The sequence below is a fragment of the Rhinolophus hipposideros genome, assembly GCF_964194185.1.
Source record: "Rhinolophus hipposideros genome assembly, chromosome: 20".
Taxonomy (NCBI): Eukaryota; Metazoa; Chordata; class Mammalia; order Chiroptera; family Rhinolophidae; genus Rhinolophus; species Rhinolophus hipposideros.
Window position 1 is genome coordinate 34,343,862 of NC_138066.1, and position 54,562 is coordinate 34,398,423.

At 36.6% G+C, this 54,562-nt stretch overlaps 1 protein-coding gene across 1 annotated transcript; it reads right to left on the reverse strand.

Annotated features, from left to right (window-relative positions):
• Positions 1-10,596: 10,596 nt before the first annotated feature.
• On the reverse strand, positions 10,597-49,677 carry FBXO47 (F-box protein 47; the record flags this gene model as incomplete). Its single annotated transcript, XM_081028237.1, is given in 11 exon segments — positions 10,597-10,709; positions 11,445-11,604; positions 20,243-20,385; positions 21,024-21,170; positions 22,122-22,298; positions 25,529-25,637; positions 27,724-27,801; positions 29,332-29,408; positions 32,181-32,351; positions 49,468-49,569; positions 49,572-49,677. Coding segments are annotated over 11 exon segments (1,383 nt in total).
• Positions 49,678-54,562: the final 4,885 nt, after the last annotated feature.

Below are 54,562 nucleotides of genomic sequence, written 5' to 3' on the forward strand. Positions count from 1 at the left end.
GGGAGAAGATGGGATGAAGCTGTCTGGTAGGTGGTCGGCCACCCAAAGCAATCTTCACAATGCCTTAGGAATGTGATCGTAACCACATTGTTTTCTTTGATCTTATTAGCCCCCTGAGAGGAGTATACTGTGATGTCCGTCTTACAGATGGGATCACCTGAAACCCAGAAGGCGGTGTTTTGGGGGTCTTAGGAACCCCCGTGTGACGCTCAGCCTCATGTCATGCTACCTTGCTTTCATGCGGGGTCTCTGGTCCCACTCCCTGCACAAGAACGCAGGATATGGTGAGGCCAAAAAGAAATACCAACGGAGCCATGGACAGGAGAGTCATACCACTACAGTCCGCTGGCAGCTGGGTTGGAGACACAGGAAGCAGGATCCACACCATCCGCCGTCCACTTCTCTGCCAACCAACCCCTTGCTAACCAGCAATCCGCTTGCTAACTGCCCTTGCCAGCTGCAATCTACCATCCGCGTCTCTGCCTGCCAACCAACCAACAAACCAACTCCACTGGCGTAGCCACGGCAGTTATATCAGTGGCTAATGGCTAACCACTAACAGCTGATGGCCAACTAGTCACAGCTGATGGCCATCTACTACCCGAGCCAGCACCTTTCTATGTGAGGTCGAGAGCCTGGAAACTGCTCTCTGGGATTCTATTCCCACAGTTACCATGGTGGTCTGTGTACCCAGGCCCTTTGCAGATTTCGTTTTAGTGTCTCCTGTGCTTTGCTCCAGATGCCCTGGTCTAACCTCGAACCAGAAGGCAAGGTGGCCTCCCCTCTTCTGTGGGATTGGGAAGGGGGCAGTGGTGGAAATAACCCAGACCCTTCCACCCTGGCTGGGTGCCACCAGTCAGCCTCATGTCTGACTGTTTTGTGGAGAGGGGCATTGCCCACCTGGGGCTCAGAATGAAGGCATTTTCTGGCTTCAGGATAGCAGCAGGGTGGAGAAGAAAAGGGCTTTCCCGAACTGAGCCTGAATTGAGCTTTCCTAATCGGGAATAATGACAATCAGGAGAATGACAGCCTGTGACAGCAGGACTGAGCAATGTAGGGGCGGCACTGGGAGAGATAATTAAAGACAATACTGACACCTGCTTCCCCTTCGAAGGAGCTGGCTGCCTAATGTTTTCCCACTAAAAGGGAATGAGTTGGCAAATCTTGCCTCCTGTGGCCCTGCCCCCCTTTGTCTGGGAGCAGCAGCCCCTTCTCCCCAGGAGACTTCATGCACCTGAGCAATTTGAGGGGGCAGTCAGTGTGCCTGGGAGGGTAATCAGCACTGTCTCCACTCCCTATTCTGCCTCTTGGGGACGGGCCAATGGGAGGAGTTTCTAGATCTCCTAGAAGTGGCCTAAGTTCCTGAGACCTAGCATGAGGAGAGGGCATACTAATGCCCTCACCCCCAGACCCTTCAAAAGAATTATTTGGGGTGGAGCCAAGATACTAGGCCTTAGAGGTGTCACTGGGAATTTTTTTTTAATTTAATAGGAAATAATTAAGACAGAAAAAGTCATAAAAGCAACACAAAACATAACTGAGTACCCATTACCCAGCTTAAAAAAATAAAACATCAATTCTTCTCCTTTTCCCTCAAAAGAAGGCACTTAAATTTGCATTTCTAGATACTCTTACTGCACAGGGATGGGCTTGAGAGTTCTTAGAGCCCTCTCTGGTATAACACCATGGGGAGCTCTCTGAAGAGGATACAGAAGAGAACAAGAATGTGTGTAATGACCACAAAGAGACAAGCAATAGAAGAGGAGAGACCTCTGGTGCCCACACTGTAAATGGAGTGACTTGAGGAAAATGGCTGAGCAGTGCTGGAGGGATAAGGGGCATTTCAGACGAACAGAGTGGGCCACTCTAGGGAGAGAGAAGAAGATGGACTCTGGAGTGCGCAGGCCTGGTTTTGAATCCTGGTTTCTGCCAATTCCAATGAAACGTTAGGGTAGTTCCTGACCATCTCCGAGCCTCATCTATAAAAGACCTGTAGGAAGACTGAAGTCACACCATGTATGCAATATCTGGCAGAGTATAGGAATCCCATAAGCATTAGCTCCATCCCTAGAGATGCCAGCTGAGACTCACGAGACCTTTGTCCATGACCCTCCATATGGGGAAATTTACAACTTGTCAATGGCCCACCCAACTCACCAACCATTATTTTTCTGAGATAATTTGCCAGGGATGTGGGAGAGGAAAAAGGAAGAAGAAAGGCCGTCAGGAGGATTCATTCCTAGGGCATCTGGAGAGAGATCAGATTTCCTCCTACATCCATATCATGCAGACTCCACTTAGATACAAAGGGGTGGGATTGAGTTCCTGGGGAGAAATTGAGCCTCTTCAGTTCTGCCTGGTCTAAAAGGAGCAGTTCCTTGGTTACCCGCTCCCGGGCTTTATGATTGGTTGGCTGTACTGTGTGTGTGTGTGTGTGTGTGTGTGTGTGTGTGTGTGTGTGTGTATGCTGAGGGGGGAGCCGGGGGAGAGGAAGTAAGCTGCTGATGGAGCTATAGCATCCCTCAGTCTCTGTCCCTGGAAGGGGGAGGGGGAAAGAACGAGGGCTGAGCAGTGGAAGGAGGAGGGAGCCATTTCTCTCCACTGTCTGCAACCTCCGTGCTCACAGATCACATTTCCCTGGACTCCAGAGGCCTCCTTGGCCAAGGACTCCATAATGCTGGATATTTTCATCCTGATGTTCTTTGCCATCATAGGCCTGGTCATTCTGTCCTACATTATCTATCTGCTCTAGTGGCCTGCGGCCGCGGCGGGAGCCCACAGAAGAACAGCTCAGGGGGGAAGGATGAAGCTGACAGCCCGAACACCCTGCTTGCTGCCGCACCGCTGGATTTTTGCTTCTGGTCATTATCTCGGGTATTGACTCAAAAACAAAATTAAAAGAGATCTTGTTTTCCTATTTTTTCTCAGATGCATTGATATAGCATTTCTCAGACCACTCTGAAGAGAATAAGAAATGCCAACTTCTTTCTTTGCGACCTAATTTAAAATATCTTTTAAACAAACACAATGTGAAGGATTTTTAGGTAGAATGGGCTGGGAGGGGTGTGCATGGTGGGCGGGTCTATAATTTCCTAATTTTTTTTCTTCAAGTTGGGTGTTCAAACTCCAAGTTGTTCATTCTCTCTTGGTAATTAAAGGTAAAACACATCTTTATATGTCAGCAGAGTGGTTTTACAATTATGCTTGCATAATTGCATTAATTATGACTCATTCTCACTTGAGGATGAGCTAGGAAATGCAATTTTCTTGGGAGTGGGGTTTTGTGGGGACATGTCCATTCTTTCCCAACTGTGTTGGTGGAAAGGAGAGAGGAACTCCTTTTTCTCATCTTAGTCTACGACCAGTACTTGGGAGCTAAGACCTTTGCTGCCGTTCCCATCTGAGCCTTGTTGTTTCTGGGTTTCCCACAGCTCCTGGTCTTCAGTCCAACAAGGGGCCTCTTATCAACAGCAGCTGTCCTGCCGCCCAGCAGACCTCTTCCAGAGCCTTCCGGATATGGTTAACCCCTGTAAAGCAAGAGGCTTTTTGAGCTCAGAGGCAGAGGCACTCGGCTGAGACATCAGGAATTCATGGGCATGGCTGGCAGATGCTGCGTGTGTTTGAACTGTAGATGCAGAGTGTTGAGAACACAGAGAGCTGAAATGTAGACTCATTAAAGTTACCGTGGAGAACTGCTCACAAATTCATTCTGATAGCCTTTCCTTAGGTCTAAATGCAACTACATGTTATGCTAAAAATATGTTCTTTCCTTTCCCTTTCGTAGGAAGGTGTTCCCTTGTAAGTCTGAGAGCACGTTGTCTGTCTATAAGTAGTCTCTTTATCACTCTGGCTTTATAGATTGCACAATCTGGGGTTGTGTGGTTTGCCTTGTCTTAGTCTCTGGCCAGAAGGAACCTGTCATTTGAGTTTTTAAGATTCATCTTCCCCATTCCATACTTGTGCCCCAGCTTCTCATTTAAAGAGAGAAACGGTTATATAGTCCTCATTCTTTGTACCTGGCTGACTTATTGATTATTGAAATAAGATGGCTATTCTTATCTTACTTGTTATTTGGGGAAAATCTCTCTCCTACCCCAATATAAAAGTTTTTAAAATTGTCAAACGTTCCTTTTCTGGAAAAAAAACTTTAACATATTTTCTGTCCAATTAGGATCGAAGAAACCATACATTTTGCGGTCCAGAGAAGACTTAGGCCCCAAACCTGTGGTATCTGTTCCTTTGAAAAATCCATCATAATTGTTCTATATTTGATTTTCCAGCTTAAACATAAACAAGGAGTAATAATATGAACTTAGTAGTTTTTATTCATAACATTATGTTCAATTTTCATGTTTTAAAAAGAAATAAAATTGAGGCAGTATAATATGTCACAATTAAAATGGAAAACTTGCATGTTAGAATTCTGGCCAAAAAAAAACCCAAAACACTGTTCTAGAAGCTTTGTCTTGGTAACAAATTATGTGACTTTCAATAAGTCATTTAACCATTCAGGGCTTCAGTTTATTCTGACAAATGAAAAAGATGGACTAGAAGATTGTTAATGTCCTTTACCATTTTAAAATTCTACAATTCTTTGGAAACTACATCTTTGAGAACAGAAATTCCATGGAATAAACTCTTAATGGTTACCAGTAGTCTGCTTTTCTGCTCTCCCCAAATGACATTTTATGATGAAAACTCAACTGCAAAACTTTTTTTTTTTGGCACCAACAGCCACATTGTGAGGAGAAAATGACAATCTTTATTTACCCCAAACATATATCAGTGATAATTTGCCTAAACTGTTTAGGGAATATTAATAAGTATAAGTATAATACTACATGGTAGTATGTAACAACAAGAGGAAATTTGACAGGTACACTAATGCAAAAAGTATGGGTCTCAACATGAATATATTCAGGGGTGATCTTTAGTTATCTGTGAAGTTCTTGACGTGACATTTCCCAGTAAAACATTCCTCTGACTCTTTGGCATAACTTTGTGTTTCAAATGAAAATTTTCTTCAAGCCAAGATAGCAGCTCTATGTCCTTACCTAGGTAATTAGGGCAAGTGTCAGTATTTCGGAGGGACCTGAGTAACAATTATGGTGGGGTAGACCTTCGTGGTATAGTCTCTAACCAAGTTCTTTCTGAAGTCTTTTATGAGCCCAAGGCTCTTCAGTCTTTATCCAAAGTTGAAATGACTAATCAATTCAGTGAAAACAATCAGCTAATTTCAGTTATACACCAGTGATATAGACCATTGGTAATGGGCACAATATAAGGACAAAAAGATTACCCACATTTTCAGTTACTTGTGAAATATTGTGGTTATAAAAATAATTACATTTTGGAAGAAATTTTATACTTTGTGCCTATACTCATGCTATAATGTCAGTTTATAGCAGAGTTTTACAGTGTTCATCATTTTGATAAAAAATTTTTAAATTTCACATTTAAACTATTTGTATATTGGCATCCTAAATCATAATAAAACACTGGAAAAAGTTACTTCTGTAATACAGTTTTGTATACATTTTATTAATCTGTGTCATAGGGCAATCGTATCCTATAAAATGGGGATTGTATGTGGCCCATATCAATGTAGTAAAAACAGCTCTAAATAACTGTAGACTACTTAGAAACAATTAAGGTGGCATAATGCTAGGAATCATTACACTAACACCTGCTTTGTGTGTAAAAGCGATGTATTTATTTCAGGAAAAAGGATATATTTTGGGAAACAGTTAAATAATGGAAAGATAAATGTTATAATACTAAGAACCACATAAGAGTCATTGTTCTGAGTATATGGAATCAAATCTAAACTTCCTGAGTTTGAAACTTAATAAGACATAATTTATTAAATTTTGGAAAATTTGTTTGCTTTTAAAAGGCTTAAAATTAGTGTTATTCAAACTTCAAAATCACTAAAAGTATCATTTTAAATTAATCAAAAATAATGAGAATTTCCCTTAATAAAGCATAGCTGACGTGGAAAATTGTCTTTATAAATTACATGCTTTGGCACTTCAAATATTTGCTAAGCCTAGAATGGCCTCTTCTAACTTTATTTTGCTCCCATCTATTTTAAACAAAAATAAAACCAAAGTCATATATAAAGGGGGAAAGAGAAAAAGTCACTGACAGAACTTTCATTATAAACTCAAATTTCATCATAAACTCAAACTTCATTTCATTATAAACTCAAATGTGCTAAGGCAGATACATTTAGAAATATTTAACAACTTCTTTGTTCTTAGAAAAACACTATAAGATTTTGCTGTCATGGGAAATTTCAGGTAATTTATAATACTAAATTACATATTTTGTGTTTTGAAACTGGTGTTAAACTATGACAATTGTAGCATTTTTATTTTAGCAGCAATTGAAATATTAATTGCTTGGGAATTTGGTCTCCAAATTAAATAGAATAGTATACTGTTCCACTTACAGATTTTTATACAATTTGTGAGTTGTTGCTACTAAATGAAATTATGTAATTAATTTATTTACACACTATAACATTAAGCATAAATATACATATAAATATATAGCTAATTGCAACATTATTTTATATTAAGACATTTCATATTTTTATGATGGTAGAGCTATAATTAACAGCTTAAATAAAAATAAGTTCCTCCACAAGAAATAATTTAAAGGAATTATACACTCAATGACTGGCATAATGACAAACTCTGAACAAGTTAGAAATGTTTTTAATTTTAATTTATTAATATCACTAAATAACAAATTAAATAAAATTTAGCAAATATTAAATATTTAACATTTTACCATAAATACAATACTTTAAAAATAATACATATTTTTCAGTTTTATGCACCTTTAAGAAAGCAGTGATGTTAGAATACCTACAACTTTTTTTTTTTTTTACTTAAGAGGCTTTCAAGGGCTAAACTAAGTTTTGGGGGTATTTTTACGTCTCTAGTTACTTGAGGAATTTTACGGTGTTATATTTGCTTTCTTGATAAAAAAGAAAAATGTGTTCTTAGTTAGTCCTTTGGCACTTTTTTTTTAACCTAGAGAAGACAGTCCACTACAACTGTCTTTGAGGTCATCTTTCCTATCTTAGTGATGTCTCAATAAAACAAGGAGCATATTCCCACAGCCTGATTTCTTACAGGTTTCACAGCTACCGGCTAGTGGAATTGATAAAGGAGTCACATTGCTAGTAAGGTGTTCGATAACCTAAAAGGCTTTTGTAGCAGCTTTCTGTTTTTACCCTTCACAATATTTATTGACATAAAAATCTGTAATCATATAATTCAGTGCAATTCACTTTAAGAGGTTAACATGAGTAATAATCATACAAGGAGGTTAATGTTTCTTTTTTATTGACATAAGATGGTTCTTTCAGTTGTACCTTCTGCTGGGCACCTTACACTTTGCTCTAACTCCAAAGGTGAATAATTATCCTCGCAATGAAATCTGTTAGTAAGAAATGGAAGCATGAACGAAGTACATAAGTCATCAGAGGATAGAAACAGTGTGAAATAAGGTGCCTATTGTTCATACTATGGAAAGCAGCCTTGAAACTCTTGAAGGCCTGAAAGTCTTCCTGAGTAGTAATTTACTGCCAGCATTGTGAAAATGATAAAGCTGGGGAGTCAGAAGGTCATGAGAAGGAGTTATCCAAAAAAGTGTTAAGAATAGATGTTTCACAGTTTCATAAAGCACAGAGTATTTATCACAAGATATAAACTTCAGTTTCTAAGAAAAGTAACATCATTAGTTTGTTATTAGTGTTATTATAGTATTGTGTCTGTGTTTAGAAACAATAATAAAGATAAATGTAATGTTGTGTTGTTGAGCTTTTTTGAGTTTGCCTTCTAGTGGAAGTGAAAATCATCCTACAAATCAAAGTCAAAGGAGACTGAGGAAATCACTATCAAAAGGAAAAAAAGAGCAAGAAGCCCAGGTCAATCTTCTAATTTAGAAAAAGTACAGGATCAATTATCTGAGCTGCTAGTGGTTTACATCATTATGTTATTATGACTATTCTAGAGTTAGTTAGAAGTGGACAGTCTCCTAGTGTTTTCAGGCTATTCGTTTTGCAAATCTTCCCTTTTTTATGGCAATATGACTGCATATACTGTGTTTCCCCCAAAATAAGACCTAGCCGGACAATCAGCTCTAATGCATCTTGTGGAGCAAAAATTAATGTAAGACCCGATATTGTATTATATTATATATTATTATATTATATTATATAGACCTGGTCTTATATTAATTTTTGCTCCAAAAGACGCATTAGAGCTGATTGTCCTGCTAGGTCTTATTTTCGAGGAAACACGGTACCATCACTTAAACATCAATACTAATGCTAATAATATATGCTTTTGCAAATTAATCTCCCACTTTAAAATCTGATATCACACTTTATTCCTAATGAGAAATGTATTCAGCAAAAAAACTAGACTGCTGATTTGAGGAAATTGCAAATTTGGTCTCAAATGTTATTTTTATTTATTAATAATTGAATGAAGAATTTATTAGTTTACTTTTTATTGGTAGCAAGATGATATCATTTATCTACTGCACCAAAGAATGAATCAGATTTTTTATGTTCTAAATTTCTGGGGAGGATGAGATAATAATGTCACAATTATTGAGAATAATGCAATAACGTGTTTTAAAAAATTTACAGCAGGCAGTCATGTCAGTCAAGTGTGTGATGAGATTCAAAATCCAGGTCAAAATGTTTTAAATTAAACCATGCTTCTTTTGTAAACTTGCTGAAAATAACGGCTGTAGAGACTTGGATAATTCAAGGAATTTAAGAAAACTTCACAATGCCAAATTGCTTCTCTAAGAGAATGAAACAGTATCGATCACCTACCTAGAAAACTATTAAAAATATTCACTACTTTATTAACATTTTTACTTTTTTCCTTCATTTTCCTCCCCCCCCTCAATAAACTAATGAAATATATTCTGAACTTGGAATCACCAGTATTTTGATAAATAATATGTAATAGGCTTTCCAAAGCATGTATGAGAAAAAGAGTGAGAGAAAAGAAAAAGCTAATTAAGGTGTTATTTTGTACTGTGGTATCTGACAACGTTTAATCTTCATAATTTACTTGTGGGTAAATTCTTAATTGCGAGGAAGAAAATGAAACCAGAATAAACGCAAAGGCTTTGTTTTTTCATAAATATTCAAATGCTAAACTCTGGAGAAATAATTCCTGCCACCGATGGAATTATAGTTGGACAATCCATCAAAGAAAGGCAGTTAATTTCTGACCCTCCATAAATGAAAGTTAAGTGTTTTTGCTATTGAAATATAGTAAAATCTTGTTATCACAATGTATATTTTCTCCATAATTTTTCACTCTTCCTCAATCCTATTAAATCTCTTTCTGAACCCCTCTTGCCAAGTACTTGAGAATTTCCCACAATTTATACTTCTGCGAGTAATTTCTATATCTTCTAGTGTTTCTTCCCTTCATTAGTTGAAGAGGTAAGTTAAGTCAAGGGTTCTAGAAATGAAAGTCAGCCTCTGAGAAGTCCAGTGGAGAGGGGTGTGTCTTCAGAAGTAAAATGATCAAACCCAATTTGAAGAAAATGGGAGATCCAGGAGGGCTCCAGCATTATTTCAGCCCCATTAGGCACCATTATTTTCTACTTAAATAACAAAAGTGGTGATGACAAATGTTAGTCAGACTGAAATAGTCCTGGCGCTTCTTGGAATCCATTTACTTGAGTGAAGAAAACCCCCACTCACGGGCTGCTCTAACCATTCACGCTTCCAGTTTTCTTCAAGTCCCACTCTTTAAGATAGGGAGAAAAGCTTTAGGAAGAAGTGCAAATTATTTGTGAAGATTGTTTAGGCAGCAGAATAGCTATTTTTCTTTCATTTTATATTTTCCCTTATTTGCAACATTTTACTGTAATCCCCAGGAAATAAAAGATAATTTGTATTAAAACAATATATAACTTCCTCTATTTATAGACTTTTTGTATGATTTGTCTTAAAGAGGGAAAGATGTATGGGTGTATATACGTGTGTATATATGTAGACGTCTGTATACACACACACATACACACTTCCTTTGGTTTTTGTTCTGTTCACACAAAAGGTGAACAAAATATAAGCTGAGAAAGTGGTAAAAAATGTGATTTATATCTGTACATTCCAAAACATCATATTGTAAACCTTCACAAAACATTCTGGGCTATGTCTACAAAACTTAAGCAAGGTGAACAGATACATACTATTTAATGAATTTAGGTCTGCTCTAACCATAAAACAAAAATTTCTCTTGCTTCAAAGATCCACACATACAGGTTGGCTGATCCCAGATTCTTGGATACTAATGTTCTGTTTAGTTTGGTGTTAGGTTTACCAAAATCTGGAGAGGCACAGCTTATTTTCCAGAGAAATCTCAATATATACTTGGATTTGCCTGTAATTTTTATATTAATAATGGTTTAAGCAGCTACTTCTAAAATTCTATGTAGCTTTTGAATTAGGTGATAAAAAGTTCCACAGATGCCATTCTTTGAGGAAAAGTAGCACTCTTGTAATTGTTAGTGAGGTATTCTCTAAATGCAAGACTTTCTGAGTATTTAAGTAGAGAGAGTACTCATGGTCAAATATAGGACCTCTTTATGGAAGTTAGCCTGAGCATGCACCAGATGGAATAAATTCAAAAAGTTTCTCTCCTCTTCATCACGGTCTCCTATATGCCATACACAGGAATGGATAGTAGGGAAAAGAAAATGACAGTTAAGTTTTTAAATATATAATTTATTTAAAACATGAGATGTCCTAATTTTTCCTAATAATATGTAACAGAAGACTAATTAGTAATCTTTACTAAGTCAGATGTTGACCATTGAAATCACGAAATTCTGTAAGAGTACTGAATTAAAAGTCAGAATAAAAGGATATTGGTCCATGTTTTATTGCTTCTAATTTTATGACTTAGGTAGGGCAAGTCAGGTAATTTTTCTAAGCCTTAGTTTTCTCATCTGTAAAATAGGGTTAATTATCATGTTGACTACCTAATAAAACTGTAAAATAATGTATATCGAGACTATACAAATACATTGTGAAACTATACAAATATTATACAATATTATACAATTATTGAGACTATACAAATATATTCATTGTATTATTATGATGAATATAATAGTTAATAAGTGAGTAAGTTAAAATTTTTTGCCATGAAAAATTGTAATTGGTTCCTTTCAGAGTAGGCTCTTCAATTTTGTTTCCCATTAAAACCAATATCAGATTTAAACAGTGAAAAAATCAGGAACTAAATATATCTCATGGAAAAATAAACAAACAAAAAATGTCTACTTCTATTCTTAGTTTAGAAATAAATGTCTACACAGAATTATCTGTCTTAAGTGGAAACTAGGATGCATTTTACTCTCACCTGTGCACCATCTACATGCTTACTCACCAGACATAATTGACTGCAGCATTTCCATTATAACACATGCAAATGCATTTGCCACATTCTGCAGAAAGTTACTTCTTTCCCCTGGAGTACTAAAGACTTTACAGACTTTGCGCATCATTTTAACTGCCCAATCCATGCAGTATAGTTCTTTCTCACACACCTGATATAGACATACAAAGCATTATGGTAAATCTTCATGTGAAGAAAGCTATAGACTTTGAAAATAGTATTAACTATGATGGTTTATGATTTTACATAATTTATTACACATGACATTATATTGAGTCTATAAATGGGAGATACTCCTATATCTAATACTCCTTTGTTTTCAGATGGTACAATTTTAGTGTAAAATGTATGATATAGATAAAAGTATGGTTCAAGAGTATCATAGAATATTATTTATTAATGTAAGAACTAATATTGGAAACAATTATTAAACATATGAAAATAAGACATGTGCTCATTCATTCATTCAACAAATATTTATTGAGCACAGGCTAAGAACTGGAAATACAATGGTAAGCCATAAAGACAGGGTTTCTATATTCAAGGGGTCCAATCAGGGTGACAAACAGGAAATTTCGATAGACAAGAAAACTATAGTATTACCAACTTTCCATTTTGAGAGTTGTAGGGAATATTTATCTCTCTATTATTTAAAAGATAAACATTTAAAGACTACATGTAATAGTTAATACTGAAAATAAAAAGTTTTACTTACTAACACTCTGGCCAATTTAACTCACAAAGCCAAATAATATACAGCTTGGAAATAAACTAGTGTAACTAAATAATGTTAATCTGACAGGAAAGACTTATTGACTACTTACGTGTAAGGCATGGTACGAAGCACTATGAAAGAAGTAAGTGACATAGTTCTGGATTTCAAAGAATTTACAATCTATTTGGGAGGTGACTTACTGCACACATAAAATAGCTTAAGAACACTTTTAATAAATGAAGATAAAGAGAAGACAAGTCTAAGGCAATTTAGGGAAAATTAATGATCAGAGTTGAGATGTTCATCAGAAAAGGCTTTCTAGAGAAGGCTTCTCCACCCCTAGTGACTTCCTTTCCATTCTCTTTGCTATAGTGCTGCCAAAGTGACCTTTCAAAAACTTAAAACTGATCTCTTTTCTTCCTAAAACTTTTCAGCAGCACCCTAATAGAGAACACGGATGGTCTACAAGGCCCTTCATTACCCGGCCTCTCCCTTTTCATCTAACCTCCCACATCCTCCTCCTCTTCTGCACATTTTACCCTTCAGAAATTATACTGAGCTGCTTACAGTCCTGTGAATATAGTCATGCAGTTCCATTTCTGTCTCTTTTTTGGAGGGACTTTCCTTAATTATTAAAATAAATATATTTACATTGTGAATAGTTAATTTAGTAGCTTTTTTCACATTTTCACATTTTAAAAAGAGCAGAGGTTTCACTCATGTTTTAAGGAACTGAGTTGGTAAAGATCCTGTCTCCATTTCATAGAAAATGGATTATATTCAATTACTCCTCACAACACCCAACTGGAAGAGTATTCCATTGCTTTTGAAGCCTGTTTGAGCTGACATCTGTGATGGTAGTCGAATAAATGAGATTTCTATGTAGCACGTGCAGAAACATGCAGGTAAATTATTCAATTTACCCCCTCTATCTGCCTGCTGAACTTTTATTCATTTTTAAAAACCTATTTCTACTAGAATTGGGGAATCCCTCTCTGTGCTCTATACTCACCCAGTTATTAGCTCCTCTCTGCTACCTCTATTTGTATCTTTTTGCATATGTATTCTTTTTTTTCTATTTTTTATTAGTTTCAGGTGCACAAGACAAAGTAATACTTAGACGTTTATCATTTATATCCCTCACACCGTGTGAACCCCCCTCCCCCTATCCACTATCCCTCTGACACCGCACAGAGCCATTATATTTTCACTGTCTCTATTCCTAATGCTGTACTCCGCTTCTTGTAAGTATATACATACATAAATATATATATATATATATATATATGTGTGTATATATATATATATATATAATTATAGTTGGCATTCATTATTGTTCAGCTTCAGGTGTACAGTGCAGTGATCAGGCATCTACATCATCCCTGAGGTGGTCTCCCAAATGGGACACGTGTCCATCGGATACCCTATAAAATCTTTACAACATTATCGATTACGTTCCCCAAATTAATTTTCAAAACCCCGTGGCCATCTTGTGGTTACCGACTGTTTTCTAATCCCCTCACCTTCCCCCTATCCCCACGCCCCCACCCATCTAGCGATCCTCAGTTTTTCCTCTTTGTCTCCAAAACTGTTTCTGATTAGTTCATTCACTTATTCTTTTCTTTAGATTCCCATATAAGTGAGATCATATGGCATTTGTCTTTCTCCGTTTGACTTATTTCACTGAACATAATGTTCTCTAGGTCCATCCATGTTGTCGCAAATGGTAAGATTTCTTTCTTCTTTACGGCTGCGTAATACTCCATTGTATAAATGTACCACAGTTTCTTAATCCAGTCATCTACCGATGGGCATTTCAGTTGTTTCCCTGTCTTGGCTATTGTGTATAGTGCTGCAATAAACATAGGAGTGCATAAAGATTTTTGAATTGGAGTTTTGGATTTCTCCGGATAGATACCTAGGAGTGGAATTGCTGGATCATAAGGTAGTTCCATTTTCAGATTTTTGAGATACCTCCATACTGTTTTCGTAGTGGCTGCACCAATCTGCAATCCCACCAACAGCGCACAAGCGTTCCCTTTCCTCCACATCCACGCCAGCACTTGTTGTTTATTGATTTATTGATGATAGCCATTTTGACTGGGGTGAGGTGGTATCTCATTGTGGTTTTTATTTGCATTTCTCTGATGGTTAGTGAGGTTGAGCATTTCTTCATATGTCTGTTTGCCATCTGTATGTCCTTTTTAGAAAAATGTCTCTTCATGTCCTCTGCCCATTTTTTAATTGGGTTGTTTGTTTTTTTGGAGTTGAGTTGAGTGAGTTTTTTTATAAATTTGTGATATTAACCCCTTATCAGATATATCATTGGCAAATATCTTTTCCCATTCAGTAGGATCCCTCTTTGTTTTATTGATGGTTTCCTTTGCTGTGAAAAAACTTTTTAGTTTGATGTAATCCACATGTTTATTTTTTCTCTTACTTCCCTCGCACGAGGGGATATATCAGTAAAAATCTTACTCTGTGTAATGTCGGTGAAGTTTCTTCCTAGGTATTTTCTTCTAGGTATTTTATGGTTTCAGATCTTACATTTAAGTCTTTAAGCCATTTTGAATTTATTTTTGTATATGGTGTAAGGAGGTGGTCCAGCTTCATTTTTTTGCATGTGTCTGTCCAGATTTCCCAGCACCATTTATTGAATAGACTGTCTTTACCCCACTGTACATTCTTGCTTCCATTGTCGTAGATTAAATGGCCATATAGGCATGGATTTATTTCTGGACTCTCTGTTCTGTTTCATTGATCTATGTGTCTGTTTTTATGCCAGTACCATGTTGTTTTGATTTCTGTAGCCTTGTAGTATAATTTGATGTCAGGTATTGTTATACCTCCCACTTTGTTCTTATTTCTCAAGATTGCTGAGGCTTTCTGGGGTCTTTTATGGTCCCATATAAATTTTAGGATTATATGTTCTATTTCTGTGAAAAACGTTGTTGGTAGTTTGATAGGAATTGCGTTGAATATGTATATTGCCTTAGGCAGTATGGACATTTTAACTATATTAATTCTTCCTATCCATGAACATGGTATGTGTTTCCATCTATTTGTATCTTCTTTCATTTCTTCAGTGTCTTATAATTTTCTGAGTACAGATCTTTTACTTCTTTGATTAAATTCCCAGGAATTTTACAGTCTTTGGAGCAATTGTAAATGGGATTGCTTTTTAAATTTCTCCTTCTGATGTTTTATTATTGGTATATACAAATGCAACTGATTTCTGAATATTAATTTTGTATCCTGCTACTTTACTAAATTCATCTATCAGCTCTAATAGTTTCTTGGTGGAGTCTTTAGGGTTCTCTATGTATAGTATCATATTATCTGCATTTAATGACAATTTTACTTCCTACTTACCAATTTGGATGCCTTTTATTTCTTTTTCTTGTCTGACTGCTGTGGCTAGAACTTCCAGCACTATGTTGAATAGAAGTGGAGAAAGTGGGCAACCTTGCCTTTTTCCTGATCTTAGGGGGAATGGTTTTAGCTTTTCCCCATTGAGTATGATGTTAGCTGTGGGTTTATCATATATGGCCTTTATTATGTTGAGATATGATCCCTCTATTCCCACTTTCTTAAGGGTTTTTATCATAAATGGCTGCTGGATTTTATCAAATGCTTTTTCTGCATCTATTGATATGATCATGTGATTTTTATTTTTCATTTTGTTAATGTGGTGTATCACATTAATTGATTTGCGGATGTGGAACCACCCTTGCATACCAGGGATGAATCCCACTTGACCATGGTATATGATCTTTTTAATGTATTGCTGAATTCTGTTCGCTAATATTTTGTTGAGGATTTTTGCATCTCTGTTCATTAGTGATATCGGCCTGTAGTTTTCTTTTTTTATGGTGTCTTTGTCTGATTTTGGGATCAGGGTGATAGTGGCTTCGTAAAAAGTGTTTGGGAGTCTTCCCTCCTTCGGGGTTTTTTGGAAGAGCTTGAGGACAATAGATGATAATTCTTTTTTGAACATTTTGTAAAATTCACCTCTACAGCCATCTGGTCCAGGGCTTTTGTTTGTTGGGAGATTGTTGATTACTGATTCAATTTCCCTGGTGGTAATCAGTCTATTCAGGTTTTCTGTTTCTTCTTGAGTTAGTCTTGGAAGGCTGTACGCCTCTAGAAAATTGTCCATTTCTTCCAGATTGTCAAATTTGTTAACATATAGTTGCTTATAGTAATTTCTTAATTTTTTTTTGTATTTCTGTGGTGTCTGTTGTCACTTCTCCTCTTTCATTTCTGATTTTATTAATTTGGGTCCTCTCTCTCTTTTTTTAATGAGTCTGGCTAAAGGTTTGTCAATTTTGTTTATCTTCTCTAAGAACCAGCTCTTGGATTGATTGATCTTTTGTATTGTTTTTCTGGTTTCTATTTCATTTATTTCCGCTCTGATCTTTATTATCTCCTTCCTTGTGCTCCCTTTGGGCTTATTTTGCTGTTCTTTTTCCAGATCCCTTAAGTGTGAAGATAAACTGTTGATTAGTGATGTTTCTTGTTTCTTTAGGTAGGCCTGCAATGCTATGAATTTCCCTCTTAGGACTGCTTTCGCGGCATCCCATAGATTTTGGGTCACCGTGTTTTCATTTTCCTTTGTCTCAAGATATCTTTTGATTTATTCCTTGATCTCCTGCTTGACCATTATTATTTTTATTTTTATTTTTTTTCATTTTGTTGGTGACAATTTTATTATTATTATTGGGGAAGGGGAACAGGATTCTATTGGGGGAACAGTGTGTACTTCCAGGGCTTTTTCCAAGTCAAGTTGTTGTCCTTTCAATCGTAGTTGTGGAGGGCGCAGCTCAGCTCCAGGTCCAGTTGCCGTTGTTAGTTCCAGGGGGCGCAGCCCACCATCCCTTGCAGGAGTTGAGGAATCAATCTGGCAACCTTGTGGTTGAGAGCCCACTGGTCCATTTGGGAATCGAACCAGCAGCCTTCAGAGTTAGGAGCATGGAGCTCCAACTGCCTGAGCCACCAGGCCGGCCCCCATTCATTATTTAGTAACATGTTATTCAGCCTCCATGAATTGGTGTGTCTTCCAGTTTTTTTCCTGTAGTTCATTTCTAATTTCATAGCACTGTGGTCAGAGAAGACAACTGGTATGATTTCAATTTTCTTAAATTTATCAAGACTTGGTTTGTGGCCTAACATATGGTCTATCATGGAAAATGTTCCATGTGCGCTTGAGAAGAACGTGTATTTTGCAGCATTGGGGTGAAATGCTCTGAAAATATCGATTAAATCCAAGTGGTCCAATGTATCATTTAAGGCCATTGCTTCCATATTGATTTTCTGTCTGGAACACCTGTCCCTTGTTGTCAGAGGTGTGTTGAAGTCCCCTACTATGATATGATAGTGTTATTGTTGATCTCTGTCTTTATGTCAGTCAATATCTGTTTTATATATTTAGGTACGCCTATGTTTGGTGCATAGATGTTTACTAGGGTTATGTCCTCTTGTCGGATCAATCCCTTTATTATTATATAGTGCCCATCTTTGTCTTTTAATACGTTCTTCATTTTAAAGTCTATTTTGTCAGATATAAGTATTGCAACTCCAGCTTTTTCTCATTTCCATTTGCATGAAATATCTTACTCCAACCCTTCACTTTCAGCCTGTGTGTGTTTTTTGATCTGAGGTGAGTCTTTTGTATACAGCATATACAAGGGTCTTGCTTCCTTATCCACTCAGTCACCCTATGTCTCTTGATTGGAGCATTTAATCCGTTTATATTTAAAGTGATTATTGATATGTACATAGTTAGTGCCATTTTTAAATTTGTAGTTAGATTGTTCATCTTTCTTTTATTTACAGAATTCCTTTTAGTATTTCTTGCAATGCTGGCTTGGTGGTAATAAATTCCTTTAGCTTATTCTTTTCTGGGAAGCTCTTTATCTCTCCGTCAACTTTAAATGATAGCCTTGCTGGATAAAGCAACCTAGGTTGTAGGCCTTCATTTTCCATCACTTTAAGTATCTCCTGCCACTCCCTCCTGGCCTTCAATGTTTCTGTAGAAAAGTCATTTGATAGTCTTACGGGAGTTCCCTTGTATGTAACCCTCTGTCTTTCTCTTGCTGCTTTTAGGATTCTCTCTTTGTCTTTAAGCTTTGCCATTTTAACTACAATGTATCTTGCTGTGGACCTGTTTGGGTTTATCCTGGTTGGAACTCTCTCCACTTCCTGGGCTTGTATGTTGGTTTCCTTCATTAGGTTAGGGAAGTTTTCGGACATTATTACTTCAAATATGTTCTCGATCCCTTGCTTCTTCTCTTGACCTTCTGGTATGCCTATGATGCGCATGTTGTGCTTGATGTTATCCCAGAGGTCTCTTAAACCATCTTCATTGTTTTTTTATTCTTTTTTTCTTTCTGTTGTTCTGTTTGGGTGATCTCTGCTAACTTGTCTTCTAAGTCACTGATTCGCTCCTCTGCTTCTTCTAATCTGCTGTTAATTCCTTCAAGTGAGTTCTTTATTTCAGTTATTGTGTTCTTTAGTTCTAACTGGTTGTTCGTTATGATTTCTACATCCTTCTTTATGTCGTCTCTAAGCTCCTTAAACATTCTTATCATCAGTGTTCTCTCTGTCTCTGATAGGTTGGTTACCTCCATTTCATTTGGTTCCACTTCTGGAGGTTTCTTCTTTTATTTGGGACATGTTTCTTTGTTTCCCCATTCTGGCTGACTCTCTGTGTTTGCTTCGATGTATTAGGTAGATCCTCTAGAGTTCTTAGTTCTTGCTGGGTTATCTTATGTAGTATGTGTCCTTTATATTTGACTTGCACTACTTCGTTCTCCTCCTCTGCGTGTGCTCCAAAGGTGACTCTTGTGTTGTGTATATTGTCCTGTTAAAGAAGATCTTTAATTGCTTTTCGCTTGTGAGTAGGTGGGGTTAACTCCTAGGCTGACTAGTTGTGAGACTTGGCTCTGCCCACCACAGGGTGTTCTGCTGCGTGAGGGTTGACCGCTTAAATGTGGTTTGGCCTCTATGGGCTCTTGTGCCTTTAGAGAATTCCCTCTGGGTGTGTGACTTGTAGGTCAAAACCGGTAGTACTCTGGTTTGGTCTGGAGTTGGCCTCTGGATATGTTGAATCTTGTGCCTCTTAAGCTGGGCCCTCCTGGCTTTTGTGTTCTCTGTTCCATCCTGGGATCCCCTGCGTCTCTGCAGCTGTGGATGCCAGCCGCATTTCCACCGCCACAGATGTGGGCTGCATCTCCACTGGGCTCCCTTCCCTCTTCCCCTGCTTGCTCAATTTGCCCACCTGCAAGTAATCCTTGCACGAGTCACTTAGCTGTTCTGTGTGATGAGCAGAGAGTCCTTTGATGGGTTATATGTCCCGTTTGTGATAAGATCCGGAAAACTCAAAAAGTGCACCCCGCTGCCACCATTCCTATGGCGTCATTCCTCTGCATATATATTCTTGCACTTATTTCTCTGAATTTATTTATATATACCTTGATATCTCTTAAAAGACTTATCAGCAGCTTTTCGTCAGAGATTTATTCTATTAATTTCCATAGTCCCTAGAATCTAACACAATGTATGGCACATAGTAAAAACTCAATTTGTGTTAAATGAATGAGTATTAAATATATTTTAAATGTTTTATTTTGAAAAACACTTTATACAAAAGTAGAAAGAATAGTGTAATGGGCTCTCAGTACTCATTTTCCAGTTTCAACAATTGCCAATCTTGTTTTACCTCTATCACCATTCACTTCCACATCCTCTCCTTGCTGCCCATTGACTATTCTGAAGCAAATCAAATGGGGTACTTCATTTTTTTAATGGAATTTTAAAAACAAGAATATAACTTGGCAGAGCTCTATGATGATAATCAAGACATGAAGTGGGGAGAGGTTAATATAGGGAATAATTCCAAATATTTATGTTTATCATAAACATTTTTAAATTTTACAAGCATATATAAAATATATACTTAAATAATTATTCTTTCAAAATGTTTTGTACTTATTTCAGTTCCTTCAGGGCAGCTCCCTGGAAGGTCAATATAATGTTAAACAACTTGCTAGAGAAAAACTTATTTTTTACTTACCAAAGCCAAAAAGACTATCAGCCTTGCCAGTTCAGCGGCCCGTCCATTCACAGCTTTACTAGCCATGAAAGTGAAACAGATGTTGTTCCCACTTAGGATTAGGAGACGTGCATTATTCTCTAGAAGCCACTCACGGGGAATCACTTTTATTAGAGTAAGAACAGTTATTTAATGAGAAATTACACAATAGCTATAGTAAACTTCATTAATTATATGCAATATTATATCACTTTATTGAAAATACAAGTAGTGCCAAGGGAAAAATTCAGAAAAGAATGCTTTAGTTTTTCAATTACAGCATTTAACTGTAGACAGAGATTACTGCCATGTTGTGGCAACTCTTACAAATGTACCAATAATATAGTTAAAGCATTTTTCCTACACATAGATCAACAGGCAAGTCGGTCTAATCTTGTGAAAAGAAAGAAATTTTGTAATCTTTTGAATCTAAAAGATTATGCATGACTGGAAAAAATTCTTTCACCTCTGCTATACCAACAGGAGAGGCTTTCTTCTTTATACAACTAGGAGGGTGTTTCTAAGAACTTGCAAAATGGGAATAATTGAGCTAAATTATGCAGCTTTCTAATAATAATGGTAATAAATATATATTTACAAAATTCACAATTGAAGCAAAGTAGTTGACTATATGCATTCTTTAAATATTTTAGAGCATTTAATGATTTCCAAGAGGTAAGCCAGTAGAATTACCCTTACAATTTTATAACTGTATTCTAATAATAAATTTCTGTTACACTGTGTGGTAAATATATATTTTTACCTGATAGTTCATCTACAAGACTGATAACATCATCTGCTGTCCACTCTTTGGTGCCTGTGTCATATAGTAATCTAATGGCATCAGCCAAACCTCTCAGACTAGATTCATCTGTAGGTTCTTCTATCATTTTCTGCCAAATCACCTGTCCTGAATGACAATTGAAACAAAAATTAGGTTATGACAGAATAGATGGCTTTGTGATAAAAGACTTCATGGATTGTTTAAAAAGGAAATTAGATTGCATAATGGAATTCATTACTTATATATGTTATTTTCATAACGAAAGATCAATTCTTTGAAGAGTATAAATTTGAATGTCTCTGACTGATGTGATGAAGCACAGCAACAACAGCTAGACGAAGTAAAGAAAAGGTAGTTCCACCAAGCAGAACAGTGCTTCTAGTTCAAAGATAATACTACTCCTATAACAGACATTTGAATAAACAATTAATGTAATCTTACTAATATAAAATAAAATCTGAAAGAGAGAACATACTATACTTGAGAATCTTCCAAACATTTATATCAAAACAGAGCAATCCAGGCAATTTTTGATTATTGACCTGTGACCAATTTTCTTTGTGAATTACACATACAAAAAAATTTAATCCCAGATTGGCTTCTTACTGCTATTCAACATACTTTAAACTGATTACCTCCTGACATAAGGCAATGTGAACCAAAGAAATGCTAATTTTAACATCAATCTAAACTTAATTAGAAATGCAAAAAATTGCAAACAATCATCTTATGTACCCAAAATTAAGTAAAACATAAATTCCAACTATTAGTTTGATTCACTGGCACTATTTGTCCCCTCCAGCAGCAAACATATTCTTGAGTTAAGATAATGTTTAAAAAGCAGCTATTTTAGGTAAACCAGAGATGATAGGAATATATGTGGAAATGGCATGCAGGAGAACAATTTCTGTCTTGAAGCTTAAGTTATGCACAAGTTAATGTAACTATAAATCTATGAAATCATGGACTAGTTTAGTCATTAGGAATGATGAAACTGAGCTGGTACAAAAAAATATGCTTTCCAAAAATAAAAGTAACCAGTTTTGTAACATATGTTGCTAAAAAATAGATGCTTACCATCTTGAGGAGATATTGGTCCAAATATGATATACAGTAATCTTGCCTGATTCACCATTGGCCATGGTTTTAATATACGTGTCAACCAAAAAACAGAATCACTTCGATGTGTCCAGTGATCAAGCAGGACATTCCTACAGAACAGTCTGGTCCTTAACTCCAGTTTTCGGGCACTTCCTATGAAGACAAAAGACTTGTAAATCATTCTTCCTAGAAAGATTGATATGAATAATTGATAGGTCAAAGACATACATCATTAATATGCTTTATATTGAAAGTTTTACTTCATTTTCTTCTAAAAATTGTATATTATCAAGGGGCTATTTTTTTTAACAGCTTTATTGAGATATAATTTACATACTATACAATTTACCCATTTAAAGCATACAGTTCAATGGTTTTTAGTATATTCACAGACATGTGCAGCCATCACCAAGTCAATTTTAGAACATTTTGATCACGTCAAAAAGAAATCCTGCTCTTATAGCTATCACTTCCCCTATCCCTCCATACTTTACCACCCCCAGCCCCAAGCAACCAATAATTTACTTTCTGTCACTATAGATTTCCCTATTCTGGACTTTCATATGAATTAAATCATATAGTACATGGTCTTTTGTGATTGGCTTCTTTTTTTAGCATAACGTTTTCAAGGTTCATCCATGTTATGGCATGTATCAGTACTTCATTAATTTTTATGGCTAAATAATATTCCATTGTAGATATACCACATTTTGTTTATACATTTGCCCATTGATGGACACGTGGATTATTTCCACCTTTTGGGTCTATTCTGAATAATGCTGCTATTAACATTCATGTACAAGCTTCTGTGTGGACACATTTTCATTTCTCTTGGGGCTATATCTAAGAGTAGAATTGCTGGGTCATATGGTAACTCTATATTTAGTCATTTGAGGAACTTGCCAAATTGTTTTCCAAAGTGGCTGAACCATACAACAATGTATGAGGGTTCCAATTTCTCCACATTCTCACCAACACTTGTTATCTGACTTTATGGCCATCCTAGTGGGTAAGAAGTGGTATTTCCTGTTTTTTTTTAACAGCTTTATTGAAATATGAATAATTTAAATACCATACAATTTACTTACTTAAAGTGTATAACTCAATAGTTTTTAATATATTACATTACTAATTTTTAAAAATTACGGTAAAACGTATAACATAAAACTTGCTATTTTAATAATTTTTAGTGTACAATTCAGTGGCATCAATCATATTCACAATGTTGTTCAACCATCACCACTGTCTATTTCTAAAACTTTTCATCACCTCAAATAGAAACTCTGTAATAATTAAGCAATAATGTTCCCCTTCTCTTACTTCCTGGTAACCTCTAACTACTTTCTGTTTTTAGGACTTTGCCTGCCTATTCTAGATACCTCATGTAAGTGGAATCATACAATATATGTTTTTTTGGTATCTGACTTATTTTACTTAACATAATGTTTTCAAAGTTCATTTATGTTGTAGCATGTATCAAAACTTCACTCCTTTTTATGGCTGAATAATATTCTACTGTATATTTATACCACATTTTGTTTATCCATTCATCTGTTCATGATCATATAGTTGTTTTCACATTTTAGCTATTGCAAATGATGCTACAAAGAACACTGGCATACAAAAATGTGTCCAAGTCCCTGTTCTCAATTCCCTTAGGTATATATAATATCCAGGAGCGGAACTACTGGGCCACATAATTCTGTTTTAACTTTTTGAAGAATGGCCAAACTTTTCCATAGTGGCAGCACCAGTTTACATTTCTATAGCATTTATGTTCTACTTATTTATAGATAAGACAGTGTAAGTGGAAAGTCTACCAGTGATCTAAGGCCATATGTAAATAAGCATTCCCTGATTATGTTAAGCCAAGTAACACAGACATTTAAAAGACATTACTGCAGGCCTAGGGAAATCAAGAAAGGTTTTACAGAGTAGGTCAGGCAAATTGGGTGCTAAAGGATGAGAAGGAGAGATGGTATTCCAGGAAGAAAAGAGAATGAATAAAAGGTATGAGGTAGAAATATTTAAGAGGTGTCTGAGGCACAGTGAGTAGAGCACTATGCCTACTCTGTATCAAACTGATATAAAGAGTAATAGGCAATAAGTTTGAAAAAGTACGTTAGGATTAGAATGTGAAAGCCAGGCTAATTGGGACTTTATTTTGAAGATATCAGGGAACTAATAAAGTTTCTGATCAAGGGAAGAATATGATAAATTAATTTTGTTATTATTTCACTGGGCTTCCAATTCTGCCTTTTTAATCCATAATTTGTTTTACAATGAAATAATTCAAGCTGACAGAAAAGCAGAGATACTATAACAAATGCTGTGTATCAACTTTACTCACTTAAAGTGTATAACTCAATTGTTTTTAATATATTATTTCACATAGCTTTGTCAAAACTTTACTTTTTGCTACATTTGCTTCAGATTTTTAAAAATAAATAAAAACATTACCAATATAGTTTGGATTGGATGTGGCCCACCCACATTACAAAGGGTAATCTGCTTTACTCAAAGTCTACTGATTTAAATGTTAATCTCATCTAAAAACTAACTTCAGAGAAACATCTAGAATAATGTTTGACCAAATATCTGGGTACTATAGCCTACTCAACTTGACATACAAAAGTAACTCTCACATCTCCCAACTATATTCTTATACTTTTTAATATAATGCATGTAACCATAAAGAATATATAGAATTATTTTTCATTTTTTAATATGTATATAAATGATTCCATATTGACTGTATCATAAGGTAATCTTTTTTCTCAAGTTATATTTTGAGATTTATCTATATTAAATACAAATGGCTCTAGTTCATTTGTTTTAACTACTAATGGTTTTGATTGTATGACTATGCCACAATTCATTTATCCATTCTCCTGACAACTAATGGTTTTGATTGTATGACTATGCCACAATTCATTTATCCATTCTCCTGACAACGAGCATTTAGGTGTTTGCAGCTTTTCATGATTACATGCTTCAATATTCACTCTTACACGTCTCCTTGTGCATACTGTGGGTGTTTCTCAGAGTGAAATTGCTGGGTTATAGGAGTCTATAATTTTAAAAATATGAAATATTTCAGGTATATACAAAGGTTTAAAAAATACTATAATGATCACCTTTGTATCCTCCACACAGCTTAAAGAATAAAATATTAATAGAGTTAAAGCTCTCTGAGTACTTCTCTTTAACACAAGCCACTTGTGTCTCACTATCTAATTCAGTGTTTATCATTCCCTTACATTTCTTTGTCCTTTTACTATGAACAGATGCCACAATTTATTTTTAAATATACCTTAGAACTCTGCTATTTTTCTGTTTTAATCTCTGTATGTTGTTTCTGAATTGTATTAATAGTTCTTTACCTGGTTTGCTGAAGACAATGGTCTGCATCTTGCGGGAGAGATTAGTCATTTCACATAAGAAGTTATAAACACGATGGCACTCAAGTTCATCCCAACCTGCTGTTAAGGTCTGAAGATAATAAAATAAAGGAAACATTGCAGATGTTCAGATCATCACATCAAAACATAAGTCAATGCTGCCTTATAAGCATAACTGTTGTAGCACATGAATCAGGTGATGCACAATTTTTTTCCACTATGGAACTGTTGAAATTAATAAGAAATTTTATATAAACCAAATCTAGAAATGCTCCAAATCCAATTTCTGTTTGATTGTAAAGGGAGTATCTTTTCAGAGAACTTCTAAATGGTACTAAATCCTGAACTCTGGCAGTGTGAGGGAAATAACAAAGACCCAAACCCTAGAACACAGCTTTAGACATCGGACTCAACCATATTATAGATTAGTTGTAGACTACAGTAGAACTCCTTTGACCTCCTCTAGCTATCATTTATGATATTGCTTAGAAATAATAATGATCTCATTTTAATGTGACAATTATGAGCATTTATTTATGAGATTTGGATGTGAACAAGCAAAAACAATTTTATTAGGATAGAATTGAATATTTATCTTTGGACAAACTTGAATGTACAGTTAAACATATATGAAAAGGAAATTTAAATGATATATCACTATACAATTGATTCTTGAATGACACAGGTTTAAACTATGCAGGTCCACTTATACTCAGATTTTTTTTCAACAAATACCTGTACTGTTTTCAATAGGAGGTTGGAAGTCTGCGAATGTGGAGGGCTGACTGTATTCATTGATCTACGCCATTTTATTTTTTAAGAATTTTTATAAGAGTTTATTTGAGCCAAACTGATGACAAATTGCGGGGAAGCAAGACCTCAAATGCTCCCAATCTACGCCATTTTATACAGGGGACTTGAACATCCATGGATTTTGGTATCCGTGGGAGGTCTTGGAACTAATCCCCTTCGGATATCAAGGAACAACTTAAATTTTAGGGGAATTAAGTATTACATGTGCATTTTCGACTGTGCATAGGTCAGTTGAAACCCCCCACATTGTTCAAGGATCAACTAAAGTTCAATTTTGAAAAAGTTGATTAATCACATAAATTTTTCTTAAAATAGTTGACCTGGATTTCAATAGTGTAAAAATTGATCTTATTTCTGGAAGGACATAGAAGAAACTGCTTACATTGGAAAATTCTGTTGAAGGGAACTCAGTGGACAAGGGACAGGCTTGGGAGAGAGACTTACTTTTCACTTTGTACCATTTGAATTTTACATAAATACATGTGCTCATATTACCAGTCTCAAAGAAACGGAAAAAAAAAAACCAAAACAGCAAAAATCTATCTTGGAAGAGGACCAGTAGGAAGGGTTATGCCCCTAGAATGTGGATGTGCAGATGGTGGCTGGCAGGCTGGGATATAAGCAAGATTGTTGTAAAACTATTGTAAACCTTATAAGGTTGCTGTAAGTTTTAAATAAGTTAGCACATGTAAACTGTTTAGAACACTGTAATATAGTTATAATTAGTATTAATATTGAATAACATTTAATTATAATATTGTTATCTGCTTTGTTTATAATAAAAGATTAGTCAAAAATGTTCTTAAAAGTATACAGTTGATTTTTTTTCCAGCTCTATTAAGAGATCATTGACATATAACATTGTTGAAGTTAAAGGTATACAACATAGCAATTTTATATATACACACACACACACACACACACACACACACACATCAAAATGATTACATAATAAGGTTACATTTATCACCTCCTATAATTAGAATTTTTTTCATACAGTTGATTTCTAAAATCACATCTTAAATAACTAGCTCAAGATTCAAAAAACTAATTACACATACACACACACATACACATACACACACACACTTTGCCCCACACTATTTCTAGTCTTTAAAATATTGGCTAGAAACTTGGAGAACACTGGTATAGAGCAAATAAATGCTAAATATGTCTTACTGGTGAGAAATCCAAGAAAATCTGAGGTGTTAAACATTAGATTAACACGTTCTCAAATTTTTACAATTTTATTTTGTTTTTCTTCTAGATTATTACTTTTATTAACCCATGGAACACTAAACTACACGCTCTATTTGTCAACAGTTCAAAAACATTCCTTTTATTTCATTTAAAAAAAAAAGTACCTGTAAAAACATGCCGTAACATGATAATCCTAAACATTGCATAGGAGCTGCACAGCCATTGAATTTAAAACAGGAAACCTGTAAAGAGAAAAACTATTAATTCCTCCTTTTCAATGGAACTGTACAATGATTTGACAGTCAAATTTAATGGAAATATATGACTGTCAGTATTAACTGAAAATAACTAAAACACTAAATAACTGATTAGCATTGTTATATAGGTGGGGATTATGAAAGAAATATAAAACAAAGGTTACCTTCAAGGAGCTCACAATTTATTTAGGAGCATAAGATATGCACATATGAAGTTATTTGGTAATTCAGGTTAGAATATGTATGAACTCTGGGGGGAGGGAGATGAGGGTAAGGGGATCAAATATATGGTGATGGAAACAGAACTGACTCTGGGTGGTGAACACACAATGGGATTTACAGATGATGTAATACAGAATTGTACACCTGAAATTATGTAATTTCACTAACAATTGTCACCCCAATAAATTAAAAAATAATAATAATTTTAAAAAAAGAATATGTATGAATTCTAAAATGACCGAAAAAAATATTATATCAGACACTATGAAAGCAGGGAAATGATACATTTGGGAATGATCAAAAAAGCTTATGAAAGATATGAAACAAGCAATGTCTTAAAATAGGATTCATATATAACAAATGCAAAGGATTGGTGAGGAAACAATAAGGACAAAATTGTATTGAGGTAAGAAGAACTAAAGTTTACTTGGGAAGAAAGATATATATGACCAGCTTAATTAGACTCAAAGTCGTAGGAAGTAAGGTTGCATTGTCAGGGAGAACCTTAAATACCAGCTAGGGACTTTGGACCTTATTTTGAGGAAACTGAGTAGCCACTTAAAGATTTTTAAGCAAGAAAATTAACTTGATGGAAGCGATGCTTAAGGAAGAATAACCTTGATTCAGTATATAGAATGTCTTGGGGACTGAAGAACTGGATGACAGAAAGATCATCTGGGAAGGTGCTGCAAAAATACAGACCTGAACACATAGCAAACACTGACCTGAAAAAGCCAGTGTATCAGAAATAGTTTGCATACTATTGAGTGTAGAACTGAGTGTTGTGTGTATGTTTGGGTTTGTATAGTGAGGCTCAATTTCTTAGAGATTATGCCCAAATACTGCACAAATACATTAAACACGTACATGATACATAAATTATTATACATGTTGTTATTTTATATATTAAAATAACTTTCTTACGTTTTTGTATATTTAAACAGTAAGATTTTGACATTCAGAAATTATTTCATTTTAATAAAATATCTAAATCACCACTTTAAAACATTCTCAGGATTCCTGTGTTAAAATACTTTTATACTCTGATAAACCTAATAAACTTAAATGATATATTTAATTATATGTAAAAATTATTTTATAATAAATGAAAGACTACTGTACTACATTTTACAATCTTTGAGTACTTGGTAAAGTATTAGATTATCACTGATTAATTTTTTAGTACTAATTCATGAAGTTCTACTAATTAAAGACAGATTTTAAATGAGTACAATAATAAAATATCTCTACTGGAAATCAAGATTGTGAAGTAATTCAGAAGTGTGATCTTACTTCTGCGAATATCTTGTGAATGTACTTTAGTCTTTCCTTTGTAGGTAGCAGCAATGTACATCTTTTAAATAGTAAACCTGAGAAAGTAAAGAGATACATGAAAAAATGGCAACAACAATGCAATTAATTTAAGAATATCTACAAAGCACAACATAACATTTCCTGAAAGTCAAGTATATTACAGTATATCATAGTGGACTGTGAACTGATATGGTTAAGAGGAAGTTTGGGAGGAAGGGTGCAAAACATTTATAACATATGGTGATTACTAAGTGACTCCGATGTCCACCTAAGAAGCATTGGCATAAAACCTTAAAATATTATGAAGTTGATACTATAGTACAGACATGGAAACATATTTAGATTTAAAAAGATGAAATAACAAGACAAAATACACTAGGGAAACTTTATGTTGTCTTTATTCCATAGAAAACATATTCCAATATCTCTTGGAATTAACCTCACGTCCACAAAGGAAAATGTTTTGAATTGCTAATACAAAACATGGAAAGAATGGGAAAAGAGATTTTGTATTCCTTTCTCCAAATAAAAAAAGTTAGTCATAACAAGTGCTTAAAATTTCAGAGGTTAGAAGTCATTTTTGCTCATAGAAAGTAGCCAGTTTGGATGAAATATCTATTTCTTCCTTCAAAGATATCCTTTTATGGAGCATGAATGTTAAGAATGTATAGAATTTTATGTTCAGATATTTAAAAAAGAAAAAACAAATCCTTCAATTTCCCAGTGAGATATGTAACTTAAACTACAGTGACAGGAAGTGTATGATTTGTTTCCTCGAACTTGAAGTAGTCTGTTTTCCTAAAATGGTAATACATCGTTAACATTCCTCGGAGGGCAAATGTCCTCAAACTAAAGATAAGATACATGAGTCAGGTATGAAAATATATATTGAATATCATGACTTTCTTCAATTTTATCTTCTCTGCATTTACTTTTTAACATAATATAATAACTACTTTATATGATTCTATAGAATCTAAGGGAATCTAATTTATTTTTAGAAGTTGCTATGTTTGGCTAACACATGACCAGAATTGAGTTTTAAACATAAACCCTCCCTATTTTTGGACATAAAAAGACATTTTCAGTGTTTGGTTTTTAGGCTGAGTTCTTTTCCTTTCATATTTTGGCATCCAGTCCCATGGCATATCATAGCTGGGGAATTGTAAGCTATAATTTATGTTGGTTGCCTTTTCTAATATAAAACTCCTATTTTGAAGGGTTGCAATTTACCATAAAAACCAATACTGGCTGACTTATTTACTTTTTTAACACAGGTGCTTTGCTATACCCTTTAGAGACCAACTTCTTTAATTTCTTCACACAAAAATAGAGTCAGATGTAATGTTCTTTCCACATTGGCCATCTGCTCTGTTTTGTATGAAGAAGCAAATTAAAATTTATAATCTTCAGAATGCAGGATTCTGAAAATGTTACTTTAATGTCTGAAAACAAGAACAGATCAGATAGGAATAGGAACATAAAAAAATAGTAAGTACATCAAACATTTACCTAAAGAATCAGTCATAAGCCAGATGTCTGCATCAAAATTAAATGGAAGTTTGAAGTCATTACATGAATAAAACTGTTTTAAAAAGTTAGCTATTAAGATTAGTACACATTTGTATTTTTTGACTGAATTATCCATATAGTTGTCTTAATGATTTTGTTTGTTTGTTTGTTTAAGCAATTGAACCTTGGTCAGGGAGAAAATATTCTTTTAGATCAAAAACAAAGAATAAGCTCTTTTACCCACGTATCACTTCCTCTGCAACAAAGGATGTTCGAAAACAAGATTTCACAATGACAAATAGCAAAAAGTAATTGCGTATTCTGTTAAACTTTAACCGAGCCTAATCATAAATACTGAAGCCAATCACACTGTAACCATATTATGTATCTTTTATTTAGTCTTATTAAATATACTTGTCAGATACACTTTGAGATATTTAAAACCTCTATATAGTCTTATTTTATTATCTTAAAGATAGGCATCCTTGAGCTGCTAAAAGCTAATATTCACTTAACTTACTATTATGCCTTTATTTAAATCTCAACATCACTTTGATATTTGATTTTATTGCCATACTTTGGTTAATTATAAGGTGATTTCATAATAAATTGGTATCATTAATCAAGTCAAAATTAGAATTTTATTTCAGCACTCTTAGGGAAAATGAAATAAAGGAATGGGGTAAAGGACATAAATGAACACAAATCAAGGGAAGAAAGATTATACAAATTTTCTTTGATAAGGTTAATTTAATCATAGCATAATGATTTATTATTAAATGTGTACAGCGCTTAAAAAAAGAAAACCACTGTTTCTGATAATTGATCTTGCACAACACTGTGTTTAAATTTCTTTTCTGTTTTAAGGAATAGATTATGGTTAAAAGGAAAAAGATATATAAAGGTACACCTGAAATTATTGTATGCCAACTATAATTTTAAAATCAATGTATGTATGTAAAAAAAAAAAGATATATAAAGATAAAACTCATTAGATCCACTGGAGGTAAAGCATAGAAAATACCTCAGTTTCCTAAACTGGTAAGCCACCTAGATAATAAACATTGGCGACATTGTATCTCCATGAAATCACAAGGGCTGACACTTTACATTAAAGTTCATTCTTTCATCTTTAAACATAAGCGTAAGGGACTATTTTAAGGTAAAGTCCTCACACTGAAGAGTAAAAGCATCACAGAAACAGGCCCACTTTAGGAAACATTCTATTTCCTATGGGCCTTACAGAATTGTGTATAATAAAATCCCCTTAATTAAGTGTGGTTCTTTACTTGTTACAATTCTATTATATACATTACCTAGAAGTCTGTAGTGTTCCAGTATAACGGAGTCTTGTCTCCTGCCAGGCAGCTCAAGGTTATGAAAGTCCTGTAGTAAAAGTCTTTTGCTTCCTGATGAGGTTGAGATATAATTAATTATGTGTTGGTTGATTGTTTTGGACACCATGCTTAGCATGCTGATATCTTTCACTACCAAAAAAATGAATACATATATATGAATGGCTTAAATACAAGAATGTTACCATTAGTACAATGTATTAGCATTTAAGTTATCTCATTAATAATACTAAATAATAACAAAAATAAATAATAGCAATAAGGAAATTCTTAAAATTGTTTCAAATCCAATGCTCAATCTTCTCCAATAAAAAATAAATCTTTAAACAAAAAAACTTGAAGTTGAATGGCGCCCTCCACAACTAGGATTGAAAGGACAACAACTTGACTTGGAAAAAAGTCCTGGAAGTACACATTGTTCCCCAATAAAGTCCTGTTTCCCTTCCCCAATAATAAAAAAAATCTTTCAATCCAATGCTCAATGAATTAGAAATATTTTGGGATGTATCAGTCAAGTTACGATGTCATGATAATTAGAAACATGCTTTAAAGAGTTTGAGTATCGTACTTTCTCATTGTGCCATTTGAAACTTGATGAAACTTTGGAAAATAAACTTAATGTGAACACCATTAATTCTAGCAGGGCCTACGATGACAAAGTAGTTCTTGGGAAAAACAAAAATATTTGAGTGTTTATGTAGCTTTCTCATAGTCCCCAAACCTCACCTGACAAATATCTTATGATTATTTGGAATATTTCCAATGGCAAGGCTTTAAAGTTTCCAAGAGTTGATAAAGGCTGAGAATCTGAGTCAATGGTGTTGTTGAAAATATAGCTGGATCGACGATTACTACGTCTATATTTCTGACTGGGAATCAAAGTGAAATTGGTATTTATTCTAGATGCCATCCTTTTTCTTATTTCGTGAATTTATCCTGGTTACAAAAACAAAGTACAAGAGACAAAAAAGAAAAGAAATTACAGTGATTAGGAACTTTAGTTTTTTTAAATGAAGAGGTGGATACTTTGATGGGCAATAGCTGTCCCTCTATATTTACAAAACTTTTAATATGATGTCCAATTTATGGAGTTCCCACCAGTATAGTCCATTATTCATCTCAGCATAATATGTTTAAAAATCTTTTCCCTCTTAGCCAAATATTCTAGATAGATTAAGAGTTTTAGTAGGAAGTAAGACATGTTTTTGGATGAGATATATTCTAAGAAAAGAAATACGCAAAATTTTTAAAAAGTAAAAGACTTAACACAAAAGAAAAAATATAACAAATGAAATACATCCAATATCTGTCAATTAGTATATTGCTTTTACAATTTTTACATTCTAAGAAAATCAAAATACTAATGTAGCTTTAAAACTTTGTAGTACTGTTCTGCTATTTCTTTAAAACAGTACTGACATGTTTTATTAGCAACAATAAAAACAAAAAGATAAAAAATAGAGACTAAGTTTTGAGCTTTTAAAATTTATTAGCTCTAATAGATTAAAAATGTTGTATTACTATTATCAATTATGTGATGTATAATGCACAAATAAGCAGTGAAATTAAAGTCTTGCAAAAGTAGTAAGATTCAAATACATAAATGAATAAAAAATTTCCCCTCAATTCCACTCTTGGTTAATAATACTGATAAGACTCAGGAAGGTCCAACACAACTTGATTTCAAAATGAACATTTCTTAGAGGGAACTTATTGAAATCACTGATAATTTATTTACACTAAACAAAAATTCTTTTAAAAAAATTATTCATCACACACAGTGAATTTGTGTCACTATTGCTCCAATAAAGGAAACACTGTCTTTTGTAATATACATGTACATATGCATAATCACAACTCCAGTCTAAAGCTCCTTGTTCCTGAAGTAACAACTAAGATACTTTATCAGTTACAATATATTTGACCCAGATACATTTTCTCCTTTTTGTCAAAAAATTGCTAAAATCACATTGTTACTTATTCATTTTAGGTTACATACCAACTAATATAAATTTAAAATCAGTTACACATTTGAAAACATGGCCCCCAAATTTAATGCTTAGTGAAAAGCACACCGTGAACCTCCTTGAAGACAACCATATCAAAACACTTGGCTTCCGCATAAAGTGAGCATTTAAATTAGTAGTTATTTTTTAAAAATAATCATTACAATTATACAAATAAAACGTGCATTGTCAGAATGTTTACAAAATACAGCAAAAGATGAAATTTGCTTATAAACGCTTTGGTTTATATCATTCCTGAATATCACACGTATATTTCTTTTTTAACAAAAAACGGGGATCATTGGTCATTCTACTTTGTAATCTGCCTTTTCAATTGTGATTATAATTAAAATTGTGATTTCGTTCCATGCTAATACACTTCTACAAGTAATATGTTTTAAAAGCTGCATTAAAATTTATTAAATGAAATTAAGGAATCTTAATTTATTTAATCCACGAGGTGTTTTGTTTGTTTGGTTTCCTCACAGTAGGCATTTTAAAGCATTTTCATGATCATACAATACAAATCTGGCCTAGCGTTTATCCTGCTTCTCTGAGGAACTTATAAAGAGGGACTTGGGTGGGGCTTGTGGGCGCTTCAGACTCACGGACACTTGGTACGTGGGGGCTTCGGAGTGTCAATCACTGGGTACATGTATATTTAAATCTCTGAGAAGATTAAGAAACGACGGCAGAAATTCTCTGAAAACTGAAGTCTGTTTACAATTCCTTCGTTTCCTCACTCAGACCTGAACGTTTTGGGGGGAGACAGCAGGCTTTTCGGAAATTTTTAAAGGTGTAATCCTAAACCATCGCCGGTTTCCTCTCACCCCCCTAGAGAACGAGAATCCCGGGCCCAAATAATAACAATGAAATGTTTCGATGCCTCTGTTCCATCCTCTTCATCTCTGACTATGCGTGAAAGGCGTCGAGCGCCCTCTTGGATGCACTTGTGTTCCCCCTGTCACAGAAAACCGTCCCACAGCGAGTCACCGCGACTTCGATTTTGTTTGAACCGAAGAGAACGCGCTGAGGAGACCCACCCCGTATGCTCGGGTGTTAGGTCAAAACATCCCCAAAGAGGTAAACTAGCGAGGCCATAAAAGAGAAACTGGCCAATATAGGAATCAAAGCACACTGGGATGCATGTTTTGCCCCCTTCAGTCCATCAAAAGTTTAAACCACCCTAAGAAAGTTTGGTGAAACAAATCTTTTTTACCACAGATTTTGACAGTTTTCCGGCTAAAGAATCACAGGAAGATGGGATTTAGTCGTTTTGCCCCACCATCCTCAAATTTCTTAATATTTTTTTTAAAAAAATCTCCTCAGGAGTTCCCCGTCGGGAAGAGAGAACGCCGCCACGCTCAGCTCCGGAGCCGCGTCCCGCCTCCCCCGCGTCTCTGGGGCCTGGAGAAGATTTTAGAATCCTCCCAGGAGCCCCAGCGGGAAGGAGGCCCCGCCCCCTCATGAATAATAAGAAGCCCATCTCCCATAGTGCCCTCCTCCCTCATGAATAATTAACGACCCTGAGGTCCTTGGAGCCCGAACCCAGGCCAAAGCCATCCTGTGCTTCAGGCTGAAGCCCGGAAGGGGTGGAGCCGTTAGAGTCTTGGGGAGGGGAGCCTGCAAAGGAAGAGGGGCACCGTGGTGAGCCATACTTCGGCTCCAAACCACTTCCTTTCCTTTCAACCTAGTTTTGAGCCGACTTTTTATTCCCACCACCCCCACCCCAATAGGGTAAGTTACAAGAGCTGTCATCAGAACTTCTGTTGGAAAACACCTCCAAACATTCCTTTTGAAATCTGACTGCCTAGAATCAAAGACCGTTAAGCACCTCCAGCCTTTCAAGATAAGAGACTGATGAACTGATCTTTCTAGCTTAGCCCTGCTCCCTGGAAGTTTAAGTTCTCGTTCATTTATTCACTCAGAGGCTATTTATTGAAGCCTGCTCTGGGCCAGTCACTTGGAGTAGGCCCTAAGGATACAACAGGCGACAAGACAGATAAGTTTCCTTAATGGAGCTTATTAGTTTAATGGGGAAGGTGGAGTAAACACAAAATAAAATAAACTACTGGTGAAGAGCAATGTTATGCAGGAAATAAGGCAGCTGAAAATGGGAAGGTAAGGGGGGTGGTCATGTGTGCCTACGTTAGACAGACTGGTGAAGAAGGTCCCTTTGAGAAGGTTACATTTAATTTGAGAATAGATGGGAAGGAGTCAGGATAAGGGCTGGGGAGAGAGGGAACAGCAGGAAAGAGTTTGGTACCTTCCAGGAATTTGCAAGGCTGGCTGGCTGAGTTTAGTGAGAAAGGAGGAGAGTGGCATCATAGAGACCATGGAGAGATAGGCACAGACTGGGATAAGCAGGACCTCATTATATAAAGGCCCTAAAAGAGGGCCATTTTAGAACCCCTGAAGGCCCTATATACCCCCAAAAGGGGACCCACACCACCTTATATCCAACAAAATATTATATACCCACATCCTTCATTAAAATACAAGTAACTACATAAAGGTGGAGTTGAAATGTAGGATTAGTTGACAACACATTGTTCTGTAGTCACAAACATTTATTAATTTTGACTTTGTACTTTTTTGGAGCCAGTTCTTTTTCTCCCTCCATCTCATTTTTTATAGGTCCTTGACAAGGTCTCAGCCCTTAGGTAGTTGGCGGAATTAAATGCCTAATAGATACAAAGATCCTGAATGGTGAGAAGTTTAGATTTCATTCAAAGTGCCATGACAAGTCATTGAGGAGCTTTAGCACAGCATAATATGACCTGATTTACATTGCTCTGGCTTTCATGTGGAGAATGAATGAAGCAGGTAGGAGTGGAAGAGGTGATAGCTCTTAGGATGTTGTTGCAGGACTAGGACACTGGCCCTGGAGACATATGTTTGAGATATGCTTTGGACAAAGAAGTAACTAAATTTGCTGATGGATTGGATGGGGTTGGGGCAGAGGGAAAGCAAGCAGATAAGGATGATTCCCAGGTTTCGGATTTTAATAAGTGGGTGAATGTTAATTTCATTTACTGAGATATGCAAATGCGAGGGAGTTTTTCTAGTGCAGAATTTAGAGTTTAATTTTGCAGATAGTAAGTTTGATATGTCTAGGAGACATCCAATTGAAGATGTCATGGAAGCAGTTGAATTTAGAAATCTGGAGTTTGGAGGGAAAACTGGGCTGGAGGTATAAATTTAAGAGTTTTCTGTATTAGAGGAATATCGACATTCAGAGATTGGGAAAAAGAGGATAAGTTCTCAAGGAGATTGAAAAGGACTATCTAGTGGAGTAAAATGGAGAAACTCGGGAGAGTGTGGAGTCACAGAAGCCCGAAACCGAGTGCTTACAGAATGAGGAGCTGTCCGCTATGCCAAGTTCTGCTGAGTTCAGCAACGTGTCAGCAGAAGTCCTGTGAATCCACTTTGTCATTTCCTATCTCAGGAACCTACACTGATTTTCACCTTGCCAGCCACATCAATCAACTCCCTCTGCCATTTCTTCAATGTCCTCTATTATCTATTTCTCCCCTATTTGTTCATTCATTTGTTACTTCATTCATTTGTTACATTTGATCCATGCCTATTTTCTGCCAAGCTCAGTGTTAGCTGCAGGGTAAGTACAGTGTCTGCCTTCTAGTGGCACATGGTCGCAAGCACCCTGCTAGACTGATAGGCATTCTGTTTCTTCTCAAGGAAACAAACCTGCTGTTCCAGCAGGGATGAGGGGGGAAGGAGAGGGTGTTGTAGTCGCACAACAGCCTAGCCAACTGTCCCTCCATGTCTTTCCTTAAGGAAAGAAGAGTTTGTGAGATTGTGCCTTTCTGGGACTCTGTTCCATCCTTGTGTTTACACCTTATGTCTCTCTGTCTGGTCCCCAAAAGATGGTTTGCAGTCAAAGACGGGTAAGATATCTCACGGGAGATACAACCTAAGTCAGGTGGAACCGAGTGGGGACCCCCAATGAGCTGCCTTAGACAAAGATGGGAAAGGGCCTTGCCTCCCCTTCTCCCTGCTTGGGAAAGTCTGTTGCCGGCTCTTGCTTTTCCCTTGCACCTGTTTCCACTTATCTCAAGGGAGTTATTACAATGTGAAAGACTTAATCCTGAAAAGGTACATACTTTAAGTAAAAACATCATGGGACCTTGTGCTTCGGCTGTTTACAGACAAAGGGTGATTGGAATAAACATTTTTCTGTTATGATGTGAGTCTCACAGACCGTGTAAGAAGCAATGTTACTTTCTTGTATTTGTACACCTATCAAAAGCGTTCAGTGGCTTTATTCTGGGCTCCAGTCCTCTGAGACTGAGAGACCCCTGGCCTTCTGAGAAATTTAACTGCATTAAGTCTCTGTTTGTTTCTTTCTTAAAAACTTAACCCAAACTGCCCCTTCTCGCATCCTCACTGCCCTTGTTGCGCAGGCTGCGACAGGGTGTGAGGGGAGATGACTCCTCCTTAGCAGATTTATTCCCACCTCTTTGTGCAGAAGCGTCCATCAAAAATGACTTTCCTCCTTTACAAATTTTCCTTCCGGTCCCACTTTAAGATTCACTTACTGCATAAAGCTAATTTCTTCAATAAGTATGCCTTTTCTTCTAAATGACATGGTAAACTCCTTGAGATGCCTTATATCTCTTTTGTATCCTCACACAGAGGAACAACAGATACAGAGATGGGTCTACTATGAGGCTACTGAAACTTAAGCTTCAGGGCCTCCTACTTGGGTAGGCCTTTCCCACAGCTCTGTACTTAATTTCGTATTCAAAACAGTAGGTGAATATTTGCTGATGGACTCCAAATTAACTCACTTCAAATATTTGTTGATTTATTAAGCTTTCTTTAATCCATATTTATTTATATGAGAGTTTTCGTTACTGATTATATCATTTCCATGCCCCAAAGCCTTCAATGGCTCCCCATTGCCTCTAATTAAATACAAGCCTTTCAGGCCTGCTTCACTGTGGCTGGATTTTATGTCTCCAGCCTTATCTCCCCAAAGTCTTCCTTATTTCTACTAAACTGAATACCTCACTGTCACCCTGGTGTAGTTCATACTGATTTCTCTGCTTGGAAAGCTGTTTTCCAGTTTCACCTCTTGACATCCTAAGATAGCCATTAGGCCCTTGCTTGTGGAAGAGAGGTCCCTAGACCAACAACATGACCTGAAGTCTTGTTAGAAATGCAGAATCTCAGACCTGGCCTCAGACCAGCTGAATCAGTATTTACATTTTAACAAATCCACAGTCAAGTTTCAGAAACACTGACTTAGGCCATTTCACAGGCTACTTCCTCTAAGAGTCTTAAACCTTTTGAAATCCCTATAATGAAAAATGTTTTTCCTCTTTGAAACTTCATTCTGGCACTTGCTCTATGGGTACTTAATTCTGCCTTGAATCATGGTTAATTATGTACAAGTCTTACTTAGATTGTGAGCTCTTTGAAGGCAGTGATAGTGGAGCCTCAACTTACAGACCAGTTACCTGACTTGCTAAGTCTCAATGCCCTGCTACATCCCACACACACGAACACCCACCCACACCTCCATGGTGCTGGTGTTGTTTACTTGATACTCAGAATTTTGCAAGGATCCAAATATAAATTGACTCTCAGATGTGCCATGTGTGGGCGGGGAAATCTACTGCAATTATTTTTACTTAATAAGTGAGCATCTAACAATGATTTTATGTCATCCAAGTCTTGACTATTATTCCCTTTACCATTGATTGCTGCTGTGTGATAAAATTATATCTATTCCTGAGTACAAGAGCTGGCCTAAATTATATATTTTTTAAAAAGTCTGGTTATTTGTAATATTCCATAAGATCTTTAGGGGAGGAAATTCCACAAATTCCTTAGATTAAAACAATACACAGATTTTTCCTTAAAAATATGAATTTAAAATTCCTACAAGAAATCAATGTTCACTGCAGAAAAAATGTAAAAATATACACAAGTCCCCCCCCCAAAAAAAAAAAAATCAACCTAATCTTTCTACCTGGAGATAACTACTGTTAACACTTTGGTACATTTCCTGCCTCATAGGATCTTTCCTAGCCAATAAATATAGCTCTATATAATTCTTTTTACTAGTTACATAGTATTTCACTAGAAAGATATACAAATTTGTTTAATTGGTTCTGCATCATTGTTTCCAGTTTTTTGTTACTTAATGTTGCAAGGAGCACTTTGTATATTCATCTTAGGATAATCTTTTAAAAGTTAATTTTCGGTTTTAAGAGTATTACCATTTAAAATTAGGATAGGCTGCAAATCATAGAAAACTGCAAACTACAATAGCTTAAACAAGATAGAAGTTTATTTTTCTCACATAAATAAAGTCCAGAGATAAGCAATTAGGGCTGGTGTGGCAGCTCCACAATCATCTGGCTCCTATCTTGTTGCTCCACATCTAAAACCTGTGGTTTCCATCTCATGGCCAAAATGGCTGTTTGAGCTCAAGCCATCATATTCACATTTCAGCAGGAAGGAGGAAGGGAGAAGGAGAACTTTCCCACACTTCAAAGATCCTTCCCTTGACATGGATTTGGCCAGAACTTAATAACATGGTCACTCTTACCTGGGAAGTATTTCAGAGGGCCCTGTGCCCAGCTAAAAAATAGGGAATTCTATTACTATATAAGAAGGGAAGAATGGATATCAGAATACAAGAGCAGTCCCTATACAACAGGTAAGCACATTTTCCATTTTTGGCACATTTTGCGTCTGGTTTCCAATCTGTTACATTTTTTTTTTTAAATTGGGGAACAGTGTGTTTTTTCAGGACCCATCAGCTCCAAGTCAAGTTGTTGTTTTCAATCTAGTTGTGGAGGGCGCAGCTCATGGCCCTTATGGGAATCGAGCTGGCAACCTCAGTGTTATGAGCACTGCACTCTAACCTACTGAGCCAACCAGCGCCCCCCATCTCTTGTATTTAAAGCAACAGTTTTTAAATGCCTAAGTTAATCTAACAACAACCTAAACCAATTTCCTGTTGGTTCTTGAGAGAGAAGACACACAACTGACTTATGTCTTTTATATAATTGAAAATAGTTAAAGCCACATCTAACTTCCCTTCTTTAGACAATGTAATTTCCTTTCTAGTTTGGTTTCATTAGAGTTTTCAAATCCTGTTCCATCCTTCTGAGATATTTCTTACCTTCTATTGATGTTGCTTTATTTTGGTCCCTGAGTTTGTTACTTTTTCTTCCTACTAAATCATAATTGTTTGAATTGAATTGAAATACAGTGATTTCTATCCTATACTTTTATGCATTTATTTCTTTGAATAGTGAGAATAAAGCCCAACCATGGATGATTTTTTTTTAGCTTTTATCCTTTTTTATTGAAAAGATGGGTATTTTCTTTTTTCACTCTTTATTTTTAAAGACCAGTTAGCTGAATCATGAAAAGTTCTAGCAAAAATAATAAGGCATATTCAAGTGATTTGCATAGGGCAGTTAGAAAATTATATACTAACAAAAAATAAAAAGATGTATAAACTAGGGCATGTGATACTAGGGCCTGTTGCATAGAGTCCTTAGGCTGTAGCATGGTGACAAGATTTCATCCAAAAATAGGTTTTGGCAAGGTAATGGCAAAAAATTCTTCACTTTTCTGACAAGGACACTAAGGCCCAAGGAGTTAAGTGTCATTCCCAAGGTTTTCAACTCCAGCATCCTGGCACGAAGCCAGTTTGAGTAATTACATTTTGCCTGGAAAATGCTATGTTAAAAAGTCTGCTATAAAATAATGTACAGTATTATACTATTTTAAAAGGAAAATTATATGTAGGAGCATATTAAACACTAGAAGGAATGACATTATTAATATGTCAGCAGTAGTTGTTTTTTCATGGCAAAATTAAGGGAGATTTAATTTAATTTAAGTAAGTAATTTAAGTAAGTTCTTTTTTCTTTTGTGCATTTCTGGGTTTTCCAAACTCTCTGTATTGAGACCATGTTATTCATATTATTAGAAAAAATATTTAAAATATGCACTGTTGTATATTACTGTACCACAAATGGAAGAGATGGAGAAGGGTTAGAAAGTAGTTTTGAATATTTTTAAATGAGTATCATCATAAACTGAAAGATGATAATGAATAAATTTACTCAAATGTTTAAACCAGTTGATAAATCTGTCTGGGAAATCATGAGGTGGAAGAAACAAATAGCACAACAGTTAGTGGTCCTAACTTACACCTCCCAAAATCTTTTCCTGATCGCCTTTCAAAAGAGGCTCTCCCCAAGGTTAATTTTTAGAAAGATATAGGATTCTGATTTTATTATCCCTTGGACAGCATCAAGTTCCAGACAGCTACGCAACAAAGCCCTGAGATAACGTGGATTCAGAGATGAGGAGACTGACTATTGGCTCCCACCCTCTAAAGCCAACTCAACCCCAACTGGCAATACATTTAATCCCATATTTTATATTTCATGATTCAATTATTTAGGCTTCACTTTTGGCATTATGATGGGAATTCTGGAAAGTGGTTCTAATTGTTTTTAAAAATTAAGGCAATGAGCTGCAGACTGGGAGCAAATACTTACAAAAAACATATCTGCTAAAGGACTGTTATCTAAGATATACAAAGAACTTTTAAAACTCAACTATAAGAAAATGAACCGCCCAATTAAACAATATGCAAAAGACCTAAAAAGATAGACACCTCACCAAAGAAGATATATAGCTGATAAGTAAGCATATGAAAAAACATTCTACATCTATGTCATCAGGGAATTGCAAATTTAAACCACAATGAGAGCTTATTAGAATGGCCAAAATCCAAAGCACTGACAGCACTAAATGTCGGTGAGGATATGGAGCCACAGGAACTGTCATTAATTGCTGATGGGTAGGCAAAATGGTACAGCCGCTTTTGAAGACAGTTTGGTGATTTCTTATAAAATTGACCATATTCTTACCATATAACCCAGCAATTGTGCTTCTTGATATTTACCCAAAAGAGACAAAAACTTATGTCCACACAAAAACCTGCACATGGATATTTATAGCAGTTTTATCAATGATTGCAAAAGCTCGGAAGCAACCAAGATGTCCTTCAGTAGGTGAATAAACAAACTGTGGCCCATCCAGACAATGGAATATTATTCAGTGCTAACAAGAAATGAGCTAGCAAGCCATGAAAAGACATGGAGGAGTTTTAAATGCATATTACTAAGTGAAAAAAGCCAATCTGAAAAGGCTACATACTGTGATTCAAACTATATGACATATGGAAAAGGCTTGAAACTATGGAGACAATAGAAAGATCAGTGGGTGCCAAGGGCTGGGGAGGTGGGAGGGAAAAATAGGCAGAGCACAGAGGATTTTGAGGGCAATGAAACTATTCTGTGTGATACTCTCATGCTGGATACATCTCATTATACATTTGTCAAAACCCATAGAATGCACACCAAAAATGAACCCTAATGTAAACTATGGACTTTGGGTGACAATGATGTGTCTATAGAGGTTCATCAATTTTAACAAATCTAGCACTCTGGTGGGGAGATGCTGATAGTAGGGGAGCTTTGTTTTAGGGAGGGGGCAGGCAGGAGGCCAGGGACAGGGAGAAAAAAAATCTGTATCTTTCACTCACTTTTGCTGTGAACCTAAAACTGCTCTAAAAAAATGAAGTCTGTATATTAAAAACTTAAGGCTAGCACTTTGCTTTTAATTTAGGAAAAATTTTCCAGTTAAAAAAAACTAGACTTTCTAGACATAAAGCAATCAGATTTTTAAAAATGTGCATGTATTCCAGTTTGTGTGTGCACATGTGAAAGTAGTTAGGCATTGTATCCTTGCCTTCTTGAAGCACAAAAATGAAATGTTTCAGGAATCTTTAAAAGATACGTTAACAAAAATAATTCTTTTCGTTGTTAACTACTTCTTGTAAGATCTCATGAATGGAACACTAACGGCAATTAAAGATAATTCCTTGTGAGTAGCTTTGGCAGGACCGTCATCAAATATGAACAATACTCCCTTGTGGGAAAAACTGCTAAAAAATTAATTTCCAGATGGTCAAGTTTCAGACTTGACTCATTTGGAATGCTTTACAAATTGAAAACATTTAAACTGGAAAAACTCAGAAAACTATAATTCTCATTAATTGAAATTACTAAGTAAAAAACAGCCACAGGATCAAGATTACTGAAGAGAGCACATTTTAAGCAGAAATGGGTGCTGTAATTTTTCCAGCAGGTGGCAGAAGAGAGCTGTGTAAGACTTAATGTTTTCTCGAATTGAGCAGTGGAAACCCTAAAGGAAGAGAACTGGAAAGCCCCTTAGCTGTCAGAACAGCCTCTGTTTACAAATGAAGAAACTAAATCCAAAGAGATTATCTAAACTTCCTAAGGCAAAACACCACTGAAATAAATTCCTTGAAACATGTCTGGCTATGCATGGGTAAATTTCACTTACAATTACATTACACTCAAGGCAAACAAATTTAATTAGATATGAAAAAATATAATATTTCATATAAAATATTAAGTTATGATAGAAAAGCCTTTGGAGTATTTCCAGAATTCTTTCCTTTTTTGATTAAAACTTGAAAAAAAAACCATAAAGGCCATCTGAAAGCTTTCTGATGGAAAGTGCATTGCCAGGGAAAAAGTACAAATTTGGGAAGCTAACCTGAATCTGATTCTTCATCTCATGTTTGCTGTCTTACCTTGAATAAATTACTCAAGCTTTGTGTTCACTGTCAAATGGAATAATAACGTATACCCTATAGGGTTTTTGCAAGGTTTAAATGAGATCACACTTGTAACACTCTTGGCTCATCCATAGCAGGCATCAAATATTATTTCCTGTTTCCACCCACTCTGGGGTACACAGAGGTGGACAAGCTGGGTACTTCCATTAATAGGACTGCCAAATAAAATACAGGACATCCAGACAAATTTTAATTACAGCTAAACAATGGACACTTTTTTAGTGCAAGTATATCCCAAATTTTGCACAGGAAATACTCATACTAAAAAATTACTTGTTGTTTATCTGAAATTAAAATTTAACTTAGTGTCTTATATTTTTCTTTGCTAAAGCTGGCAACCCTAATTTTTAAATGTTCCTGATTTATTACAAAATGAAGAAACACCAAAGCAGTGTTATAAAATTAGTGATACATTTTTAAATATGTGCATTTAATAAGTTAGAACGCCAAACCAAGAAATACATTGCAATATAACTGCTAGGCACAAGATGCTGATAGGTCATATAACAAATATGAGCTTACAGTGCACTACAGGAAGTGTGGTCTGGTATTGGGACATATGCTTAAAGCTGCATAAAAAATGTCTTCATTATTTTGTTTCTGTGTTTTTGTGACTGTATTGTAATCTCATTTGGAGATGAGGCCAAAGATCTAAATTTGAGGTCCTTTGTGACTGAGGGCTCAGCCAAATGGCCCTCTGATCCCCCAGAATAAGCCTTATTCACTTTCTGATATAACAGTAGAGATACTTGGTCCTTTATCCTAGAAAAATGTTTCCTTTGTGAAATATGACAAGATCTTTTTTTTTTTTTTTTTTTTGACAAGATCTTTTACTTGGTTGTATTTTATGTGTTATTCCTTCATTGATGCTGGGAAAAGGCAAAGCAAGCTAATGGGCTGAATGCAGCCAAAGGACATAGCGGCCCAATTTCTACCCTGTAAGGAACTAGAGGAGCTGCAGAAAAAATTTAGTATACCCCAAAGGACGGCACGTTCTCCTTTTATCCACTTGCACAAAAGATTATAATAATTTATTATGTACTAAAGTTGTCTGTTCATCATATCACAAGTACTTTTTTAGACCTCTGTGTGGTCATCTTACGGCATCAAGATATTAGGAAAGAAGTAGCTAGACATTAAGTAGCTAGATTCAGTGTTTGACACAATGCCAGATTTACAAATAAAGCCAAAACTGAAAATAAATAAATACATAAATAAACAAACAAACAAATGGTTTTCTTTTTAAATTACGTTTGTTAAATATTGAAAAAAATAAAAAAGAATATTTGCAAAAAATATGTAAGGAATAAACACATGATGTAATGGACTCGTGTATATACCCCGCCTCTCAGTTTTAGAAAAAAACAAAAATCAAAAAACAATATCATCATGACCTCTGAAGTTCCCTGGGGTTTCCTTCCAGTTCCCCTTCCTGATTATCCCCTCACACGTAATCATTATCCTGAATTAGTTTTTATAAATTCCCTTGATTTTCATTATAGTTTTACCATGTATATTTATATGCTTTAAAGATGAATATATCTGGAATTTTATATTAACCATTTTTGTAGTCAATTATGCATAACACTTAACCATTTTAAAGTGTACAGTGAACACACAATGGGATTTATAGATGATGTAATACAGAATCGTTCACCTGAAATCTATGTAATTTCACTAACAATTGTCACCCCAATAAATAATAAATAAATAAGAAATAAGAATTCAATGGAATTCTTCAATCTGAATATACTTTCATTTTCTATTTTTTGGTCTCATTGTGCTACAGCCCAAATCATTTCTTCAGATGTCTCCTAGTTCTCTAATTCTCCCTTCAGTGTGTCTAATCTGCTATCAAATCTGTCCACTAAGTTTTAAATTTTAATTATTACATTTTTTTACTTCCAGAATTTTATTTATTTTTTAAAAACTGATCATTTTTGTAATCTTTTATAATTTTTTCATGCTACCCATTCCTTTTTTTATTTCTTAAAAGCTCTAAAATAGTTATTATATTTAACATCATGTTTCTAATAATTCCTGTATTTAAAGTCTTTGTAAATCTGATTCTGCTGTCTGTGTTTCTAATTTTCTTGCTCATGGTACCTTGTTTCTTTGGGTTTTGTGATTTTTGACTGTTAGCTTACATTTCTTAAAACTTTATCTGTGGGAATTTGGGGAGGCCTGAGGTAAAGTTGGGTTCATCTAGAGAAAAATTGCTTTTACTTCTTCTAGCACTTCAGGCACATGAATCCAGGATGCAAACTTGTGTGATGGTTAGCTTTTGCTTACATGTTTTCAGGAGTTTGTTTCACTTTCATGTGGTACTAAGAATCAAGACAGCCCTTTCTGGTTGCAGACCATCCAGGTGGAGAAATTTGATTATTTCTAGATTAGCCTAACCATAAAGATATAGCCTTTAGGGCCTCACCTGTCTGGAAGGGTATCCAATTAGAGTCTCCACCTTAGGTAGATCCTGGGCTCTGTCTCCTGTTCTTGGAGCTCTTTAAGATTTTGAAAATTGAATGCTAACTGATTTGGCAATTGCTCCATTTTATGTCTCTATGTTCTTACTGTCATTTGGTTTTAGCTGAATACTCCTTACTTAGAAGAAGATATTTGTAGTATTTTATCCAAAATTTTTAGATGTTTTCAGCAGGAGAGTCAGTAGGGTGCTGGGTTCATCTGAATTGGAAGCCTGCATTACTTATTTTTCAATAATATTCTTAAAATTTCTCTAAAAAACATACTCAGGCCTTTATATACATTGCTTCCCAAACTTTTTCCATCTCTTTATGTTATTCTTTCCTCTCGATAACCTGTCCTTTAAGTATGACACATACTCATTGACTTTTAGCGTCTGAAACTGATATCTTTGGCTGATGAAGAATTATGTAATGTTAGGCAAAGAAAAAGATTTTAAGGGCAGCCAACGTCTGAAATGTTCACGTAGTTTTGGATTATTTTTGTCTCTTGTTTTCTCTTATGGTTTCAAATTCAATTTTGAAATGCTCCTAAATAGCCCTATTGTTTATTTTCCTCGTTAACATTTCTGGTAAACAGAACAGTTTAATGTTTATCAAAGGAACATTTTTAAGAACAGCATGATCACATTGGATGCTCTCCATTTTCAGCATGTCTGGTTCCGAAGCACATAATAGACACATTTTGAACATCTGATTCTCCACATTTCATCAAATAATATGCTTTATTTTCTATGAATGCATGGATTATTGCAGCAAGAGTCAAGAAAACACAGCAAAGAGGAGATGGACTCAACTCTTTCCATTTCTCAGCTTGAAAGGTCCTTTCTTTTTCTCCCTTTCCATCTATTTCCTAAAGCTTTCTCTGACTAGCCTGGAGGAAGCCATCTCTCCTCCCCCTGAAAGCAAATGAAAATAGTATTCTTCTTTCCTTATTCTCACTAGCATCCTCCCAGGTGACCTGTTTCATCTCACTTTCTTAAACTTTTGTTTTTTAATTTTAAGTGTATTTTTCCAGGACCCATCAGCTCCAAGTCAAGTAGTTGTTTCAATCTAATTGTGGAGGGTGCAGCTCACAGTGGCCCATGTGGGGATCCAACTGGCAACCTTTAAGAGCACCGTGCTCCAACCAACTGAGCCAACCAGCCGCCCCTCATCTCAATCTTTTCTGAGACATCATTTTCTCCTTTTTTTTCTTTCCTATCTCTTTGGCCTCTCCTTCTCAAGATCTATTCTCTTTACCTACTCCTTAAATGCCAGTGCTCCTGAAGGCTGTGTGAGAGACCATTTTCCCCTCCAAACACTTACGCCCACACCTGGCTCCAATCACTACCTTATATATATCACAAAGATGTATCTCCAGGTCAGCCTCCTCATGAACTCCAGATCCCATATCCAACTGCATACTAGGCTCCTCCGTGTGGATGTCCCATGGGCTTCTCAGCCCAAAATGTCCTGAATTCATCTGTCTACCCAACTTCCCACCTCCACCAATATCTGCTTCTCTTCCTGTTTCTGTTTAACCAGAACCTCGGAATCATTCTAAACCCTTTTGTTTTATTTCTTCATCTCCCTCCTTCTTCCTCTCAGGCTGGCCAAGTCTCTCTCTCTCTCCATATATATATATAAAACATAATCTTATATTAATATTATATATATGTTAATGTATTATGCTATATTAATATATTATTTATATTATATTAATTATATTATTTATATTATATTAATGATATTAATTTTCTTTCTCTATTCCATTATAAATGTCACTGCCCTGGTCCAGGCAGGCACCCATCCTTTCTTGCCTAAGCCATTATATTTGCATCTTAACGGGTTTCCCTGCTTCCATCACATCCTCTTCTAATCCATTCTCCACACTGCCTCCAGGGGTCCTCCAGAGTAATTGTTCTAGAATGCAAATCTAGATATCTTTCCCCCACTTAAAACCCTTCACTAGTGCTCTCACTTTAGGACAAGATTAGAATTCCTCAGGGTAGCACGCCATGCTCCCCCACCCCCATCTTGGCACATACCTCTCCCGTACCTTGCCATGCCTTCCATGTATTCCAGCTGAGTGAGTTGCTCACAGGTCCCAAAGGGCCCAGGCTCTTGCATACCAATCTCCTTTGCTGCCCACTTCCTCTTGTTGCCCACTTCTCAGCCAGCAGACCCCTGAAGTACAATGTCAAGGGGTCCCATTTGCAGATCCTTCCTCTTGTTTTCTGTCCTGGACTTTCATCCATTAGCAGGAAGCCAGCATGTCCAGCAGGACAGCCAGGCTGTTCTAGGACTCGGGGTTCTGTCTACCTGGGCACATTTTCAGTCTCCGGCTGGCAAGATGAATTTTTGGAGAGAAGCATGTGCTGGAATAAGGAGAATAAGATCACAAAGAAATCATCAGTATCCCAGATTCTCTCTCGTCTTCTCTCTCTCGCCTCCTCCCAATCCCTATCCCAGCAATTTCTTTTTTCCCCTTAGAGTAGCTGAGGGAACCTGTCAAAGCCAGGTCAGGAGCTTGCCTTCTCTGATGTCTTTTCTAAAAAGACAGTGGTCAGCCCCCACCAGATGGAAACCTGTCTGTGCAGGAGGCAGATAATTATCTTTTCAGCAGTGGGAGGCCTTACCATGAATGGAAGTTCAGGCATTTGCTGCAGCTGTGGCCCCACAACCACATTGAGAGGCAGTGTATGCCAAGCAAGATTTAGCTGGGTCAGTCCACAGGAAGTGCTTGGTGGTAGAGGTGGGAGAAGTGACGTATAGGGCAGATTGGGCCTCCCTTCCCCCATGAAGCAGTGAGGAACTTGCAGGACCCACACCTGAAGTCTCTCCTTAGAGACTAGCCTAAGCCAGCCCACCCCGAAGGATCCAGAATTCAAGGACAGAACTTGGGATGGACAGATTTCTCTTCATTTAAGGCAGGAAAATCCTAATAACCAGATGGCCAACACTGAGACATGCTGCCTACGAAGGTAATGAACACCTCATTATTGGAGGTATTCAAGCAGATGCTAGATGGCTGGCTGGCTGCCAGGGCTGTTGCAGAGAGAAGACTTAACATGGGTAGGAATTAGCATCTCTGTCCTCCAAAGCCTTCTTGCCTTTATCGGATCTTATGGGGATAAGAGCATGAAGTTGGAATCGTCATAGGCCCAGTGTTCCAGTCCTGGCTCCACAGTTAGCTGGATGGCCATGAGTAAGTTACTTATTGTCTTCATTTAAAATAAATTATATAAACATACTTTATTCTTCTGATAATTGATGATCATTGTTAGAAAAACAATTTATTGTAGACACTTTCCATCACAATACACACAGTTTTAACTTATCCTTTTTAATAGCTATATACTGTGCTTCCCTGAAAATAAGACCTAGTTGGACAATCAGCTCTAATGTGTCTTTTGGAGCAAAAATTAATATAAGACCTGGTCTTATATTATGTTAGATAAGACCCAGTCTTATAGTAAAATATTAGAGTGGGTCTTATATTAATTTTTGCTCCAAAAGACGCATTAGAGCTGATTGTCTGGCTAAGTCTTATTTTTTGGGAAACATGGTATATAGAGAAAGTATTTTGAAAACTAAGAAGGTCTATCAATATGGGGCGGCCGGTAAGCTCAGTTGGTTAGAGCACAGTGCTCTTAACAACAAGGTTGCCGGTTCGATCCCTATATGGGCCACTGTGAGCTGCACCAATTGAAACAATTACTTGACTTGGAGCTGATGGGTCCTGGAAAAACACACTTAAAAAAACCAAAAAGGTTAAAGAAAACGCAGGAAGCTATATCAAGTATGGTTCTATTTGTATAGAACTCAGCATCATTCTTGGGCTGGGCTGGGCAAGGGATGGCATCAGGATGTTGCCATGGCCCCCATGGCATGAATTTGGCTTGCTCTGCCTTTGAGATTTGAATTTGTGAAAGTGTTTTGAAAGCTGTAAAGCCCTATACAGGGATCCTTTTATTATGAGTGAGAGTAGAGGCAGCAGAGGGAGTCCCGTATATGCCAAACTGATGCAGAGCTTTGTTTTACTCTGGTGTAGGAAATACAAGGGGTGCAAGAGACCTGCACTCGTGTAGGTTCCTGTAATTGCTAGTTGTCAAATCTGCACAGTTGTCTGAAAGGAAGGAACTCAGATGGAAATAATAGAAACCACAGTGATGGATATTTCTTTAACCACACAATCCAAGCAGAAGAACTGGGAGAAATTCTGCAGAAGCCCCTGTGGGGGCTTTTCTGCTTCTCAAAGGGCCTTTTTGGTAAGTCTTCATAAACAAATGAAAGAAGTTCCTTTGTAGCCTTTAGGTGCTTGTTTCTAATCCAACCTGGGCCACCGATCCCATGCCTTCTATTCTCCCGTGTTTATGTTGCAGAAAGCGATTTCCCCCCAGAAACTGAGAATCTGGATTATGAAGACTGAACCAGGAAGGGATTTGTTCCAGAAATGGTAGCAGTTCTTCTGGCACTTTCCCCCCCCATTTTGTGTCCTTTGTGCAGCGGCCTATGAGTCATATATTTGGGTATTGAGGACAGAAAGTTAATTTGTGATTTTTTGCCCAATAACCAGAAGCCAGGAGACCCAGCCCGGGGGCTTGCATGAGTGGGAAATGCTTCCATGTCCGATGATCCATTGTCCCACTTCTGGGGGCTGCTGAAACATCGGCCTTCTCTTATGAAGGAGAGGACGCAGGCAAGAGGGGAAATGAGGAGTCTAAATTTGTGATTTCTGGTTATTCCATGGGTCTAAGAATTAGAGGTTCGCTCTTCAGTCAGGCATGAAGGCTTATCCTGCCCTCCCTGGGGCCTGTTCACCCACAGACCACCTACGCACATGAGAGCCACACTGGGACTTGTCTTGGCCTCACATACAAAGAGCACGAAGGCTTTTCACCTTTTTTCTTTCCATCAAAATATTTGTGAGAGGAATTTCTCAGGTAAGGAAAAGAAGAGTTTCTATTTGGGTTAAGAAGCACACCTTTGTTCTACATTCATCTTTTCTACAAATATGCCAAATGCCTGTTATGTACCAGATCTCATTGGAGGTGATTTATTAAACTGTTTTTCTTCTTCTTTTTTTTTTTAAGGAATTACAATAATTAATCTAATTTAGGCTTAAAAGGAACTACGAAAGTAAACCCAGTGCCTCATTTAGTCTACGAGTATTTACAAAACAGCCTTAGGTACTGAGACCCTCCTTCAAAATTAATCTGGAAACTGAGGGAAGTTTCCAGGGTTTGATTTCTACAGGCTGAATTCTGCACTACCCTTTTATATTCCATTTATCCCCCCTAAAGAACATGAAAATGAGTTAGTGTTTCGCAGATAAATATAGAAAGCTAAGATTGAAGAGGGATGAGTCGTATGGTGCCTATTTCCTTCAGAGTAATGAGAACCACCTTACTGCGCCCCACCCCGCCCCAGGGATGTCCGTTGGTGACTATTCCCATCCTGGCCTGAGTGGAAGACTTTCTGAGAGAAGATGCTAACTGCCTGTTGAGCAGAGCAGGTGCCCAGTAGAGCGCCTCCTCCTGGTGGAAACGATGTCCAACCGTAAAGGCAGCAGAGAATGCAAGAAAACCCATTTATTACCCTGAATAATAGGTCGTTTCGATTCAGTAATTAACACGTAAAAAAGAAGCCAAGACTTGTGGAGCACTTACTGAGTGCTAGACTTGGCTCCAGACACTGGAATGTTTAATCCTCACAAAGCTTGACGAGGCAGGTGTTATTATTTTCATCACTTCCATTTAACTGATGCCAGAAGGGAGCAGGGACGTTGAGTAACTTGTGTAAGGTCACGGAGGTGGTGTGTGGAATCACCAGCATGTAACTCAGGTCTGATGGCATCAGAGCTCACGAGCTTACTCTCCACCCACACATGCTGGCCCTGAGAACTTGGGCTCTCCTGATTTCTGTGTGGGCAAGTCAACCTTGGCCTTCATGGACATCAGTTTTCCCTCTGTAAAACTAAGGGGTTGGGGGACTGGACAAGAGAGTCCTCCTTGTAGACTGGGCTCAATAGATGAGGAAAAGAACATCAGGTAACAAACAGCCCCTAAGATGTGTGGCCCAAAGAACAGGAGGAGAATCCCATCAGGGTTCATTCCTCCATGGAAGCCTCACTTCCAGCCAGGAAGCAGAACTGGGTGGGAAGAGGCACCATTTTCTCAGTTTCAAGTGGGAGTTTTAAATCTCTGAGGCCCCACAGATGGGCATGACCCCCAGGTCAGTAGGCACTAGCCCTCTAGAAAGGGATCCCCATGGACTTTGACAGAGGGCTGGTCAGATGTTGAGGGCAGGAGAGCGGGCAAGCCCTGGCCTCAGGAACCATATCAAAGGCCAGTTGACTCCTAGTTACCTTTGCTGAGTTCTAGTTCCCCTCTCTGAGTAACCCAGCTGGTGACCTTGAGCAAACTCCCTGGTGCTCTGCGCCTCAGTAGCCTCTGGAAGGTAGAGATAATAGCACCTGCTCCATAAATGATGATACAAATAAATCTCATAAAATAGTGCCTGGAACAGAGTCAGCATTTAGTAAACGTGAACCACCACCACCACCACGCCATCATCATCATCTCAGAGGACAGAAGTAAACAGACCAGGGCCTCTGTAAGTAAGAGTTGCTACGGCGTCATTTTGTTTGTTTTGTTTCCTCCTTCCCAGTTGTCATGCAGGGTCTCAGCTCCCGCTCCCCGCACAAGAACGCAGGATATGGTGAGGTCCAAAAGGAACACCAACTCAGCCATAGATAGGGGAGTCACATACCACTATATTCTCGCAGGCTGCTGCGTTGGGGACACAGGAAGTAGGAGCCGCAATCCGCCATCCGCTTCTCTACCTGCCTACCTGCCTGCCAGCCAACCAACAAATCAACCCCACTTGCGTAGCCACGGCAGTTATATTAGTGGCTAATGGCTAACCGGTAACAGCTGATGGCCACAGCAGATGGCCATCTGATACAGCTGATGGCCATCTAATAACTGAGCTGGCCCCTTTCCACGTGAGGCCGAGAGCCTGGAAACTGCTCTCTGGGACTCTGTCCCCACACCGGTGAAGAAGGCTGAGTGCTTGTCTCTGGAGGCAGAAGGAAGAGCGAGTCTAGTTGAGAAGAGTTTACTTAGTCCATGGAGGGCT